The sequence below is a fragment of the Rattus norvegicus genome, chromosome 5 (assembly GCF_036323735.1).
Source record: "Rattus norvegicus strain BN/NHsdMcwi chromosome 5, GRCr8, whole genome shotgun sequence".
NCBI classification, from domain to species: Eukaryota; Metazoa; Chordata; class Mammalia; order Rodentia; family Muridae; genus Rattus; species Rattus norvegicus.
This window is the reverse complement of record NC_086023.1, coordinates 5,645,905-5,717,993: the sequence shown is the minus strand read 5'-3', so window position 1 is coordinate 5,717,993 and position 72,089 is coordinate 5,645,905.

The following is a 72,089-nucleotide window of genomic DNA, read 5'->3' as shown; positions in this document are numbered from 1 at the left end:
AATAGTATTTACAGAATGTTTTACTACTTCTTATAAAATGGCAGGTACTTCAGAGCAGCTAGAAAAAACATTTGTAAAGAAATCTGGCATTTTCAAACACACTCAAATATGCATATACATAAACACAGGGAGACATTAAGAAATAAAGAATAAAATGCATACACAATACAATAAAACAAAATGTGTGTGTGTAAGAGAGAGAGAGTGAGAGACAGAGAGAGAGACAGAGAGAGAGACAGAGAGAGAGAGAGAGAGATGTCTCAGGACCTCTTCTTCCTCCTGCTAGACCCTCTGAACAACCTACTGAACAAACAGGGACGAGTGTCACTCCTGAGTCTTTCTAGAGGTGGCCTAAATCATTTCATTTCAAAGTCACTTATAGAAGATGAGTCTACGATGTTCTTTTTATGACTGGGTACACATGTGATCTCCTACCTCGACTTTACTTTATCCTGTGTTGGCGTCTTAAAAAAGGGTGGGGTTGGGGGGGTTGAAAACAGCTTTTTCATATTATATACACAGGCCTTCTACAGTGCCAGGTAAGTCTTCACCAGCATTTCCAGTTGACCACATGTCCTTGCGTCTCTTGGGTAGAAGGAAGACCCACAGCCGAACAATCAATCATTGCTCTCACCACTATTTGGGACCCCACTCACTTTTGTCCAGGCCCATTGAGGCCTCTGTTCATCTAGGTCTGAGATAGGTGGACACTGTGGCTGCAAGAAGGCATTAGGCAGGTAACCCCCGCCCTCCCCACACACAAAATAAATAATAAAATCAGGTCCTCAGGTATGTTGGCAAGCATTGGTGTCAAGGACTGCATTCACCCTGGGAATTATACATTAGGGTCAAAATTCAGGTTCCAGAGCTGAACTGTGCAGTTTATAAATGGCACCCATTGTAGGGTTATTGTAGGGTCCCATGTCCACTTCACCACAGGGGTCAGGCCACTTAGGGAGGCAGGACACAGGAAATTGGCCTCGCTTGTCCCATGCCACAGCTGGGTAGGTGTCCACCTGTGGAAAGCTGCACGACACCTCTCTGGCTGTGGGGATGCACGGTGTGGCAAGTGACACAGCTGGAGCTAGCTCGAGGGTCTCCAGACCTGCAGGGAAGGAGGGCTATCTAAATGCTGAGCTCTTGGGCATCTAGATGATGCTGAGATGTCGCTGAAGAGCTAAGAACAGAGTGGGGGCCCTCAGAGTTGGATCTAGCTTGAGGCCAAGAAGATACTAAGGCCTAAGTGAGATTAGTTAAGAGTTACATGGGCCTTAACTAATCTTACCTAGACCTTAACATTCCATCTAGCCATCAATATACTCTTTAGGCCTTAATGTTCCATCTAAGCCTTAATATTTTAAAAAGACCTTAACAGCCAGCAGTTTTGTGCTGTGAGTCACCATACATGCACGTATGTATATATGGATGGATATCTTTTTCTGTACTCATTTATTTGTTAGAGACAAAGTCTGCATAGTCCTAAAATATTCTAGACAGACCAGGCTGTCCTCTCAAATACTGCTTCTGCCTCTTAGTCTTGTGTGCTGGGATCAAAGACATGCATCATTATGCTTCTTTCTTTCTTTCTTTTTCTTTCTTTCTTTTTTCTTTCTTCCTTCCCTCTTTGCTTCCTTTGTTTCTTCCTTTCTTTGTTCCTTCCTTCCTTTCTTTGTTCTTTCCTCTCTTCCTTCCTCCCTTCCTTCCTTCCTTCCTTTCTTTCATCCCATGAAGTTGTTATGTGTTTGTTTAAATGGAAGCCACCATATGACTTCATCACCATATCACTTGATGAAAACAACTATGTAACATAAACCAAAATGGCAGTAGAATGTTGACCCCAGAAATTTTGTTATTTTTGTTAGTTTATTGTCAATTTAATTTAATTTCAAAATGTATTTGTGTATGTGTGTGTGTGTGTGTGTGTGTGTGTGTGTGTGGCGTGTTTATGTGTGTGCCTAAATGCTTGTCCATCTGTCTGTGTGCATTGGTATGAAAACAGGCACCTGTATGTATGTACGTATTTATGATAGTGTAGGCATGTGATGGAATTAGGATGGAATTAGGTAGTGTCCAAACTCTGCATATTTTTCTGTGCCACAAACACAGCTCCATGCCATTCAGTCCTCATTTTTTGTTGTATGTATGTATGTATGTATGTATGTATGTATGTGTGTGTGTTAAGTGTAGTTACTCACTTATTTTTTATTTATTTGAAGCAAGTTCCCTTGGGAAAGGGTTCCATCTGCCAGGCAAACTGAATTCAGAGATTTACCTGCCCCTGCCTCCACAAATAGAGTTAAGGGAGTGTACCACCATACCCAATTTGACTTCCTTTCCTTTAACTACTCTCATTTTTTTTCACTGACTGAGTAAGGGAGTGGGTAGAGCAAGCCTGAGAGGCTTGAGAGCTTCAGGTGCCACGTGCCTATCTATGCAGGTGAACCTGTGGATCAGCAAGACCCACTCTGAGTACAGTCCCAGGTGGGGAGATTGACTGGGACAGTAAACCTATTAACCTTTAATGTAGGTGTCCTTAGGTGAGCTCAGGGAGGACAGAAATCTTCTGTGGAAGAGAAGAACAATAGCTCACTTGATCTTGATTTTCAATAGGAACACAAACCATGAAAGTAGGGCCTCAGGGTCCTTCTGACTATTTGGGTTTAAAGCAGGTGTCAGAAAAATTACCACGGAAATAACTGCCTTGTATTGGCCAAGTGCTCATAGCAACATCTCTTTTTGCTATTTAATGTCTGCTTTTCCTATTCAAACATTTCTATTGTGAAGCAGAATTCATCCACTAATAAGGAATATGATCTGGGTTTAGACTGTTGTGAGATAGGTTTTACCCTACTGATGCCGTGTTATTGACATGATAATTCTGCTCAGTATGAGAGAAATCGCAGTTTCAGACATTTGGTATATGTCCTTGGCTGAGGTGTCAATGGTGCCGAAGGCAACCCTCAACACAATGTTTTTTTTTTTTTTCTGAGAGCTTCTCAATACTCATGGTTGACAATGGGTAGTGTGAGGTCCTTTCCAATCCCAACGTGGGGGTGAAGCATCATCGTCCCATCTCACCAGGTTTACTACTGGGGACTGGGTCTCGCTCCTTGGTCTCTGATCTGCTGACTGTGGCTTCTCTTGCTTCTCCTTCATGAGAAGGCCTTGGTCTGAGTCCATAGCCTCCCATTTAACTACCACTGTTCCATCCTCCAGTCTTGGCCAAGCAGGTTTGAGGTTGGTGATGGGACTTTGTCCGGTCTGCCATGCATCCATCTCACAGTGGCCCAGGCACATCCTCTCTGAGGGTGGTTGTGGCGGGAAGGAGAGAGGGAAAAAGTTTGTCTAGCCTCTGAATGGGCACCCTGCCTGCACTCCCCACTTGAACTTTCTCTGACAGAGGGGTATCTCTTCACTTCCAGTCTAGGAAAAACAAGGGGTCTTGGGGTGACAGGGCACAGAGGACCCTACTCCTCATGGTTCGGGTGCCCCCACCCATTTATATCTTTCGCCCCAGGGGAATAGAGAGTTATGAGAAACTGTGGCACCTGGATTTGGTGTCTGGTGTCTGTCCAGGAAGGATGCATGGATTTAGGGTGTGGGTACTCTTTCCACTGTGCTCTCTACCCTCATCACTTTGTGGCACTGGGGTGCATTTTGGGTGAGGCAAAGGCAGAGCAGAGCATGCCCAGCCCTCTTCCCCCCCCTTTCTGAGAAGAACCGCATAAACCAGTACTTTCTGGGTATGTACATTGTTTTTCTTCTCTCTGGGATGCTGCTTGGTCACCCAGATGTCTGCTATTCTGAACCATTGTTTCCCCATCCCAGGTCATCCAGATGCCTGACCTTAACACTCTCTCTCTCTCTCTCTCTCTCTCTCTCTCTCTCTCTCTCTCTCTCTTTCTCTCTCTCTCTGTTTCTTTTTTCCTTCCTTCCTTCCTTTCCTTCTTTCCTTCTTTCTTTCTTTCTCTCTTTCTCTCTTTCTTTGTTTAATTTAAATGATCTCAAACAGTAGGCCGCTTTTCCTTCCTTTCCTTTTTCTAAAAGACCGGTTAACCAGTTGGCAGGTTGTTGTCTATGTCCCTATCCATCTCTAGCATTCAGGCCACAGGACCAGTTGGTATTCTGGTCTCATTGTACCTCAATTTCTAGTCAAACAGTTGTTCATTTTATTAAAACCAAAACTTGTTTTGAGATAATGGTACTCAATGATGTTAAAGAAAGAGTTAGCAGTAAAGGTGGACTGATTTTTTAAAATAATTAATCATTACTTATTAACAAATAGAAAAGATGGTGGACCAGCAGACTTTCTTTTCTTTCTTCTTCTTTTTTTAAATATTTAAAAATATAATGAGGTTAAACTTTTGGCTACTTTTCTTTTTCTTTTTGACTAAGGAGAGAAGTTTAACCAGTTGACTGGGTTTTTTTGGATTTTTGGTTTTTTTGTCCTTTTTTCCCCCTTAGTTTCTTTTTGTTCTTGATTGAATGTTGACCAGTTATCCATCTCATTCTCAATGCAATCAATTGGATCATTGAATTTTATAGTAAGATGGGACAGTTTTTAATTTGTATAATCACTACTTTCTTATTAAAATAAAATGAGGTCAAATAGTACACATTTTTGTCTTTATCTGTCTTTATGTGTTTTTGATGTTGATTGGTTTTCTTTCTTTCTTCTTTATCTAAATTTATGGAGAGAAAAAATAAAATATTTGGCTAGGTTTGTTTTGCTTAAGTTCACTTTTGATTTTTATTTTGCCTGTCTTAAAGATGAGCAAGTAGACTTGTCCCTCGGGCCTTACTTGTTTTCAGGGGGCCTTTCTCCTCTGTCTGTCTGCCTTTCTGTCTGTCTGTCTTTTACTATCTTTATTATGTATTCCTGGCTTCTTGTTTTATTTTACTTAATCCTCCAGTGATGATTGTGCTGTGGAACACACATAAACACACAGAATCTTTAATTTTTATTACTATAATAAAAGGAGATTGAACAGTAGATGATTCTATTCTTTTCTGTCGTTTGTTGTTGTTGTTGTTGTTGTTGTTGTTGTTGTTGTTGTTGTTACAAAGATAAAAAATAAAATGTTTGGCTAGGTCAACCAGTCACTCCAGCCTTCCTGTCTTGTTTGTTTTCATTTACCCCTTCGGTGATGGATGGGCTGTGAATATCTCTCTCTCTATATCTCTCTCTCTCTCTATCTCTCTCTTTCTCTCTCTCTCTCTCTCTCTCTCTCTCTCTCTCTCTCTCTCTCACACACACACACACACACACACACACACACACACTCACCATACCACACCTGGAGTTTGGGGATGATCACAGAGGAGTCAGGCAATGGTTGAGAGATGTGAAGAAGGTGCTGGTGAACCAGATGCTTTGATAGTCAAGCCATTATGTTTCCTAAAACTTACCACCATTCTAACAAAGCAACATTTAATTTATTAATTTCTTCTACTTCTTTTCCCTCTGTAGACCACACTGGCCTCTAACCCTGAGGTCTGAATGCTGGATAAAAGATGAGGCATTTAACCAGTTCAACTATCTGGAACAAAGGGAGGTGCTAGAGGCTATGGTCTAGTGATGGATAGGAGCCTGGGTGAGTGTGAACTCTCAGATGGTTGACTATGTATGTGTGCTACACTCAGTTCTTTCATTCCAGGGACAGGTCTCAGACTATCAGCTTTTATGAAATGTAAGCTTGCCTGTTAGGCTCAACTCAAAGAACATTTTGGATTGTTTATTCTATGCTTGATCACTTGCTTGACATGGTTACCTTTCCTGTCCATGCAGGGTTCCCAGACTGCCCTGAGAATTCAGAAGGGAATCAAAGTCTCTGGATAAGGTACTAGGACTATATACCAGTCCATCTGGACAGACTGACCTCCTTCCCCAGGCACAGATTATCCTAGCCCTTCATCTTGAACCACAGGTAGTAACCTAATTACAGTCCAGACTCTTTTCCCTCTTCCACTCAATAAAATAATGTAAATAAATAAATGAAATAGTTGCTAAATTGTTTGAGCTAGCTAAATTCTGGTTCTGCCCCATCTCTCTTCCCTTTGTGTTTGTGGATGTGGGGAGGTGGGTTGCATGGCTGCATCTGTCTGTAAACTATTTGAGAATGCCTGATGCCCAAAGGGACCAAGGGAATTGTGTGAGTTTTTCCTGGGTTTCAGGAGCCATCACAAGACAAGCTATGATCACCAACTAGCAGGTGATATTCCTGAGATGGTCTGCTTCGGATTATAATCCAAGATAGATTTGCTTTAAAGCAAGGCCCAAGAGAATTTGCTTTAGGAAATATTAAGCTATTAATAAGTTTTTCCTGCATTACTGAACATATAACACCACTAGGTATTGTCCCACTCCTTTTGAGCAGAACTCTGAATATCTACGAAGATGTACTGTCTTCTAGTAATGCTATATAGGCAAATGGATGAGTTCTTAAATCTTAATGATGATCCTATATGATGGACTATAAGAATTCTTAAAATTGTATCAGTGATTATTAGGCTCTTATATAGGAGGACTACTGTCAGATTCTTTACTGATAGTCAAAACTGCAATGAGAACTCTGTCAGTCTTCCATGTGTCACCAGTTAATTGCATCTAGATAGTAACAGATTTTCTACTACTCAGATCACATTCCAAGAGGTTGTAAAACAATTAACCAAATAGGTGCTAGGATAAAAGATAAAATATTGACAGGGTTTATCTATACCAAATTTCACTAATAAATATAGTTTTCAACTTTTAATAAACCCATGGAGCTACAATAGGTGATGGATGTTTAGCTAGATAATTACTTCTAATGGATACGCATGTAAACATTCTCTGTTGTAAACTACTCTTTCAAGTTATGATTTGATTTTATGCGTGAACTTGTGTTGAACTTTTTAACCTGTGATCATGTATTCTGAAAGATGTATAACTACTGAGGAGAAAAAGACGAGAAGAAAATTTTCCCTTGCCCTACTTAAGATATTTCTGCTTTCCACCTCTTTCTTAGATAGCTTTTATAGAAAACTTTTTACAACTTGGAAATAAATGCTAAAATCACTTTTCAAAGTGTCCCTTTTTCTTCCTGGGACTTCAGACCAGCAGACTGAAAGTTAGGGCTATGCACTTCTTGATGAGATGGAACAAAGACAACATAACTTAATCCCTTCCCTCCTCCCCTCACCCCCTGCTCCCTGTGTTAGGCTACAGGTGTTAGTCACCTAAGTCTGCAACCATTTATCCTCAGGAAGAGCAAGAAAGTTTTTAGTACTTATAAGAAATTTTCATCAACATTTCAGTATAGTTTGACAGTTAGAACATCTAGGGACCCTTAGACATTAAAGCCACATTAGAGTCCTCCTCTATGTCCCATCTCTATTATCCACAGGCCAGGAAGCTCCCAATACTTGGGACTGAAAGAGCAGCCAGCTTTCTTAACTGCTGAGCCATGTATCACCAATGAAATCAGTCATGATTTCAATGTGATTGCTTTATAACTCACTGACCTTTGAGATCTATTTACTGTGACACATTTACCCTCTGCATTGCTCCAACTCAAGATAAATGTCACTAGTCAAAACTAACTGAACAAAATCCACTCATGCCTTGGTCTTTGGAAATGGCAATGGAATTAATAGGATGCCCTTATAAAAAGAGGACAACACTCACGCTCACTTAGCCTCCTGCCAGTTCAGCAATTTCAAGGCTGAATCTGGACAATATTTACAAGAATTGATATTTTTAATTAATATAGTATGTTAAGTTAAATAAATCATTTAAAATAAGCATTTTAAAATCCAAGGCATATGTATGCCCTCCTTTTAAGACACAAGATCCTGAACTGTCTCAAAGAGCCCAGAAAAAAATAGGCAAGGAGCTTAGAGCATATGAAACAGTGCACAAGTGGTATGGGAGGGCTCTGGTTTCCACTACTTACCACCCAGAAACAAATAAGGTTCTTGTGTTCTCAAGGATGAAGCATTGGGAATCTGATGAGAGAAAGAGAGAGAGAGAGAGAGAGAGAGAGAGAGAGAGAGAAAGAGAGAAAACAAAACATTTACAAAGCCTTCCAGTCTCCATCTGTGCCCAGAGCTAAGGCTCTGAACACAAATTCTGCCCTGAGAGAGATGATCTCCCAGGAATGCTCTGACTCCTAAGATCACACTCTCACAGACACACAAGAGAAACAAGCTCCCAACAAAAACAGCAAGAACAACTAACACCAGAGATAACCAGATAGCGACAGCCAAGTACAAGAACCTAAGCATCAGAAACCAAGACTACTTGGCATAATCAGAACCCAGTTCTCCCACCACAGCAAATACTGGATACCACAATAGGTCAGAAAAGCAAGAGATGGACTTAAAATCACATTGCATGATGATAATAGAAGACTTTACTAAGAACATAAATAACTCCCTTAAAGAAATACAGGACAACACAGGTAAACAAGTAGAAGCCTTTAAGAGGAAACACAAAAGTCCCTTACAAAATGATGGGAAGAGAGGAAAACAACTAGTGCCATCTGGGCCCCCTGCACACAGGGACCCAGAAGTAGGGGCAGGCCCTTCTGGTGACTGCCCTCACTGAGAACTGAAAGATAGCCTCAAGGAGCGACTTGAGGCCCAAGGCCAGAGGTAAGACCAACATTTCTGCCCCAAGTAACCTGCCTGGTGGACTCAGGACACACAAAGGCAAAATTCCTCTGGGACCAAGCGCTTCCGGTTTCTAGCTAGTGCCTGAACCTTGGCTGATACCGGCCCACAACTCCCTGCTCCCAAACCCTGTGGGAGAGAGAGCTGATCGCCCAGAAGTGTGGGCAGTCCTGAGGCTGCAGGGAAGGAGAGACCACCACTTCTGCCCAACTTTGCCGACATCCTTGGCCCAAGAGGAAACTGTATATTATCTCTGAGCATGTGAAGTTAGGAGCAGTCAAGCTGCAGGAGCCCTGTGGTCCAGATACCGCCCAGATCTGAATGGACCTGGTCAAAAAGCTCCCTGCACCCAAATCCCATGGGAGGGAGAGCTAGACATTCAGAGGGGCAGACAAGCCTGGGAAACCAGAGAAGACTACTCTCTGCCCACATTTCTGACTCTAGAGGAAAACACCAAGTGCCATCTGGGCCCCCTGGGCACAGGGACCTAGGAGAAGTAGGGACAGTTCCTTCTGGTTCCCTCCCACAGGGACAGACGAAAGCCAGTGGACAGGAATGACTACACACCTAAGAACAGAACACTCTATTCCCATAACTGGCTGAAAGAAAACAGGAAAACAGGTCTACAGCACTCCTGATACACAGGCCTATAGGAAGGTCAAGCAACTGTCAGAAATACCAAAACAAGGTAACACCAGAGACAACCTGATGGCGAGAGGCAAGCACAGGAACCCAAGCAACAAAAACCAAGACTACATGGCATCATCAGAGCCCAATTCTCCCACTAAAGCAAACATTGAATATCCAAACACACCATAAAAGCAATATCTAGATTTAAAATCACATTTGACCATGGTGATGGAGTACTTTAAGAAAGACATAAAGAGCCCCCTTAGAGAAACGCAGGAAAACACAGTAAACATTAAGAAGCCCTTAGAGAGGAAACATAAAAATTCCTGAAAGAATTACAGGAAAACACAATCAAACCGGTGAAGTAATTGAAAATGGAAATAGAAACAATAAAGAAAGCACAAAGGGAGACAATCCTGGATATAGAAAACCAAAGGAAGAGACAAGGAGACGTAGATACAAGCATCACCAACAGAATACAAAAGATAGAAGAGAGAATCTCAGGAGCAGAAGATTCCATAGAAATCACTGACACAACTGTCAAAGATAATGGAAAATGGATAAAGGTACTGGCCCAAAACGTATAGGAAATCCAGGACACAATGAGAAGATCAAACCTAAGGATAATAGGTATAGAAGTGAGTGAAGATTCCCAACTCAAAGGACAAGTAAATATTGTCAACAAAATCATAGAAGAAAACTTCCCTAAACTAAAAAAAGAGATGCCCATAAACATACAAAAAGCCTACAGAACTCCAAATAGATTGGACCAGAAAAGAAACATCTCCTGTCACATAATAGTCAAAATACCAAATGCAGAAAATAAATAAAGAATATTAAAAGCACTAAGGGAAAAAGGTCAAGTAACATATAAAGGCAGACCTATCAGAATTATACCAGGCTCCTCACCAGAGACCATGATAGCCAGAAGATCCTGGACAGATGTCATACAGACCCTAAGAGAACACAAATGCCAGCCCAGGTTACTGTATCCAGCAAAACTTTCAATTAACATAGATGGAGAAACCAAGATATTCCATGACAAAACCAAATTTACACAATATCTTTCTACAAATCCAGCACTACAAAGGATAATAAATGGTAAAGCCCAACATAAGGAGGCAAGCTATACCCTAGAAGAAGCAAGAAACTAATCGTCTTGGCAACAAAACAAAGAGAATGAAAGCACACAAACATAACCTCACATCCAAATATGAATATAAAGGGAAGCAATAATCACTATTCCTTAATATCTCTCAATATCAATGGCCTCAACTCCCCAATAAAAAGACATAGATTAACAAACTGGATACGCAATGAGGACCCTGCATTCTGCTGCCTACAGGAAACACACCTCAGAGACAAAGACAGACATTACCTCAGAGTGAAAGGCTGGAAAACAACTTTCCAAGCAAATGGTCAGAAGAAGCAAGCTGGAGTAGCCATTCTAATATCAAATAAAATCAATTTCCAACTAAAAGTCATCAAAAAAGATAAGGAAGGACACTTCATATTCATCAAAGGAGAAATCCACCAAGATGAACTCTCAATCCTAAATATCTATGCCCCAAATACAAGGGCACCTACATACGTAAAAGAAACCTTACTAAAGCTCAAAACACACATTGCACCTCACACAATAATAGTGGGAGACTTCAACACCCCACTCTCATCAATGGACAGATCATGGAAACAGAAATTAAACAGTGATGTCGACAGACTAAGAGAAGTCATGAGCCAAATGGACTTAACGGATATTTATAGAACATTCTATCCTAAAGCAAAAGGATATACCTTCTTCTCAGCTCCTCATGGTACTTTCTCCAAAATTGACCATATAATTGGTCAAAAAACGGGCCTCAACAGGTACAGAAAGATAGAGATAATCCCATGCATGCTATCGGACCACCACGGCCTAAAACTGGTCTTCAATAACAATAAGGGAAGAATGCCCACATATATGTGGAAATTGAACAATGCTCTACTCAATGATAACCTGGTCAAGGAAGAAATAAAGAAAGAAATTAAAAACTTTTTAGAATTTAATGAAAATGAAGATACAACATACCCAAACTTATGGGACACAATGAAAGCTGTGCTAAGAGGAAAACTCATAGCGCTGAGTGCCTGCAGAAAGAAACAAGAAAGAGCATATGTCAGCAGCTTGACAGCACACCTAAAAGCTCTAGAACAAAAAGAAGCAAATACACCCAGGAGGAGTAGAAGGCAGGAAATAATCAAACTCAGAGCTGAAATCAACCAAGTAGAAACAAAAAGGACCATAGAAAGAATCAACAGAACCAAAAGTTGGTTCTTTGAGAAAATCAACAAGATAGATAAACCCTTAGCCAGACTAACCAGAGGACACAGAGAGTGCGTCCAAATTAACAAAATCAGAAATGAAAAGGGAGACATAACTACAGATTCAGAGGAAATTCAAAAAATCATCAGATCTTACTATAAAAACCTATATTCAACAAAATTTGAAAATCTTCAGGAAATGGACAATTTCCTAGACAGATACCAGGTATCGAAGTTAAATCAGGAACAGATAAACCAGGTAAACAACCCCATAACTCCTAAGGAAATAGAAGCAGTCATTAAAGGTCTTCCAACCAAAAAGAGCCCAGGTCCAGACGGGTTTAGTGCAGAATTCTATCAAACCTTCATAGAAGACCTCATACCAATATTATCCAAACTATTCCACAAAATTGAAACAGATGGAGCACTACCGAATTCCTTCTATGAAGCCACAATTACTCTTATACCTAAACCACACAAAGACACAACAAAGAAAGAGAACTTCAGACCAATTTCCCTTATGAATATCGACGCAAAAATACTCAATAAAATTCTGGCAAACCGAATTCAAGAGCACATCAAAACAATCATCCACCATGATCAAGTAGGCTTCATCCCAGGCATGCAGGGATGGTTTAATATACGGAAAACGATCAACGTGATCCATCATATAAACAAACTAAAAGAACAAAACCACATGATCATTTCATTAGATGCTGAGAAAGCATTTGACAAAATTCAACACCCCTTCATGATAAAAGTCCTGGAAAGAATAGGAATTCAAGGCCCATACCTAAACATAGTAAAAGCCATATACAGCAAACCAGTTGCTAACATTAAACTAAATGGAGAGAAACTCGAAGCAATCCCACTAAAATCAGGGACTAGACAAGGCTGCCCACTCTCTCCCTACTTATTCAATATAGTTCTTGAAGTTCTAGCCAGAGCAATCAGACAACAAAAGGAGATCAAGGGGATACAGATCGGAAAAGAAGAAGTCAAAATATCACTAATTGCAGATGACATGATAGTATATTTAAGTGATCCCAAAAGTTCCACCAGAGAACTACTAAAGCTGATTATCAACTTCAGCAAAGTGGCTGGGTATAAAATTAACTCAAATAAATCAGTAGCCTTCCTCTACACAAAAGAGAAACAAGCCGAGAAAGAAATTAGGGAAACGACACCCTTCATAATAGACCCAAATAATATAAAGTACCTCGGTGTGACTTTAACCAAGCAAGTAAAAGATCTGTACAATAAGAACTTCAAGACACTGAGGAAAGAAATTGAAGAAGACCTCAGAAGATGGAAAGATCTCCCATGCTCATGGATTGGCAGGATTAATATGGTAAAAATGGCCATTTTACCAAAAGCAATCTACAGATTCAATGCAATCCCCATCAAAATACCAATCCAATTCTTCAAAGAGTTAGACAGAACAATTTGCAAATTCATCTGGAATAACAAAAAACCCAGGATAGCTAAAGCTATCCTCAACAATAAAAGGACTTCAGGGGGAATCACTATCCCTGAACTCAAGCAGTATTACATAGCAATAGTGATAAAAACTGCATGGTATTGGTAGAGAGACAGACAGATAGACCAATGGAATAGAATTGAAGACCCAGAAATGAACCCACACACCTATGGTCACTTGATTTTTGACAAAGGAGCCAAAACCATCCAATGGAAAAAAGATAGTATTTTCAGCAAATGGTGCTGGTTCAACTGGAGGGCAACATGTAGAAGAATGCAGATCGATCCATCCTTATCACCCTGTACAAAGCTTAAGTCCAAGTGGATCAAGGACCTCCACATCAAACCAGACACACTCAAACTAATAGAAGAAAAACTAGGGAAGCATCTGGAACACATGGGCACTGGAAAAAATTTCCTGAACAAAACACCAATGGCTTATGCTCTAAGATCAAGAATCGACAAATGGGATCTCATAAAACTGCAAAGCTTCTGTAAGGCAAAGGACACTGTGGTTAGGACAAAACGGCAACCAACAGATTGGGAAAAGATCTTTACCAATCCTACAACAGATAGAGGCCTTATTTCCAAAATATACAAAGAACTCAAGAAGTTAGACCGCAGGGAAACAAATAACCCTATTAAAAAATGGGGTTCAGAGCTAAACAAAGAATTCACAGCTGAGGAATGCCGAATGGCTGAGAAACACCTAAAGAAATGTTCAACATCTTTAGTCATAAGGGAAATGCAAATCAAAACAACCCTGAGATTTCACCTCACACCAGTGCGATTGGCTAAGATCAAAAACTCAGGTGACAGCAGATGCTGGCGAGGATGTGGAGAAAGAGGAACACTCCTCCATTGTTGGTGGGATTGCAGACTGGTAAAACTATTCTGGAAATCAGTCTGGAGGTTCCTCAGAAAATTGGACATTGACCTGCCTGAGGATCCAGCTATACCTCTCTTGGGCATATACCCAAAAGATGCCTCAACATATAAAAGAGACACGTGCTCCACTATGTTCATCGCAGCCTTATTTATAATAGCCAGAAGCTGGAAAGAACCCAGATGCCCTTCAACAGAGGAATGGATACAGAAAATGTGGTACATCTACACAATGGAATATTACTCAGCTATCAAAAACAACGAGTTTATGAAATTCGTAGGCAAATGGTTGGAACTGGAAAATATCATCCTGAGTGAGCTAACCCAATCACAGAAAGACATACATGGTATGCACTCATTGATAAGTGGCTATTAGCCCAAATGCTTGAATTACCCTAGATCCCTAGAACAAACGAAACTCAAGACGGATGATCAAAATGTGAATGCTTCACTCCTTCTTTAAATGAGGAAAAAGAATACCCTTGGCAGGGAAGGGAGAGGCAAAGATTAAAACAGAGACTGAAGGAACACCCATTCAGAGCCTGCCCCACATGTGGCCCATACATATACAGCCACCCAATTAGACAAGATGGATGAAGCAAAGAAGTGCAGACCGACAGGAGCCGGATGTAGATCGCTCCTGAGAGACACAGCCAGAATACAGCAAATATAGAGGCGAATGCCAGCAGCAAACCACTGAACTGAGAATAGGTCCCCTATTGAAGGAATCAGAGAAAGAACTGGAAGAGCTTGAAGGGGCTCGAGACCCCAAAAGTACAACAATGCCAAGCAACCAGAGCTTCCAGGGAATAAGCCACTACCTAAAGACTATACATGGACTGACCCTGGACTCTGACCCCATAGGTAGCAATGAATATCCTAGTAAGAGCACCAGTGGAAGGGGAAGCCCTGGGTCCTGCTAAGACTGAACCCACAGTGAACTAGTCTATGGGGGGAGGGCGGCAATGGGAGGAGGGTTGGGAGGGGAACACCCATAAGGAAGGGGAGGGGGGAGGGGGATGTTTGCCCGGAAACCGGGAAAGGGAATAACACTCGAAATGTATATAAGAAATACTCAAGTTAATAAAAAAAAAAAAAAAAAAAAAAAAAAAAGAACTTCAAGACACTGAGGAAAGAAATTGAAGAAGACCTCAAAAGATGGAAAGATCTCCCATGCTCATGGATTGGCAGGATTAATATAGTAAAAATGGCCATTTTACCAAAAGCAATCTACGGATTCAATGCAATCCCCATCAAAATTCCAATCCAATTCTTCAAAGAGTTAGACAGAACAATTTGCAAATTCATCTGGAATAACAAAAAACCCAGGATAGCTAAAGCTATCCTCAACAATAAAAGGACTTCAGGGGGAATCACTATCCCTGAACTCAAGCAGTATTACATAGCAATAGTGATAAAAACTGCATGGTATTGGTACAGAGACAGACAGATAGACCAATGGAATAGAATTGAAGACCCAGAAATGAACCCACACACCTATGGTCACTTGATTTTTGACAAAGGAGCCAAAACCATCCAATGGAAAAAAGATAGCATTTTCAGCAAATGGTGCTGGTTCAACTGGAGGTCAACATGTAGAAGAATGCAGATCGATCCATGCTTATCACCCTGTACAAAGCTTAAGTCCAAGTGGATCAAGGACCTCCACATCAAAGCAGACACACTCAAACTAATAGAAGAAAAACTAGGGAAGCATCTGGAACACATGGGCACTGGAAAAAATTTCCTGAACAAAACACCAATGGCTTATGCTCTAAGATCAAGAATCGACAAATGGGATCTCATAAAACTGCAAAGCTTCTGTAAGGCAAAGGACACTGTGGTTAGGACAAAACGGCAACCAACAGATTGGGAAAAGATCTTTACCAATCCTACAACAGATAGAGGCCTTATTTCCAAAATATACAAAGAACTCAAGAAGTTAGACCGCAGGGAAACAAATAACCCTATTAAAAAATGGGGTTCAGAGCTAAACAAAGAATTCACAGCTGAGGAATGCCGAATGGCTGAGAAACACCTAAAGAAATGTTCAACATCTTTAGTCATAAGGGAAATGCAAATCAAAACAACCCTGAGATTTCACCTCACACCAGTGCGATTGGCTAAGATCAAAAACTCAGGTGACAGCAGATGCTGGCGAGGATGTGGAGAAAGAGGAACACTCCTCCATTGTTGGTGGGATTGCAGACTGGTAAAACTATTCTGGAAATCAGTCTGGAGGTTCCTCAGAAAATTGGACATTGACCTGCCTGAGGATCCAGCTATACCTCTCTTGGGCATATACCCAAAAGATGCCTCAACATATAAAAGAGACACGTGCTCCACTATGTTCATCGCAGCCTTATTTATAATAGCCAGAAGCTGGAAAGAACCCAGATGCCCTTCAACAGAGGAATGGATACAGAAAATGTGGTACATCTACACAATGGAATATTACTCAGCTATCAAAAACAACGAGTTTATGAAATTCGTAGGCAAATGGTTGGAACTGGAAAATATCATCCTGAGTGAGCTAACCCAATCACAGAAAGACATACATGGTATGCACTCATTGATAAGTGGCTATTAGCCCAAATGCTTGAATTACCCTAGATCCCTAGAACAAACGAAACTCAAGACGGATGATCAAAATGTGAATGCTTCACTCCTTCTTTAAATGAGGAAAAAGAATACCCTTGGCAGGGAAGGGAGAGGCAAAGATTAAAACAGAGACTGAAGGAACACCCATTCAGAGCCTGCCCCACATGTGGCCCATACATATACAGCCACCCAATTAGACAAGATGGATGAAGCAAAGAAGTGCAGACCGACAGGAGCCGGATGTAGATCGCTCCTGAGAGACACAGCCAGAATACAGCAAATATAGAGGCGAATGCCAGCAGCAAACCACTGAACTGAGAATAGGTCCCCTATTGAAGGAATCAGAGAAAGAACTGGAAGAGCTTGAAGGGGCTCGAGACCCCAAAAGTACAACAATGCCAAGCAACCAGAGCTTCCAGGGAATAAGCCACTACCTAAAGACTATACATGGACTGACCCTGGACTCTGACCCCATAGGTAGCAATGAATATCCTAGTAAGAGCACCAGTGGAAGGAGAAGCCCTGGGTCCTGCTAAGACTGAACCCACAGTGAACTAGTCTATGGGGGGAGGGCGGCAATGGGAGGAGGGTTGGGAGGGGAACACCCATAAGGAAGGGGAGGGGGGAGGGGGATGTTTGCCCGGAAACCGGGAAAGGGAATAACACTCGAAATGTATATAAGAAATACTCAAGTTAATAAAAAAAAAAAAAAAAAAAAAAAAAGAACTTCAAGACACTGAGGAAAGAAATTGAAGAAGACCTCAAAAGATGGAAAGATCTCCCATGCTCATGGATTGGCAGGATTAATATAGTAAAAATGGCCATTTTACCAAAAGCAATCTACAGATTCAATGCAATCCCCATCAAAATTCCAATCCAATTCTTCAAAGAGTTAGACAGAACAATTTGCAAATTCATCTGGAATAACAAAAAACCCAGGATAGCTAAAGCTATCCTCAACAATAAAAGGACTTCAGGGGGAATCACTATCCCTGAACTCAAGCAGTATTACATAGCAATAGTGATAAAAACTGCATGGTATTGGTACAGAGACAGACAGATAGACCAATGGAATAGAATTGAAGACCCAGAAATGAACCCACACACCTATGGTCACTTGATTTTTGACAAAGGAGCCAAAACCATCCAATGGAAAAAAGATAGCATTTTCAGCAAATGGTGCTGGTTCAACTGGAGGTCAACATGTAGAAGAATGCAGATCGATCCATGCTTATCACCCTGTACAAAGCTTAAGTCCAAGTGGATCAAGGACCTCCACATCAAAGCAGACACACTCAAACTAATAGAAGAAAAACTAGGGAAGCATCTGGAACACATGGGCACTGGAAAAAATTTCCTGAACAAAACACCAATGGCTTATGCTCTAAGATCAAGAATCGACAAATGGGATCTCATAAAACTGCAAAGCTTCTGTAAGGCAAAGGACACGGTGGTTAGGACAAAACGGCAACCAACAGATTGGGAAAAGATCTTTACCAATCCTACAACAGATAGAGGCCTTATATCCAAAATATACAAAGAACTCAAGAAGTTAGACCGCAGGGAAACAAATAACCCTATTAAAAAATGGGGTTCAGAGCTAAACAAAGAATTCACAGCTGAGGAATGCCGAATGGCTGAGAAACACCTAAAGAAATGTTCAACATCTTTAGTCATAAGGGAAATGCAAATCAAAACAACCCTGAGATTTCACCTCACACCAGTGAGAATGGCTAAGATCAAAAACTCAGGTGACAGCAGATGCTGGCGAGGATGTGGAGAAGAGGAACACTCCTCCATTGTTGGTGGGATTGCAGACTGGTAAAACCATTCTGGAAATCAGTCTGGAGGTTCCTCAGAAAATTGGACATTGAACTGCCTGAGGATCCAGCTATACCTCTTGGGCATATACCCAAAAGATGCCTCAACATATAAAAGAGACACGTGCTCCACTATGTTCATCGCAGCCTTATTTATAATAGCCAGAAAATGGAAAGAACCGAGATGCCCTTCAACAGAGGAATGGATACAGAAAATGTGGTACATCTACACAATGGAATATTACTCAGCTATCAAAAACAACGAGTCTATGAAATTCGTAGGCAAATGGTTGGAACTGGAAAATATCATCCTGAGTGAGCTAACCCAATCACAGAAAGACATACATGGTATGCAGTCATTGATAAGTGGCTATTAGCCCAAATGCTTGAATTACCCTAGATCCCTAGAACAAACGAAACTCAAGACGGATGATCAAAATGTGAATGCTTCACTCCTTCTTTAAATGAGGAAAAAGAATACCCTTGGCTGGGAAGGGAGAGGCAAAGATTAAAACAGAGACTGAAGGAACACCCATTCAGAGCCTGCCCCACAGGTGGCCCATACATATACAGCCACCCAATTGGACAAGATGGATGAAGCAAAGAAGTGCAGACCGACAGGAGCCGGATGTAGATCGCTCCTGAGAGACACAGCCAGAATACAGCAAATACAGAGGCGAATGCCAGCAGCAAACCACTGAGCTGAGAATAGGTCCCCCGTTGAAGGAATCAGAGAAAGAACTGGAAGAGCTTGAAGGGGCTCGAGACCCCAAAAGTACAACAATGTCAAGCAACCAGAGCTTCCAGGGACTAAGCCACTACCTAAAGACTATATATGGACTGACCCTGGACTCTGACCCCATAGGTAGCAATGAATATCCTAGTAAGAGCACCAGTGGAAGGGGAAGCCCTGGGTCCTGCTAAGACTGAACCCCCAGTGAACTAGACTATGGGGGGAGGGCGGCAATGGGGGGAGGGTTGGGAGGGGAACACCCATAAGGAAGGGGAGGGGGGAGGGGGATTTGCCCGGAAACCGGGAAAGGGAATAACACTTGAAATGTATATAAGAAATACTCAAGTTAATAAAAAAAAAAAAAAAAAAAAAAAAAGCCTACAGAACTCCAAATAGATTGGACCAGAAAAGAAACATCTCCTGTCACATAATAGTCAAAATACCAAATGCAGAAAATAAATAAAGAATATTAAAAGCACTAAGGGAAAAAGGTCAAGTAACATATAAAGGCAGACCTATCAGAATTATACCAGGCTCCTCACCAGAGACCATGATAGCCAGAATATCCTGGACAGATGTCCTACAGACCCTAAGAGAACACAAATGCCAGCCCAGGTTACTGTATCCAGCAAAACTTTCAATTAACATAGATGGAGAAACCAAGATATTCCATGACAAAACCAAATTTACACAATATCTTTCTACAAATCCAGCCTTACAAAGGATAACAAATGGTAAAACCCAACACAAGGAGACAAGCTACATCCTAGAAAAAGCAAGAAACTAATTGTTTTGCAACAAAATAAAGAGAACACAAGAACACGAACATAATCTCACATCCAAATAGGAATATAACAGGAAGCAATAATCACTATTCCTTAATATCTCTCAACATCAATGGACTCAATTCCCCAATAAAAAGATACAGTTAACCAAGTGGATACATAATGAGAACCCAGCATTTTGCTGCCTACAGGAAACACACCTCAGTGACAAAGATCCTACCTCAGAGTAAAAGGCTAGAAAACAACTTTCCAAGCAAATGGTCTGAAGAAGCAAGCTAAAGTGGCCATTCTAATATTGAATAAAATCGATTTTCAACCAAAAGTCATCATAATGATAAGGAAGGACACTTCATATTCATCAAAGGAGAAATCCACCAAGATGAACTCTCAATCCTAAATATTATCCTGAGTGAGGTAACCCAATCACAGAAAAACACACATGGTATGCATTCATTGATAAGTGGATATTAGGCCAAATTCTTGAATTACCTTAGATGCACAGAACACGTGAAACTCCAGAAGGATGACCAAAATGCAGATGTTTCACTCCTTCTTTAAAAGGGGGAAAAGAATACCCTTAGGAGGGGATAGGGAGGCAAAGTTTAGAACAGAAGCTGAAGGAACGCCCATTCAGAGCCTGTCCCACATGTGGCCCATACATGTACAGTCACCAAACTAGATAAGATGGATGAAGCAAAGAAGTGCAGGCCGACAGGAACCGAATTAGATCTCTCCTGAGAGACACAGCCAGAATAAAGCAAATACATAGGCAAATGCCAGCAGCAAACCACTGAACTGATAATGGGACCCCTGTTGAAGGAATCAGAGAAAAGACTGAAAGAGCTGAAGGGGCTTGAGACCCCATATGAACAACAATGCCAACCAACCGGAGCTTCCAGGGACTAAGCCACTACCAAAAGACTATACATGGACTGGCCCTGGACTCCAACTGCATAGGTAGCAATGAATAGCCTAGTAAGGGCACCAGTAGAAGTAAAGGTCTTGGTCCTGCCAAGGCTGGACCCCCAGTGAACGGGATTCTTGGGGGGATGGCAGTAATGTGGAGAGGATGGGGAGTGGTTCACCCATATAGAAGGGGAGAGGGAGAGGTCACGGAGATGTTGGTCTGGAAACTGGGAAAGGGAATAACATTTGAAATGTAAGTAAGAAATATACAATTTAATAAAGATGGAAAAAAAGAGTATTTACTTGATAAATTATATAATTTATTACATCATTCACCCACATAATTCCATCGTTGTTGTGCAGAATATCATCTAGTAACAAGTGTTACAATGCCAATGTTCCTGTAGATTTGGACCACATTTTCCCAACTATTTATCTCCTTCTTTTGATACGGTGATAATTTTGAAATAAAATGACATTTCTTCCTTTCCTGGGTGTAAATGTACATGCATTCCTTTATTTTCAATACAATCACAATGAAGTAAACCTTAGTATAAAAGTCCTATCATGTTCAGAAGAAACAATTGTGCAGAGTGAAGGCAGAAAGTGAAGTCATAGTACTATGTATGTGAGATAGTCCAATGGCCTACTTAGAAATACTTCTGGCAGTACTGTTTGAAAACAACAACAAAACAGCCCTGTAAAAGAATCTGGATTTCAGTAAATAAGAGCAGTTATAAAACATGGAATGCCTATTATTATTGACCTTATATTTCTGTGGGAAGGTAAAGTGTTTAAAATGAAATATAAATAAGGTATTGGTGTGCCTGAAAGTTTAGAATCTTCTTGTACTGAGGAACCATTGCATCTCTGAGTAAATGGCTTACCGTCTCTGACTATTTTTCTCATTTTCACTCTAATAATACATAAATATATCTACCTAAGCATGATATGATGTTTATGTGTTTGTCATCCTTTAAAGGAAGCTGTGCCAATTTCAGTTTTCTTGTCCTTTACAGAGGATGTGAAGATAAAATGGAATGGAAAAGGGGGTTTGTGGCAGGGGCAGGGTACAGATAGGATGTCCAGAAAGCATGGGAAATTTAGGAAAGCAATGAAGTATGAAGTCAAATCTGGACAAATGAAAAGGGAGGGAGGGAGGGAGAGAGGGAGGGAGGGAGGGAGGGAGGGAGGGAGAGAGAGAGAAAGGAGAGAGAGGTGGAGGAAAGAGGGAGAGGAGAGAGAGCTTCAAGGTAACATTTAACTTGTGTATGACGACTGCTGATTTCTGTTGCCTTGAAGCTGAGGCACTCTCTCCTCTACTAATCTGCCCATGGGCTAAATTTTCAGAATGGGCAGATCAAAACAAAGTGTCCATTTTTAGCACTTCTCTTCCATTTCTGAAACTTTTTTGAGTCTTTGGGTAATAGTCAAAGGCTCTGGCATTCTAGACATCACCCAAGCTTTTGTACAAAGATAGAATTTGTCTGTTGACCAGCAGATGGAAACTGCAAATCTTTGAGGAGATCCATGCTCTCTGAAATGCTCATAGGACTTGTAATGATATCTTTCAGGAGTCAAAAGTAGAAATGTACCATCTGAGAGAGAAAAATATCAAGTTTAGCGAGGGCAAAATCTAGAAGACCTTCTCATGGATGTGTTTCCAGAACGTTTTGCAAACATTGATAGTGTGCCTGTAGTATAAAATTGAATTCTAACTCTGAGAGATTTACTTTTGTTGACACCCAAATGCTGTCTCCTAGAAGGTGTGGATGTGCCTATTAGGAGACTCTCTTTACTTTGCAGGTGCAAGGAAGCATTAACTTAGTAAGTGTAATTACTCTCCTGGAACCAACATATCAAACACTCACAATTACATGTTATTTATCCTTCTATTGAAAAACAAACAAACAAACAAAACACACACACACACAAAACCAAGGCTTTATGTTGTCTACCTTCCTATGTCCAAATGCTGGTGAAGTTTCTCTCTCTCTCTCTCTCTCTCTCTCTCTCTCTCTCTCTCTCTTTCTCTCTCTCTCTCTGTCCAACTCACTCTGTGTCTCTCATTTCCTCCCTCCCTCCCTCCCTCTCTCTGTCCTTCTGAATGTAAATAAGTAAAATGTTTTAGGAGATTTCTGTGTGCAACCATATGTCTCTACATCTATACGTACTTCTCCAGTCTCTCCCTTTTGGCAAATTTTCTTCTGCCCCCCCCATTCTAGATTGTTTTTGTTATTTTATTATTTTTATTGTTACTATTATCAGTTTTAGATTTCTGTTTCTTTTCTAATGAATGTGAGGGGGAAAGATATGTATTTTTGGTGACTTAGAATTCAGGAGGATCTGGGATTTTCCATAGAAGAAACCATAAGTAAAATATATTGTATAAAATACATTTATCTCTTTTCAATAAAAATGAAGTATGAGTATTGTAGAAATGATGCTTATAATCTAATTTAAGATTTTATACAGGAGTTAATTCAGAGTAGTGGGATCAACACTTTAGAATCTTACAGTCCACCACCCAAGGTCAGGTAACCCTGGGATATGAAGCCACTATATTGACAACGTCCCAGTCCTTAGTTATTTATAGTTATACGTGTGATTAGAATGAGTCTCAGAATTTTGAATAGTTAAAACTATGAATCTGACAGAGCATTCTTTTTTTTTCTTCTGTGTCCTCTGAACAGAATGTTTGAGGATGTTACCAATGCCTAGATATTGTGAACAACTTGTAACATCCTCAAGGACACTGTCTCTACCTTTATAGAACAATGATTAAGTAATGGATCCAGGGGGTAGGGTGGTGTACTTTTATATTCTATAAGGATAAGTCTGAACTCCACAATGTAGAAAATAATCTGTATGTATATGATATTACAAGTTTAGTTAAAGTTTTTTACTGGTTAATATTGTCTAGGCACAATGGCCTTGGCATAGTATACAATATATATTGAGAAATATGACTTAGATTCAGTGTTTCATGAAGTGCCTCTGACCAGGTGATGCTGAGAGAATTATGAAACAATGCAGTAGATGATAAGGAAAGAAGGACCAACACCATGAAACTCAACTCAAAGACTACCACATGACCAGGAAAGCATAACTTGCTCCCTATATGGTCTGGAAATGAGATGGAAGCCATATCTTTTAGGATGTGAACTCTCTGACTTCTCAGAGCCCCAGTTCTCTGAACAAAAATCATCTTGAACTGTCAATTCCTATCGCTGCTTACCTGTGACGTGAGTCAGCATGAATTATTGTATTATACTTACAAGAGTAAAGAAGAACTAGTCATTTTTCATCTTAAAATTATGTATTTATTTTAGTAATTTAATAAAATGTTTAAAACCAAAGTCACTAAACTTCTCTATCAGTATTGACATCATGGCTCAGTAGATGTCTTATGGTTTCCATACTGTGAAGAGACATCATAACTATGGCAACTCTTCTAAAGCAAAATGTTTAATTGGGACTTGCTAACAATTGTGAAGGTTAGTTCCATCATCATCATGGCAGGAAGCATGGCATGGTGCAGTCATGAAACGGGAACTGTAGGTGGCAAGAACTCTACATCTTGATTCACAGGCAGCAGAATGAGACTCTATGCCACACTTGGAGTAGCTTGAGCACAGGAGACATCCAAGCCTGCTCCCACAGTGGCACACTTTTTCAACAAACCCATACCTACTCCAACAAGATCACATCTCTTAATAGTGCAACTTGCTATGGGCCAAGCATTAATCAGCAGGTGTATATGGGACAATACATATTCAAACCACTACCGTGGGTAAATAAAAACACCTGCCAAAAATCCTGACAAAGTGAGTTTGAATCTTGGAATATGCACAGTGACAGAGAAGACTAAGATTTTCAAGTTGCCTTTAGACCTTCATATTTTGCCACACACCAACCCACACCCAAACAAACACACATAGAAAATATTTAAATTTTATAATATTTTAAAGTTCTATAATAATTTAGTTCAAACAAATACTCTATTTGGCTTAAGATTGAAATCTATATGACAGATACAGAACATGGGCCCAATTGTAAAGATTATGTACAATAGTGTGTGCCTGTCTTGCATGTTACAGAGCATTGATAAGGATTTTCATTGCTCAAGTTTTTCATTCTGTTGTATTATAAGAAAGAAATTCAGTATAAGGCCAAGTTCGATCATTGTCCTCGTTTGCACAGCAGTCCATGTGTGATGGCTCTGTGAGGTTTCTACGTGACTTTATGGACTCACTACGGTCCATGTGTGTGTGTCTCTTTAAGTTCAGGTACTTCCACCTGACAGCAAGTCAACGTGTTAACAAATGGTACCTCAAGAGAAAATAGCAACTTGGAATCTGTGTTGCGACTGGGATTTTTATTCTCACAGATGTGCTCTAAGGCAACCTGTTCTCTGTTACCATGTAGGGTATACCAGTAGAAGATTCTGATTGGTCAGACTTTCATCTGCATGACAAAAACCTAACATAAACAACTGAAGAGTGGAAGCAATCATTTGGTTTTTAGATTCAGAAGCTGCATTTCACTGCAGCCACCACCTGCCATTGTTTTCAGATCACATGATATAGAGGTTGATGGTATGAATTCTCTGAGTGAGTAGAGCTTGTTGCCTACACATGGTAGACATGAAACAGACAGATATAGTATTGAACCAGGACTCCAAAGACAAAGTGCAAGATTACTGGAATCAGTACTAAAAATTTCAGTGGTACTACCTAGGGACCCAGCTATACCACTCCTGGGCATACACCCAAAAGATGCGTCAACGTATAACAAGGACACATGCCCTTCTCTGTTCATAGCAGCCTTATTTATAATAGCCAGAAGCTAGAAAGAACCCATATATCCTTCAACAGAGGAATCGACACAGAAAATGTGGTACATTTACACAATGGAAGTATTGCTCAGCTATTAAAAACAACGACTACATGAAATTCCTAGGAAAATGGATGGAACTAGAAAATATCATCCTGAGTAAGGTAAGCCAGTCACAAAAGAAAACACATATTATGCACTCACTGATAAGTGGATATTAGCCCAAAAGCTTGGAATACCTAGGGAAAAAAATCACAGATCATATGAAGCTCAGGAAGGAATACCAAAATGTGCATGCTTCATTTTTTTTTTCACCAAAACTAGATAAAATGGATGAAGGTAAGAAGTACATGCTGACCAGAAGTGGATATAGATCTCTCCTGTGAGATACAGCCAGAATATGTCAAATACAGAGGCGAATGCTTGCAGCAAACCACTGAACTGAGAATGGGACCCCTGTTGGAGTAATTAGAGAAAGGACAGAAAAAGCTGAAGGGGTTTGCAACCCCATGAGAAAAACAATGCCAACCAACCAGAGCTTTCAGGGACTAAACCACTACCCAAAGACTATACCTATGATCTTACCACTGATCCCAAATGCATATGTAGCAGAGAATAGCCTTGCTGGGCGGGCATCAATGGAAGAAGTCGTTAGTCTTGCCAAGGTTGGACTCCCAGGGTAGGGGATTGTTGGGGGGGAGGGGCGGTAAGGGAGGGTGGATGGGGAAGGGAACCCCCTTATAGAAGGGGAGAGGGATGGTTTAGGAGGCTGATGGAGAGGAAACCAGGAAAGGGAATAACGTTTGAAATGTAAACCAGAAATACTCAGTTTAAAAAAATGGAAAAAATAAATAAAAATAAATAAATAAAAAGAATTAAAAAAGACAACAGTAACATGCTTCCTATGACCAGTCACCTACAATTTATTTTAATTCTTCATAGAAATACAAAGAATAATTTTACCTTTATTATTGAGTAATAATAATATAGGTATTCAATAAACTCAATAAATATATATATCGAACAATATGAGTATTTGGACCTAGACACTAAGTGGCTGAATACTATATGCAAATAAATTATTGTCGTGAGTTTTGTAAGATTCATATAGAATGAAAATAATGAGATAAAATATTTTCTACTCAATTAAAGAAGTATTTCTTACATAGAACATGTAGATCCAGAAATAAAATAAATGAAACCAGCTATTAGTCCTCACTAAACATTGCTAGTATGTTGATTCCCATGTATAGATATTAATTTTCTGGTCTTTCATTTTGTGTAAGCTTTTAAACCTGCTGACAGAATTTTTGTATGTAGTACATTGTATACTAAACTTCAAAACTTGGAATGTCTTTTAGTACTGTTATATTCTTATGATTAAATATTTTCTTTACTTTTAAAATTGTCCCTTCAATTAATATTATTTGAGTATGTTAATGTAGTGAATTTATAACATGCTGCTACATGTTCCAGAACAAGATATTGATCAATTATCATTGAGGAACACAGCAGTCATCCCATGAATAAAACATATAGAAAGAATACTGTTGCATAGTGTCTGGGTGACCCAGTTCCTAACACTTTGGTAACAATGGACGAAAAGACAGAGAGGCAACATGAAACTCAAGAGTTAAAGTTAGGATCTATAACAACAGGTGATGTCTCAAGATGATAGATTTGTAAAAATTGTTAATTTATTACATTGCCTACATTAGCATCATATTGAACAACTATCAAATCATAGGAAAGCAAAGATACTAGAAGTTCAGCCCAAGTAATTTGAATTTGATCTTGACAAAATGGAAATAGATTCATAGCAACTAGTACCTGGAAAGATGTTGCTTTTTATTTTTCTCATTCTTGAATCTGCTGAGTCATGAGTCAAGGTCTAAGAAATACAGCTCTTTGTCATCAACATCAGTCCTGAGCATCAACTTAGTTCTCTATGCTCACTGAGGAAACAAAATGCCATCTCTATGATAAAGGTAAACAAAAATGTCTTTTTCATAATAGAAGTTCAATTGTATATGAAGCAGGGAATTATTGGTCTATGTGAACATTTTGGCCCAAAGATCACAAAATATTAAAACATTATTGTGTATCATCATCATCTTCTAAATATTTGCATTATTTGATTTTTAAAATTTTGGCTGCCTTTTATGTTGATGGTGCCAATAACAATGGAAGAGATAAATTAATGTATTTGCACCTGAACCTACTTGGTATAATATCAGAGTGACAATGGAAAGAAAATTGCACTGACAGTCCCTTCATAATCACAATTATGCAAAAATACCTTCCAGAATCAATTAATGTTGGATATCATACTCTTTTTATCAAATCCAGGACTTAGGAAAAAAAACATGTGGAGATGTCTTCCTGACTATTCACTTTGAAAGTGAAAGTATAGGCTGTGAATACAGGAACATTACTCATGTACCATCCAATACAATGGAACATGATAATATCTGAATGTATGTGTTTGTATGTGATTGATAATATTTCCCTTCAGGCCCTTTTTCCTCTAGATTTACAAGATTTTATATAGTGTGTTCCTTCATCCATGCTCCATTTGATCTCATACTGAAGAAAATATGACTACAAAAAAATGGTGACATAAAACAAAAGCCTGTAATGAAGTAATGAATAATGAGCATAAATATTTTAGCTTATGTATGTGCTTCTTTAACATTTGGAGACTCTACCTAAACTAGGAAAATTTGGAGACTCTGGAGAGAAGTCTGTAGTTAATTGTGCAAATATTATGAATTAAGAGACATGTAGGAACATAGCTATATGCATCTGTGCTATGGACGAGAAGAACAGGAGAGTCTTTGGGGTTTAATGTTTTCTAGCCTAATTTCAAATTTGTGGGAATCATTGCCTCAGTGACATAAAGTGAAGAGTGACAGCAGGACACCTGCATCCCCTCCTGACTGCCTTATGAATATGAGTGAGCACATACATATACACATGTGCCTGAACATACAATATATTCTCATTTAGGAAATAGTATTTTTAAATAAAATAAAACATTATTTCATTTTTTAAATTTGTGTGTGTTTGTGTTTTGGGGGCACACACACATGAGTGTGTAATACAATGTTATATCATAATGCAGTTGTAGAAGTTAAAGGAAACTTTCAAGAGTCTATTCTAGGATAGAACTCATATCTCCAGACTCAGTGACAGGTGTCTTTAGCTGATAAGCTGTTTCATTGGCACACAATTGTATTATTTTTAGTATTATGTAAGTGAAGGAGTTTGGGAAATAGGATTGTGTTAACTTTCCTGATTTGTGCATGGACAACATGAAATATACATATATAAGATGTATATGTACATGTACATATTAGTGTCTAGGCATATGTTATGTATTGTCCTACAAATATTCTTGTTGATGCATAATACATACAGAAGTGTCTGTAACAGGCACTAGTATGGAAACACAGACTGCAGTATGGTGAACACATACTGGAGCATGGCAAGCACAAGCTAGAATGTGGCAAACATTGCATACAGGTTTTGGCCTTTTACCTTTTTCCTCTCCCTTGATTAAAAACAACAACAAAAATACAAAGAAATAAATACAAAACTAAAAAACAGAAAGCAACAAACAATAATTTAAAAAAAGAACACTTAAAAAGTTGCATTCCTAAAACTAGCCCCCAAGATCTATTTTGTTATTTGGCTACTTTTTTCTCCTGAGGCTGAATACCCATGTCTAACCACCAAAATATCCAAGTCCAGTAATAGAAAGCCCATTTGTTCTAACTAATATGGTGAATCAAAATTAGTAATCATATCCCTATAGGGGTTTTTCTTTTTACATTCATAAACTGCCATGTACATATAGGTCATGTCTGTTTCATCTCTATCCAGAGGCAGTCCTTTGTTCCTTTGGGACAAATTCCTCTTTCCCTCTCCTTTGCTTGGCCCCCTGTCTTTTTTGTCTGTCCCCTTCCCACTCCCCTCCCACCCCCTCCCACCTCCACCCCCAATCTCTTGTCTTTGTCCCTTTGTCCCTCTGGAGCTAGTAAGTATGTGCTGGGAACTTGGTCATCCAGTGTCTTGAGTTGACTTTGAGGTCCTTATACATACATACTTAGTGCTGCATGTTACATTGCAACAATATATATATATATATATATATATATATATATATATACATATATCACTTATGGTATATATATACCATGGTATACCACTTATATACCATTTATGTCTACATACAGGCACACATATAATAAACATGCCACAAAAACTCAAAGAGAGAGCATTAAAACTCACAAAGGCCAAAGGTAAATGTATAAATGTAACTCAGTCATCTTAAAATGTAGAGTCTATTCTAATAAATCCAATTTCTCATTGCAAATTCAGACAATATCTAAATTTTTGCTATTTATTTTCTTATCTAATGATTAATTCTTTGCTATTCACTGTGATTTTAGAGTGCTTTCTCTCTGTCCATGCTCTGAGCAGTAAAGTCTGTCATCTCTACCCTGATTCCATCTTGCATATCCTATATTTCACCTGTAAAAAGCTGTGAATTTCCAGTCTTAGTAATTAGGTGGTGAGTGCTTTTTCTCTCACTCTCTTATGCAACTTGAATTGAAATTTGAGAAAAATGTTAGTTTTTTTTTTAATTTTTGCCGTTGGAAGCATACTGCTGAGTATCTGGTTGGGTATTTGCAGAATGATGATATGTAATACTCATATGTGATGATCAGCTTTGATAACTTGACACAACCTAGAATCACCTCAGAAGAGAGTCTCAGTGTAATTGTTTAGATCAGGTTAACACCTGGTTATGCCTGGGGTTACCTTAAATGATATAGTTGAGATGGGAAAACTCACCAATCCACCAGATATCTAGGCAGCAGCATTTTATGGTCTGGACCCTGAGCTGTGTAAGAGTAGAGAAAACCATGACAAACTAATGATTCTTTTCTAGTCCAAAGTCCTGAAACAATTAACTTTATTGTGGTTACTCACAGGTGTATTTATGGGAAGTTACTTGCAAAAATATAGTAACAGCCCAGTAAAAGTTTAGCATACATGAAAGCTGAACTTGAACACTCTGCGTAAAGTAAATGCACTCAGACAAGTCAGAGAATCTCCTCCTTCAATTGGGCTGTGAATCTCCTCCCCAGCAAGGGTTTACTGCTTCTATAACTTTGGGAATGTGCCACATGAATCTGACGTCTCAGCTTCTAGACTCTTCAAATCTCAGGTGCACCCTCATTGCCTCATGTGGAAAATGTCATACTTTGGATAAAACTACAAAATAACATTTTACTTATTCTTTCCCTTGACCCTTCTGTCACTTTTGTGAACATGTATTTTAGGACTATCCAAAGAAGACTGAAGTTTTCCAATCACTGTATCTTTTCTTCATCAGTTTTCATGTCTTTCAGCTGTAGAAACTAGAGGTAATAAAAGGCTTCATGAGAAAATATTTTTGAAAATATTTGTGGGCTAAAGTAATTTGACAGGTTTTTAATCTCTTTCAACTGGAAAGCACAGCATTTACCCAAAGGAGATAAGAGATAATTTTGATTTAGTTTTCAGAAACTGAGTCAGTTTATCTTAGAAAGCTATTATACTGCTGTAGTGAAGAGGCAATAGAACCCAGAGATGAAAACTGTTAAATATTTGGGCAAAAACTGATGCTCTAAAGAGAAGAAATGAGTCCTGAGTCCAGCTCTCCAGTAATCATGAAAGCAGGGCATGGACATGGCTAGGTGTCTATCAAATAGATGCCAGGGAGGTAGAATCAGGGGAGGTGCTAAGAATTTTCGGACTAGTCTGACTACCTGAGATAATGTGCTTCTGGTTCAGTGAGAGACCTCATCTCAACGGAACAAGGCAGAATGATAGAGAAAGATATACAATACCCTACTCTGTGTTTCCACATGTGTTAACATCAAGGCAATCATTGGTACCTTCAATTAAATGTAACACACACACACACACACACACACACCACATAATACACACCCTACATCCTTCATGACACATGATATATACACATATGACAACATGGAAAAGCACAACTTTTAATTACAGGCAATATGTATGTCAAATGCACTGAATATGAATTAATTTCCAAAGTAATGAACCTGTGCACATGACTGCATTTTCATGGGAGGATTGCTCATGTACATGGGGGAGCCAGAGGTCAAACATTTGTGTTTTATTCCATCGGACACACACACACACACACACACACACACACACACACACACACACACACACCTATATGATTGGTTATTTTATTTACATTTCAAATGTTATACTTTTTCCCAGTTTTCCCTCCACAAGCCCCCCGTCCCTCCTTCATCCCCTCGCCTCTATGAGGGTATTCCCCCACCCAAACACCTAGTCCTGCCTCAGCAGCCTAGCATTCCCCTTACCTGGATCAGGCATAATTTTAGTCTTATCTGATGATATCAAAGTAAGCAAGGCTAGTGAGCCCAGTGATCCCTAGGTCTGTTCTTTCTTGTAATGTTATTGGAAGCTGACACTACCCCATTATGTTCTTTTTAAATGTGGCTTATGCAGATCAATATCTGATCTGCATTTTACTGAGAATCTTCTCTGGATAGTGTTAGGTAAAATTTTAAATATGTATGCAGGTAAATCATTCATATAGACTTTCTGTGCTATTTTACACTTTATATAAAAAAAATAGCTAACTAATGTTGATCCCTGAAATTAACAGGAAGCAGAGAACCAAAATCTCACCAAATTATGAATATTCCCTGAAAAGTGATATACAAGAATATTATTTTTTATCCCATTTTCATTTTGTTTCATTCTTGTACATTTTTACTAGGAATCAAATGTATTTAAGTTATTATTTTTGCATAATATCAGTGAGTGTCAAAACACTCTGTAATGTATGTGCATATATGCACATGTGCTTGATGTATATGCACACAACCATGATTGGATTACTTCCTCAATTGTTGCTCACCATGTTTTTGAGTCAGGTTCTCTCACTGAAACTTGAACTTAATAAACTTTCTGAACAGGAAGCTCTGGATATCTTTCTGTTGCTCCTTTTCTGATACTGGGTTTAAGGGCATGCACTCTTACTCTCAGATTTTTATATAGATGCTAAGAAATCAACCTTAATTTCTCACTTTGCATAACACACAAAATACAAATGAGGCTATCTCCATAACCTTCAAGATAAGGTTCTATTGGAGGTGGGGTGTAGCATAGACATATTATAGCCATAAACAATACTGCATGTTTGTACATATCTAAATATGAAATATAGATAAATATTAAGGAAAATAACCATTTTTCTATCAGTACCTCTTCCCCTTCCACCTGTTTATAACCATAGTATCTACACAGGGGATAAGGTACTCCAAAGCACACAACAGGCATTCAACAAACTGAGAGAAAATTATTTCTCAACTCAATTTGACTATAAAATACATATTTTTCATATTTTGTATAAAGTTCTGACCTTGTGTTTTCCCAAAATTTTAGGAGATAGGGAAGTCGAAAAAATTGTAACAATTTGTTTCTTCCACAGCCTTATTATAATTACTAGTAATTCAAAAAATGTTTGCTTTGACACTGTCTTTTAATTTACATATATTAAGTGCATGTTTTCATCTGTTTCTTTCTTTAAGTGAAATTTTAGGTTTATATAGTTATGCTGTATCAGACTCCTCATCTATGTGCCACCAGAAACATTTTGTTGCTTTTTACATATAAAAAGAGAATGGAAAGTCTACCAGCCTTTAAAAATGCACAGCAGGAGGGTTGGGGATTTAGCTCAGTGGTAGAGCGCTTGCCTAGCAAGCACAAGGCCCTGGGTCCGGTCCCCAGCTCTGAAAAAAAAAAAAGAAAAATGCACAGCAGGGCAGAGACACCCAGATGGTTTCCAGGTGAGGGCGCTGTGTCATCTATACTGTCCTTGCAAGTCCTTTGTCTCCAATCAAATTGTTTCACAAATAAATTTATTAAGAAGCCAATCACTGGTTAGTGCACATTAAAAAAATTACTTACCAGAAAAAAATAGTCTTTAAGTCACAATATATATGACCCTTCCATGACCATGGGTTTCCAGAAATTACCAACTGGATGAATTCTGTGTATATGTCATTGTTATTGTGTGTATGCATATTAGGTGTTATGTATGCAAATGCATTGAGTGTATGCATATATGTGTGCTAATGGGTATTTGTCTGCTTATGTAGGGGTGTGTGTGTGTGTGTGTGTGTTCTTTTTCTTTTGTTTGTATAAAATCCTTTCTGTCTAAATTGCAAGTGCTGCCTAGAAGCTAAGAATCTAGAGCAGTGGTTCTCAATATGTGGATTGTAACCCTCACAGTGGCTACATATCAGATATCCTGCAGATCAGATAGCTACATTATGATTCATGACAGTACCAAAATTACAGTTATGAAGTCACAATTAAATAATTTTACAGTTTGAAGTTAGCACAACACGAGGAATGGTAGTAAAGAGTCACAGAGTTAGTAATGTTGAGAACCACTGATAAAGACATACACATATTAAATCCAGGCTACAAAAATATGTCCTCACATGAAACTCAAGAACGATGACCAAAATGTGAATGCTTCACTCCTTCTTTAAAAGGAGAACAAGAATACCCTTGGCAGGGAATAGGGAGGCAAAGTTTAGAACAGAGGCAGAAGGAACACCCATTCAGAGCCTGCCCCACATGTGGCCCATACATATACAGCCACCAAACTAGATAAGATGGATGAAGCAAAGAAGTGCAGGCCGGCAGGAACCAGATGTAGATCTCTCCTGAGAGACACAGCCAGAATACAGCAAATACATAGGCGGATGCCATATTAAACCATTGAACTGAGAATGGGACCCCCGTTGAAGGAATCTGAGAAAGAACTGGAAGAGCTTGAAGGGGCTCGAGACCCCATATGAACAACAATGCCAACAAACAGAGCTTCCAGGGGCTAAGCCACTACCTAAAGACTATATACATGGACTGAACCTGGGCTCCAACCTCAGGTAGCAATGAATAGCCTAGTAAGAGCACCAGTGGAAGGGAAGCCCTTGGTCCTGCCAAGACTGAACCCCTAGTGAATGTGATTGTTTCTGGGGAAAATGCCTCTGAGAAATTCCATGAGTGGTTATCTTAATTATATTAATTGATGTATGTAGACTTATCTATATGAGTAGCACATTTTCTGGAACTGATTTCCCCTGGTCTGAATAAAAAGAAAAAGGCAACTAAGCGCTAACGTGCATGCGTTTTTTTCTTTCTCTGCTTTTTACTGAAGATTTGACTGAAGACTGCCTCAAATCCTGCTGTCTTTACATCCCCACAGTGATGGAATATAACCGGGAATAGTGTGCCAAATATACCCTTCTCCCTTGGGTTGAAGTTTTAGGACTGTGTTATCAGAGTAATTGACGACTGTGTCATCAGGATACTGAGAACCGGGCGTAGGCCTGCAGGATTTAAAAAGAAATACCCAGATGAGTGTCACTCATGTTTCAAGAAAATGAATGGCAAAGCTTTTACTGGGTACACAGAATATATACCCCAACCACTGAGTGGAAGCACAATGGAGAAACCAATTTACATTCTCAGCAGGGAAACAGAAACTGAAACTAGGGCTGAGATCAAAAGATCTAGCGGTCAGGTGTTAGCACCCCCTACAGCGGACAGGAAGGCCAGGATGTTCCTTCAGGGGAACAAAGGATTTCACATGCATCACCAAGGCTCAGCAGTGGCAAACACTGACAGTCTAGTAGGCTCCAACAACACTGGCGAACCCAAGAAGGTCCCACAAGTAAAAATATAACTGAAAAATTATGTAATTATTATTCCAAATCTTTTCCACAGTGTGAAAGAAGATTGTAATGATTACTGCTGGAGGGTTTCAGAGGTCCGTGTTGCGTGGGAGCGGTTCAGCCAAAGGGGATACAAAACAGGAAGACAGGCAACCAAAGTTATTAGCAACAACTGGATGAGCTTCCGTAGAAGGATACCCAATTGGTCTCTTTTCTTAAATAGTCATTTTCTTCATAGCTTATGTAGCTCTCATATGATATAGAAATGTTATTTAATATCAGAATGCTTAAGTTTTATCAGCTATTTCAAAGCAATAATAACCTGCTTCTTTCAAACCTGCTATAAATTTGAGAATGTCTTATTAGTACACAACATCCTATTTCTACTTTTTGATAGAAGGAGATTACCCAAATGTTTAATATTACAACAGGGCCATCAGTTCTAATGATTTTGTTTGTATTCATCACCATGAACGTCTTCCAAAGAAGGAAAACATCCCAATTCCGTCTGGCATTCTATTTCTGTCCTATTGAGGAGAAAAACAAACACATTTATCCTCATTCTTATTCTTTTACCTAAAATCATAAAAGTATCTTTGAAAATAAATAAATAAAATGATTCTTCATATTATGAGCTCAAAACATTTGATTAATTGCTTAAGTAGAGAACTAAGAGCTCCAGAAGCTAGTTTACAGAGATACTGTGAGGAAAAACCTGTGATCGAATGCTAAGGTTAATGATTACACTTGCATGAGATCATCTTGTGTAATCATTTTACACCAACTAGTTTACTTAGAGTAGAAAACAGAATTTGAGACTAGGTAATTAGTGAATAAGGAGACTGAAGATAGCTCAATCAACAAAATGCTTTCTGTGCACAATAGATCCTATTTACCAACCACATAAATAGCCAGACACAATGTTCTGTGTCTATAATCTCAGTGCTAGAGAAGCAGAGAAGGAGGATTCCTAGCATGGTCTTTGACTGTGCACTGGTACTGCACTGCTGTGCCCCAGGACACTATGAGTGATCCTGATTAAAATTAATAACAGAATAAATAAATAAGGTAGAAGAGCAATTGAGTGAGACCTTTACAGACAGCCAAATCTCACACAACTATACTTTCAGTGGATAGCTCTAAGTGCTTCAGAGCACAACCCTGTCAAGGCCTGAAAGATACCCGGACCAGGGAGACCCTCACTCAAGTCTCGGGATGACATGACCCCCACCCAAGAACTCACACAAGACCATCCTTGCTGTAATCACATGAGGTTTATCTATGGGAACCAGTGCACTCGGGTCAAGACTCATATCCCACGCAGGGGCAGTGGAGTTCGACCCCGAGAGGTTGGGAGAAAGGGTATTTAAAGGAGGGGGCAGAGCAGTTACACACAATATGTGATAAGGGAAGTAGTTCTCTTGCATTTTTTTTCTTTTTTTCTTTATTAACTTGAGTATTTCTTATTTACATTTCTATTGTTATTCCCTTTCCCGGTTTCTGGGCCAACATCCCCCTAACCCCTACCCCTCCCCTTCTATATTGGTGTTCCCCTCCCCATCCTACCCCCATTACCGCCCTCCCAAAAACAATCACATTCACTAGGGGTTCAGTCTTGGCAGGACCAAGGGCTTCCCCTTCCACTGGTGCTCTTACTACGATATTCATTGCTACCTATGAGGTTGGAGCCCAGGGTCAGTCCATGTATAGTCTTTGGGCAGTGGCTTAGTCCCTGGAAGCTCTGGTTTGTTGGCATTGTTGTTCATATGGAGTCTCGAGCCCCTTCAAGCTCTTCCAGTTCTTTCTCAGATTCCTTCAACGGGGGTCCCGTTCTCAGTTCAGTGGTTTACTGCTGGCATTCGCCTCTGTATTTGCTGTATTCTGGCTGTGTCTCTCAGGAGCGATCTACATCTGGTTCCTGTCAGCCTGCACTTCTTTGCTTCATCCATCTTGTCTAATTGGGTGGCTGTATATGTATGGGCCACATGTGTGACAGGCTCTGAATGGGTGTTCCTTCTGCCTCTGTTTTAATCTTTGCCTCTCTATTCCCTGCCAAGGGTATTCTTGTTCCCCTTTTAAAGAAGGAGTGAAGCATTCACATTTTGATCATCCGTCTTGAGTTCATGTGTTCTGTGCATCTAGGGTAATTCAAGCATTTGGGCTAATATCCACTTATCAATGAGTGCACACCATGTGTGTTTTTCTGTGATTGGGTTACCTCACACTGGATGATATTTTCCAGTTCCCTCCATTTGCCTACGAATTTCATAAAGTCATTGTTTTTGATATCTGAGTAATATTCCATTGTGTAGATGTACCACTGTCTTCCTGAGTCAGGTCCTGTTGCTGAGTTTTGGGCTAATTTAAAACTCTATCTCTCAGGCTATGTTAAAAAGAAGATCCTGCTCTCATTCAGATGACAAAAATTACTGGACTAAAATATTAACATCTAACCAAAACAGCTATGATATTTACCTAATTAATTAATTATCAAAAACAATGAAGAGAAAAGACATATTCCAGGTTAAGATAGGTAGTCATGATCATTTAATTATTGCCATATAGGAAAAAGTCAGTAATAACATTTTCAGATATGAACAAATGAGATTTTGGGGGAGTTTTAATTTTGGGGTCTTTATTTTCTGTTTTGTTAATTGTTTCCTTTTTTTTTCTTCCTAGATGGAGTCTGTCTATGTAGCTCTGGCTTTCCTGGAAATCACTTTGTGATCTAGGGTGTACTAGAACTCAGAGATAGCTCTGCCCCCAGAGTTTTGGAATTAAAGGTGTTTTCCACTACTAGCTGGAGTAAACAAATGATGAACAAAAAGGAAAAGACAGCTGGATGTAAAATATAAGCTATTGTTCATTTTATCTAAATGGTAATCCCCCATTCCCACACAGACAATCACATGCATGCTCTTTCCCTCCACAAATGTGTACCACAAATATCTATCTAATAATGTGGTACAAGGTCAAGAGCCCATAGAGAATTTTGGGCCAAATCCTCAACTGCTTATATATTCATGTACACTGAACAAGTCATTTTATAAAAGGTCCCATGAGTCTCAGTGTTATATTTTCCTCAGAATATTAGAAGAGGTGTACCTCTGTCAGAAGAGGTGTACCTCTGGCATGAAAAGCCCAAAGTCTTGGGTATTTGGGAAATATATGGGAAAAGGATGCAGTTATTCCCCATTAAGAGCAAGCTGCTAGTTTCCACAGCAGTAGCCTTTGTGCTTGTCTCTGTGATTAACAGTAGGAAAGTGTTCTGCATTTTGTTATTGAGGAACCATAAGAAACATGATACTTAATTATTCAGCAGCCCTAGGGGCCTCTGACAATGCTCAGATAAAAATAAACTATTAGCCTCAAGACACCAGCAGAATGGAAGAACAAATCACACCTTTATTTCATTTGTGTGTTACAAAATGTGCCTGGAAAATGATTTCAAAAAGACTGTTATAACCAGAAACTTGCTGTAGGCTGAATCTCTGGGAAGTTACAAATTAGCCCTTAATGTATTACAAGTCATTGTGCTGAGGTTTGAAAGGAGCATGCCACCAAGGGCTAGTTTCTCTATGTGGTCTTCCATAAGGGGATTTTTAGCAGAGGATCCAAAGATGAGTTACTCTAAGTTATATTTGTACAGATTCTATTTCTCATATTTCATGACGAGAGAATTTCCAGTTATTGATTGCTGCTGTTATTCCTCAAAAGAGAGCCAACTTGTGGAATTATTCAAGATAGAAAAACGGTAACACTTGTGCACAAGGCCTGCAGCCACAGAACTCAGAGGTCAGTGGGAGAGGACTATCCCACTCAATTCATGGAGTAAGAGAAAAGTTTGCAAATATATGCTCCTATCTAGAGTAAAAAAAATTAGAACTCAACAAAAGGAGCAAAGATGTGGGCAAATTACTGTGACAGAAATTTACCTAACTGAGCTAATAAATATGAAAAAGGAATGGTTAAATCACTAGGCATTTAAAAAAAATAAAATCTGTTGTCACATTTAAACAGCACCCTATTCTACTAGAATGACAGCAATAACAAGAAGCATGCAACACACCCATAGACACCTCACATTATAAGTGTTGTTGAAGATGTAGATAATAACATTATCTTATAGTACAATGCTGATTGCACTATAAAATAGTCAAATTAATATGTAAAATTATATGATAGGTTTAGAAAATTCAAAACAATTTCTATATGATTCAGTGTATGGAAATATATTCAGGTATATTTCCAAAGTAATTGAAAACAAAAATTTCAATTCTGTATTTGTTTATACACATCCATAGGAACGTAATTTACAATAATTAAAGTTAGGAAAAACACTAGAGTCCAGCAAGTGTTGACTATATAACCACTATGTAGTATATTCATATCTTGGGATATTAGGTAACAGCAACAAAGACATTCTGTTGTCTGCTATTAGAGATATTAATCTTGAGAAAAATATATTAAGTTAACTAATGTAATCTCTAATTCACATATACTAAATAGGAGCTTTTGCTGTTACTAAGAATATCTTGTCTATTAAGGTAGTGTTTTCACCATGAAAGAAATGTTGTTTATTATGCCAAATATTATTTTCTTCATCAACAGAGATGATTGTAATAATTTTTGTTTCACATTTATTGATTCGCAGAAGTTAAACTACTTTGCATGCATGAATAATTCCCACTTGGAAGCATCATCCACTAGTTTTATACATTGCTGTATCTAATATTCTAGTGTTATGCTGAGGAATGTTTCGTTCTCATCTATAAATGACACGGGCTCACCTATTTCTCATGAAGTCTTTTGTAATGAAGTCCAGTTTTAATATTAGGGCAATACATTTGTAATGAAGCTAGAGAATGATCTTCCTTCGTTTATTTAAATTTTATGGCCCAGGGTGGTGGCACACAGCTGGGATCCCAGTATGAAAATCTGTGTGAAATAAATCAAAACAGAAGAGTGCCAAATTCTCACAGTTTATGAGTGGGTGGAGCTGATAAGTGCTCAGCAGGCTTCCTCAATGAAGCCTCCTGTGTGGTATTTGCTTATGAATACTGTGGGCATTATTAGCTGTATCTCCTTTGTTTTTATGGCCATGCTGTTTCTCAGTGCTATATTAGTAGCATTTGCCTTCCAAGGATATTTTGTTTTTCATTTACATCATTTTAATACACAGGGATTTATAATATTTCATCATATACTTAATGTTTCTGTAAAGTCTATAGCGAAATACTAATTTTCACGACTTAAATGTGAATCATTTCTTTTGAAAGTCAATCCACGTAAATGCTGCTTAACTTGTTTTGAAAGAACTGCCTATGTTCTCTTTTATGCTCTCTATATTTACTATTGTTTATTTCAATATTTCCCTTGACAATATTTTTCTTAATTTTTCATGTTATTGTATTAGTGTATTGTGTTAGTTAGTGTATTGTGTATGCATGTAGGCCAACAAGGGAAGTCACTTTTCCTACTCTATCACTGTACAATTATTCTCTTGAGATAGTCTCTTTCTGAACTTAGAGATAGGCTAGGATGCTTGTCTTTACCCCGGTAGTGTAACAGGTGCAATTGCGTTCATGGCAGGCTTTTTGCATGGTGTTCAGGATTCTAACTTAGTTCCTTATGCAAAAAACTGACTCAGCTTTTATATGCTTACATCACTTTTGGTTTGTTTTTGTTTGTCGCCTTCAAAATGGGATAGATGAAGCTACTGACTTAAGAATCATTTCCTTTTTTAAAAATTGTTATGTTTCTTAGATGTTTTATGTATTTACACTTCAAATGTTAGCCACTTTCCCTCCTCTCCCACACCCAATCCCTCCTTCCCTTGCTTCTAAGAGGATGTTCTCATTTCCATCCACCCAGTACAACCTCAACAAACTGGCATTACCCTACATTGGGGAATCGAGCCTTCACAAGGCCAAGGGATTTTTTTTCCTATTGATGCTAGACAATGCCATCCTCTGCCACATATATAGCTGAAGTCAAGGTTTCCTCCATGTGTACTCATCGGTTGGTGGTTTAGTCCCTGGGAGCTCTGGTAAGATCTTATGGTTGATATTGTTGTTCTTCCTATGGGGTTGCAAAACACTTCCACTCCTTCAGTCTTTTCTCTAACCCCTCCATTGGAGTCCCCTTGTTCAGTCCAATTGTTACCTGCTACCATCTTCATCTGTATCAGTAGGGATATGGGAGAGCCTCTCAGGAGACACCCATATGTGGCTTTTGTCAGCAAGAACTTCTTGGCATCAGAAATAGCGACTGGGCTTATTGGCAGCATATGGGATGGATCCCCAGGTGGGACAGTCTCTGAATGACCTTTTCTTCAGTCTCTGCTTAACTCTTTCTCCCTGTATGTCCTCCTGTGAATATAATATTCTCCCTTCTAGAAAGGAATGAAGAATCCACATTTTGGTCTTGTTCTTCTTGGGCTTCATATGATCTGTGAATTTTTTCTTAGGTATTCCAAGCTTTTGGGCTAATATCCACTTATCAGTGAGTCCATACCATTTGTGTGCTGTTGTGACTGGGTTACCTCACTCAGGAAGATATTTTATAGTTCATTCCATTTCCCTATGAATTTCATGAAGTCATTGTTTTTGAGGTTTTTTTTTCTTTATTAACTTGAGTATTTCTTATTTACATTTCAACTGTTATTCCTCTTCCTGGCCAACATCCCCCAAACGACTCCCCCTACCCTTCTATATAGGCTTCCCCTTCCCATTCTCCCATCCCCCATTACCACCCTCCCCCAAACAATCACCTTCACTGGGGTTCAGTCTTGACAGGACCAAGGGCGTCCCCTTCCACTGGTGCTACCTATGAGGTTGGAGCCCAGGGTCAGTCCATTTATACTCTTTGGGTAGTGGCTTAGTCCCTGGGAACTCTGCTTGGTTGGCATTGTTGTTCATTTGGGGTCTCGAGCCCCTTCAAGATCTTCTAGTCCTTTCTCTGATTCCTTCAACCGGGATCCCGTTTCCAGTTCAGTGGATTGCTGCTGACATTCGCCTATGTATTTGCTGTATTCTGGGTGTGTCCCTCAGGAGAGATCTACTTCCAGTTCCGGACGGCCTACACTTCTTTGCTTCATCTATCTTATCAAATTTGGTGGCTGTATATGTATGGGCCACATGTGGGGCAGGCTCTGAATGGGTGTTCCTTCTGCCTCTGTTCTAAACTTTGCCTTACTCTTCCCTGCCAAGGGTATTCTTGTTCCCCTTTTAAAGAAGGAGTGAAGCATTCGCATTTTGCTCATTCTTCTTGAGTTTCATATGTTCTGTGCATTTCAAGCATTTGGGCTAATAGCCACTTATCAAGGAATGCATACCATGTGTGTTTTTCTGTGATTGGGTTACCTCACTCAGGATGATATTTTCCAGTTCCATCCATTTGCCTATGAATTTCATAAAGTCATTGTTTTAGATAGCTGAGTAATATTTAATTGTGTAGATGTACCACATTTTCAGTATCCATTCCTCTGTTGAAGGGCATCTGGGTTCTTTCCAGTTTCTGGAAATAAGGCTGCTATGAACATAGTGGAGCATGTGTCTTTGTTATATGTTGGGGCATCTTTTGAGTATATGCCCAAGAGAGGTATAGCTGGCTCCTCAGGTAGTTCAATGTCCAATTTTCTGAGGAACTTCCAGATTGATTTCCAGAATGGTTGTAACAGTCTGCAATCCCCAGTCTGCATGGAGGAGTGTTCCTCTTTCTCCACATCCTCGCCAGCATTTGCTATCACCTGAGTTTTTGATCTTAGCCATTCTCCCTGGTGTGAGGTGAAATCTCAGGGTTGTTTTGATTTGCATTTCCCTTATGACTAAAGATGTTGAACATTTCTTTAGGTGTTTCTCAGCCATTTGGCATTCCTCGGCTCTGAATTCTTTGTTTAGTTCTGAACCCCATTTTTAATAGGGTTATTTGTCTTCCTGCAGTCTCACTTCTTGAGTTCTTTGTATATTTTGGATATAAGGCCTCTATCTGTTGTGGGATTAGTAAAGATCTTTTTGCAATCTGTGGTTGCCGTTTTGTCCTAACCACAGTGTCCTTTGCCTTACAGAAGCTTTGCAGTTTTCTTTGATCCAATTTGTCGATTCTTCATCTTAGAGCATAAGCAATTGGTGTTTTCTTCAGGAAATTTTCTCCAGTGCCCATGTGTTCAAGATGCTTCCCCACTTTTTCTTCTATTAGTTTGTATATCTGGTTTGATGTGCAGGTCCTTGATCCACTTGGACTTGAGCTTTGTACAGGGTGATAACCATGGATAGATCTCTATTCTTCTACATGCTGACCTCCAGTTGAACCAACACCATTTGCTGAAAATGTTATCTTTTTTCCATTAGATGGTTTTGGCTCCTTTGCCAAAGGTCAAGTGACCAGAGGTGTGAGGGTTCATTTCTGGGTCTTCAATTCTATTCCACTGGTCTATCTGTCTGTCTCTGTACCAATAGCATGCAGTTTTTATCACTATTGCTCTGTAATACTGCTTGAGTTCAGGAATAGTGATTCCCCCGGAAATCCTTTTATTGTTGAGGATAGTTTTAGCTATCCTGGGTTTTTTGTTATTCCAGATGAAATTGCAAATTTTTCTGTCTAACTCTCTGAAGAATTGGATTGGTATTTTGATGGGGATTGCATTGAATCTGTAGATCACTTTTGGTCAAATGACCATTTTTACTGTATTAATCCTGCCAATCCAGGAGCATGGGAGATCTTTCCATCTTCTGAGGTCTTATTCAATTTCTTTCTTCAGAGGCTTGAAGTTCTTATACAGATCTTTTACTTGCTTGGTTAAAGTCACACTGAGGTATTTTATATTATTTGAGACTATTATGAAGGGTGTTGTTTCCCTAATTTCTTTCTTGGCTTATTTCTCTTTTTTGTAGAGGAAGGCTACTAATTTATTTGAGTTAATTTTATACCCAGCCACTTTGCTGAAGTTGTTTATCAGGTTTAGTAGTTCTCTGGTGCAACTTTTGGGATCACTTAAATATACTATCATATCATCTGCAAATAGTGATATTTTGACTTCTTTTCCAATTTGTATCCACTTGATCTCCTTTTGTTTTCTGATTGCTCTGGCTAGAACTTCAAGAACTATATTGAATAAGTAGTGAGAGAGTGGGCAGCCTTGTCTAGTCCCTGACTTTAGTGGGGTTGGTTCACGTTTCTCTCAGTTTAGTTTAATGGTATGTACTGGTTTGCTGTATATGGCTTTTACTATGTTTAGGTATGGGCATTGAATTCCTATTCTTTCCAGGACTTTTATCATGAAGGAGTTTTGAATTTTTTCAATTGCTTACTCAGCATCTAATGAAATGATCCTTTGGTTTTTATCTTTCAGTTTTTTTATATAGTGGACTATGTTGACGGTTTTCAGTAAATTAAACCATCCCTGCATACATGTGATGAAGCCTTGAGTAGAAATGTTGATGGTGACTGCATTGAATTTGTAGATTTGTTTTTAGCAAAATTTCCATCTTTACTATATTAATCCTGCCAATCCATGAGCATGGAAGATCCTTCCATGATCTGAGATCTTCCTCAATTTCTTTCTTCAGAGACTTAAAGTTCTTGTTATAAGGCCTTTTACTTTCTTGGTTATAATCACACCAAAATATTTTATATTATTTGGGACTATTGTGAAGGTTGTAGTTACCATAATTTCATTCTCAGCATGTTTATCCTTGGAGTAGAGGAAAGCTACTGATTTGTTTGGGTTAATATTATACCCCAACACTTTAATGAAGTTATTTATCAGGTTAAGTAGTTCTCTGGTGGAACTTTTGGGGTCACTTAAGAACACTGTCATACCATCTGCAAATAGTAATATTTTGATTACTTTCTTTCCAGTTTGTATCCCTTTGACTTCCTTTCGCTGTCTGTTGTTCTGGCTAGGCCTTCAAGTACTATATTGAATACGTAGGGAGAGAGTGGGGAGCCTTGTTTAGTCCCTGATTTTAGTGGGATTGCTTCAAATTTCTCTCCATTTAGTTTGATGTATATTGCTTTCACTAGGGTTAGATATGGACCTTGAATTCCTGATCATTCCAGTACTTTTATCATGAAGGTGTATTGAATATTTTTGTATATTAAACCACCCCTGCAAATCTGGGATGAAGCCTATTTGATCATGATGGATGATCATTTTGATGTCTTCTTAGATTCGGTTTGCAATAATTTTATTGAGTACCATGAATATTGCGTCAATATTCATAAGGGAAATTGGTCTGAAATTCTCTTTCTTTGTTGGGTCTTTGTGTGGTTTAGGTATAAGAGTAATTGTGGCTTCATAGAAGGAATTCGGTAATGCTCCATCTGTTTCAATTTTGTGGAAGAGTTTGGATTGTATTGTTATGAGGTCTTCTATGAAGGTCTGATATAATTCTGCACTGAACCCATCTGGACCTGGGCTCTTTTTGGTTGGGAGACTTAAAAACCGCTTCCATTTCTTAGGAGTGATGGGGTTGTTTAGATGATTTATTTGTTCTTGCTTTAACTTTGGTACCTGGTATCTGTCTAGAAAATTTTCACTTTCCTCCAGATTTTCCAGTTTTGTTCAATATAGGCTTTTGTAGTAAGATCTGATTATTAATGTTTTAAATTTCTTCAGATTCTGTTTTCATGTCTCCCTTGTACATTTTGATTTTGTTAATTTTGGTACTCTCTCTGTGACCTCTGGTTGGTCTGGCTAAGGGTTTATCTCCTTGTTGATTTTCTCAAAGAACCAGCTCCTGGATTTGTTGGTTCTTTGCATAGTCCTTTTCATTTCTACGTTTTTGATTTCAGCTCTGTGTTTGATTATTTCCTGCCTTCTACTCCTCTTGGGTTTATTTATTTCTTTTTGTTCTAGAGCTTTTAGGTGTGCTGTCAAGCTGCTGACATATGTTCTCTCCTGTTTCTTTTTGCAGGCACTCATAGCTATGGGTTTTCCTCTTAGTACAACTTTCATTGTGTTCCATAAGTTTGGGAATGTTTTATCTTCATTTTCATTAAATTCTAAGAAGTCTTTAATTTCTTTCTTATTTCTTCCTTTACCAAGTTGTCATTGAATAGAAAGCATTTTTCAACTTCCATGTATATGTGGGCTTTCTGTCATTATTATCGTTATTGAGGACCAGTCTTAGTGTGTGGTGATCTGATAGGATGCTTGGGATTATTTCTATCTTCCTGTATCTGTTGAAGCCTGTTTTGTGACTGATTATATGGTCAGTTTTGGAGAAGGTTCCATGAGGTGCTGAGAAGAATGTATATCCTTTTTTGTAAGATGAAATGTTCTATAAATATCTGTTAAAACCATTTGGTTCATAACATCTGTTAGTGCCTCTGTTTAATTTTTGTTTCCATGATCTGTCCATTGATGAGACTAGTGTGTTGAAATCTCCTACAATTATCGTGTGAGGTGCAATGTGTGTTTTGAAATTTAGTAAGGTTTCCCTTCTGAATGTAGGTGCCCTTGCATTTGGAGCATAAATATTTATTACTGAGTTCATCTTGGTGGATTTTTCCTTTGATTAATATGAAATGTCCTTCCTTATCTTTTTAAATGACTCTTGGTTGAAAGTCATATTAGAATGGCAAGTCCAGCTTGTTTCTTTAGGCCATTTGCTTGGAAAGTTGTTTTCCAGCCATTTAGTCTGACGTATTGTCTGTCTTTCTTTCTGAGGTGTGTTTCCTGCATGCAGCAAAATGCTGGGTCCTCTTTACATATCCAGTATGTTAGTCTATGTCTTTTTATTGGGGAATTGAGTCCGTTGATGTTGAGAGATATTAAGGAATAATGAATATCGTTTCCTGTTATTTTCATTTTTAGAGGTGGAAGTATGTTTGTTTGTCTCTTTTTGGGTTTCATGGCCAGGAAATTATATTCTTGTTGCTGTATGGTGTAGTTTCTCTCCTTGTGTTGGAGTTTTCCATCTATTATGCTTTGTATGCCTGGATTTGTAGAAAGATATTGTGTAAATTTGGTTTTGTCATGGAATATCTTGGATTCTTCATCTATGTTAATTGAAAGTTTTGCTGGATCCATGTTCTCTTAGGGTCTGCATGACATCTGTCCAGGATCTTCTGGCTTTCATGGTCTCTGGTGAGAAGTCTGGTGTAATTCTTAGAGGTCTGCATTTCTTTATCACTTGACCTTTTTCCCTTATGCATTTGGTGTTTTAACTATTATGTGACAGGAGAGGAGTTTCTCTTGTCCAATCTATTTGGAGTTCTGTAGACTTCTTTTATGTTTTTGGGCATCTCTTTATTTAGTTAAGGAAGGTTTCTTCTGTAATATTGTTGAATATATTTGCTGGCCCTTTATGTTGGGAGTCTTCATTTTCTTCTATACCTATTACCCATAGGTTTGATCTCTTCATTGTGTCCTAGATTTCCTGGATGTTTGGGGCTAGGAGCTTTTTACTTTTTACATTATCTTTGACAGTTGTGTCGATGTTTTCTATGTTATCTTCTGCCTTGAGATTCTCTATTCTATCTCTTACATTATGTTGGTGATGCTTGCATCTATGGCTTCTTGTCTCTTCCTTTGGTGTTCTATATCCAGGGTTATCTCCCTTGTACTTTCTTTTTCATTTCTATTTCCATTTTCAATTCGTTCACCTGTTTCTTTGTGTTTTGCTCTAATTCTTTCAGGGATATTTGTGTTTCTTCTCTAAGGGCTTCTACTTGTTTACTTGTGTTTTCCTTTATTTCTTTATGGGAGTTCTTTATGTCTTTCTTAAAGTCCTCCATCATTATCAAAAAACGTGGTTTCAAATCTAAATCTTTATTTACTGGTGTGTTTGAATATCCAGTATTTTCTTTGGTGGGAGAACTGGGTTCTGATGATGCCAAGTAGTCTTGGTTTCTGTTGCTTAGGTTCCTGCACTTGCCTCTAGCCATTGGGCTGTCTCTGGTGTTTTCTTGTCTTGTTGTTTCTGAGAGGGTTTTGACCCTGCTGTAGTGCTTGACCTCTGTGTCAGCACTCCTGTAGAACTGTTTTCCTGTTTTCTTTCAGCCTTTCCTGAGAACAGGTGTTCTGATATCAGGTGTGTTGGTGCTCCTGGAGACTGTATTCCAGCTCTAGGTGTGGGCAGGAATCAAAGGGTCCTGCCCTTGATTGCTCATGTAGGTTCTTGCACCCAGCTGGCACAGTTGGCACTATGCAATTCCCTCTTGGGTTGGATTGTGCGCAGAGGGTATTCTCCTCTGACTTCTCAGGAGTGTCCACCCTTCTGAGGGTACAGCTTTCTCCTTCATGGTATTTGGGTGCAAGGAGTTGTTTGACCAGTTCAGTTCTGTTCTGGGCACAGACCAGAACTATAGGTACCAGGGGCTGTCTGTTACTATATTCCTGTTTCCAGGGGCACTGTGCAGTTTCCACTTGGACCAGGGAAGTGGGCCAAGGTGTGCAGAGGTGGCAGTCTGTCCTGAGGTTCCAAGATTTCTGCACTCCTGGGTGGTGCGCTCTCCTCCCCACAGGATTTGGATGCAGGGAACTGTGGGATGTTATCAGTTCACTCCTGGGCAGAGCCAGAAATGGGAAGTGTTCTGACCCAGAGGACTTCTTCCTCTGTTCATCTTGATTCCACCAGGCAGGTCACTTGTTAGCAGAAAAGTGAGTCTTCCCTCTGCTCTCAGCTGTGGCAGCGTTTCTGGAGACTGTCTTCCAGTTGTAGGCCTGGGCAGGAATCAAAAGGTCCTGCCCCTGATTACTCTTGTAGGTCCTTGCACCCCGCGGGCACAGTTGGCAGTATACGATTCTCTCTTGGGTCTGGACTGTGGGCAAAGGGCATTCTCACCTGACTTCTCAGGAGTATCCACATTTTTGAGGGTCCAGATCTCTCCCCACATGAGATTTGGGTGCAGAGAGCTGTTTGGCTGATTCAGTTTGGCTCTTGGTATAGACCAGAACTGCGGGTACTGGCAGGTGTCTGTTCCTAAATCCCTGTGTCTAGAGGCACTGTGCAGCTTCCCCTTGGAGCAGGGTTGTGGGCCAAGGTGTGCAGAGGTGGCAGTCTGTCCTGTGGTCTCTGGATGTCTGCTCTCCTGGGCAGTCAGCTCTCTTCCCCATTGGGTTCAGGGGACTGATAGTTTTAACAAGACTAAACAATTTAATATCTACACATTTAATTTTTCTCTATAAAGATAAGAATATCTAAGCAAGATGTCTGACATTGTCTTCTTTCCCCATTCATGTGGAAATATACATATGCATATGTGTTCACATATAAGTACACATTTTAAAAAACTTATTCTTGGCCATGGAAGTTTTCCTTTTTTTTTTCTTATTAACTTGAGTATTTCTTATATACATTTCGAGTGTTATTCCCTTTCCCGGTTTCCGGGCAAACATCGCCCTCCCCCCTCCCCTTCCCTATGGGTGTTCCCCTCCCAACCCTCCCCCCATTGCTGCCCTCCCCCCATAGACTAGTTCACTGGGGGTTCAGTCTTAGCAGGACCCAGGGCTTCCCCTTCCACTGGTGCTCTTACTAGGATATTCATTGCTACCTATGAGGTCAGAATCCAGGGTCAGTCCATGTATAGTCTTTAGGTAGTGGCTTAGTCCCTGGAAGCTCTGGTTGCTTGGCATTGTTGTACTTTTGGGGTCTCGAGCCCCTTCAAGCTCTTCCAGTTCTTTCTCTGATTCCTTTATTGGGGAACTATTCTCAGTTCAGTGGTTTGCTGCTGGCATTCGCCTCTGTATTTGCTGTATTCTGGCTGTGTCTCTCAGGAGAGATCTACATCCGGCTCCTGTCGGCCTGCACTTCTTTGCTTCATCCATCTTGTCTAATTGGGTGGCTGAATATGTATGGGCCACATGTGGGGCAGGCTCTGAATGGGTGTTCCTTCAGTCTCTGTTTTAATCTTTGCCTCTCCCTTCCCTGCCAAGGGTATTCTTTTTCCTCATTTAAAGAAGGAGTGAAGCATTCACATTTTGATCATCCGTCTTGAGTATCGTTTGTTCTAGGGATCTAGGGTAATTCAAGCATTTGGGCTAATAGCCACTTATCAATGAGTGCATACCATGTATGTCTTTCTGTGATTGGGTTAGCTCACTCAGGATGATATTTTCCAGTTCCAACCATTTGCCTACGAATTTCATAAACTCGTTGTTTTTGATAACTGAGTAATATTCCATTGTGTAGATGTACCACATTTTCTGTATCCATTCCTCTGTTGAAGGGCATCTGGGTTCTTTCTAGCTTCGGGCTATTATAAATAAGGCTGCGATGAACATAGTGGAGCACGTGTCTCTTTTATATGTTGAGGCATCTTTTGGGTATATGCCCAAGAGAGGTATAGCTGGATCCTCAGGCAGTTCAATGTCCAATTTTCTGAGGAACCTCCAGACTGATTTCCAGAATGGTTGTAACAGTCTGCAATCCCACCAACAATGGAGGAGTGTTCCTCTTTCTCCACATCCTCGCCAGCATCTGCTGTCACCTGAGTTTTTGATCTTAGCCATTCTCACTGGTGTGAGGTGAAATCTCAGGGTTGTTTTGATTTGCATTTCCCTTATGACTAAAGATGTTGAACGTTTCTTTAGGTGTTTCTCAGCCATTCGGCATTCCTCAGCTGTGAATTCTTTGTTTAGCTCTGAACCCCATTTTTTAATAGGGTTATTTGTTTCCCTGCGGTCTTACTTCTTGAGTTCTTTGTATATTTTGGATATAAGGCCTCTATCTGTTGTAGGATTGGTAAAGATCTTTTCCCAATCTGTTGGTTGCCGTTTTGTCCTAACCACAGTGTCCTTTGCCTTACAGAAGCTTTGCAGTTTTATGAGATCCCATTTGTCGATTCTTGATCTTAGAGCATAAGCCATTGGTGTTTTGTTCAGGAAATTTTTTCCAGTGCCCATGTGTTCCAGATGCTTCCCTAGTTTTTCTTCTATTAGTTTGAGTGTGTCTGGTTTGATGTGGAGGTCCTTGATCTTTGTACAGGGTGATAAGCATGGATCGATCTGCATTCTTCTACATGTTGCCCTCCAGTTGAACCAGCACCATTTGCTGAAAATGCTATCTTTTTTCCATTGGATGGTTTCGGCTCCTTTGTCAAAAATCAAGTGACAATAGGTGTGTGGGTTCATTTCTGCATCTTCAATACTATTCCATTGGTCTATCTGTCTGTCTCTGTACCAATACCATGCAGTTTTCATCACTATTGTTCTGTAATACTGCTTGAGTTCAGGGATAGTGATTCCCCCTGAAGTCCTTTCATTGTTGAGGATAGCTTTAGCTATCCTGGGTTTTTTGTTATTCCAGATGAATTTGCAAATTGTTCTGTCTAACTCTTTGAAGAATTGGATTGGTATTTTGATGGGGATTGCATTGAATCTGTAGATTGCTTTTGGTAAAATGGCCATTTTTACTATATTAATCCTGCCAATCCATGAGCATGGGAGATCTTTCCATCTTCTGAGGTCTTCTTCAATTTCTTTCCTCAGTGTCTTGAAGTTCTTATTGTACAGATCTTTTACTTGCTTGGTTAAAGTCACACCGAGGTACTTTATATTATTTGGGTCTATTATGAAGGGTGTCGTTTCCCTAATTTCTTTCTCGGCTTGTTTCTCTTTTGTATAGAGGAAGGCAACTGATTTATTTGAGTTAATTTTATACCCAGCCACTTTGCTGAAGTTGTTTATCAGCTTTAGTAGTTCTCTGGTGGAACTTTTGGGATCACTTAATTATACTATCATGTCATCTGCAAATAGTGATATTTTGACCTCTTCTTTTCCGATCTGTATCCCCTTGATCTCCTTTTGTTGTCTGATTGCTCTGGCTAGAACTTCAAGAACTATATTGAATAAGTAGGGAGAGAGTGGGCAGCCTTGTCTAGTCCCTGATTTTAGTGGGATTGCTTCAAGTTTCTCTCCATTTAGTTTAATGTTAGCAACTGGTTTGCTGTATATGGCTTTTACTATGTTTAGGTATGGGCCTTGAATTCCTATTCTTTCCAGGACTTTTATCATGAAGGGGTGTTGAATTTTGTCAAATGCTTTCTCAGCATCTAATGAAATGATCATGTGGTTCTGTTCTTTCAGTTTGTTTATATAATGGATCACGTTGATGGTTTTCAGTATATTAAACCATCCCTGCATGCCTGGGATGAAGCCTACTTGATCATGGTGGATGATTGTTTTGATGTGCTCTTGAATTCGGTTTGCCAGAATTTTATTGAGTATTTTTGCGTTGATATTCATAAGGGAAATTGGTCTGAAGTTCTCTTTCTTTGTTGTGTCTTTGTGTGGTTTAGGTATAAGAGTAATTGTGGCTTCGTAGAAGGAATTCGGTAGGGCTCCATCTGTTTCAATTTTGTGGAATAGTTTGGATAATATTGGTATGAGGTCTTCTATGAAGGTTTGATAGAATTCTGCACTAAACCCGTCTGGACCTGGGCTCTTTTTGGTTGGGAGACCTTTAATGACTGCTTCTATTTCCTTAGGAGTTATGGGGTTGTTTAACTGGTTTATCTGTTCCTGATTTAACTTCGATACCTGGTATCTGTCTAGGAAATTGTCCATTTCCTGAAGATTTTCAAATTTTGTTGAATATAGGTTTTTATAGTAAGATCTGATGATTTTTTTAATTTCCTCTGAGTCTGTAGTTCTGTCTCCCTTTTCATTTCTGATTTTGTTAATTTCGACGCACTCTCTGTGTCCTCTCGTTAGTCTGGCTAAGGGTTTATCTATCTTGTTGATTTTCTCAAAGAACCAACTTTTGGTTCTGTTGATTCTTTCTATGGTCCTTTTTGTTTCTACTTGGTTGATTTCAGCTCTGAGTTTGATTATTTCCTGCCTTCTACTCCTCCTGGATGTATTTGCTTCTTTTTGTTCTAGAGCTTTTAGGTGTGCTGTGAAGCTGCTGACATATGCTCTTTCCTGTTTCTTTATGCAGGCACTCAGCGCTATGAGTTTTCCTCTTAGCACAGCTTTCATTGTGTCCCATAAGTTTGAGTATGTTGTATCTTAATTTTCATTAAATTCTAAAAAGTTTTTAATTTCTTTCTTTCTTTCTTCCTTGACCAGGTTATCATTGAGTAGAGCATTGTTCAATTTCCACGTATATGTGGGCATTCTTCCCTTATTGTTATTGAAGACCAGTTTTAGGCCGTGGTGGTCCGATAGCACGCATGGGATTATTTCTATCTTTCTGTACCTGTTGAGGCCCGTTTTTTGACCAATTATATGGTCAATTTTGGAGAAAGTACCATGAGGAGCTGAGAAGAAGGTATATCCTTTTGCTTTAGGATAGAATGTTCTATAAATATCCGTGAAGTCCATTTGGCTCATGACTTCTCTTAGTCTGTCGACATCACTGTTTAATTTCTGTTTCCATGATCTGTCCATTGATGAGAGTGGGGTGTTGAAATCTCCCACTATTATTGTGTGAGGTGCAATGTGTGTTTTGAGCTTTAGTAAGGTTTCTTTTACGTATGTGGGTGCCCTTGTATTTGGGGCATAGATATTTAGGATTGAGAGTTCATCTTGGTGGATTTTTCCTTTGATGAATATGAAGTGTCCTTCCTTATCTTTTTTGATGACTTTTAGTTGGAAATTGATTTTATTTGATATTAGAATGGCTACTCCAGCTTGCTTCTTCTGACCATTTGCTTGGAAAGTTGTTTTCCAACCTTTCACTCTGAGATAGTGTCTGTCTTTGTCTCTGAGGTGTGTTTCCTGTAGGCAGCAGAATGCAGGGTCCTCGTTGCGTATCCAGTTTGTTAATCTATGTCTTTTTATTGGGGAGTTGAGGCCATTGATATTGAGAGATATTAAGGAATAGTGATTATTGTTTCCCTTTATATTCATATTTGGATGTGAGGTTATGTTTGTGTGCTTTCATTCTCTTTGTTTTGTTGCCAAGACGATTAGTTTCTTGCTTCTTCTAGGGTATAGCTTGCCTCCTTATGTTGGGCTTTACCATTTATTATCCTTTGTAGTGCTGGATTTGTAGAAAGATATTGTTTAAATTTGGTTTTCTCATGGAATATCTTGGTTTCTCCATCAATGTTAATTGAGAGTTTTGCTGCATACAGTAACCTGGGTTGGCATTTGTGTTCTCTTAGGGTCTGTATGACATCAGTCCAGGATCTTCTGGCCTTCATAGTTTCAGGCGAGAAGTCTGGTGTGATTCTGATAGGTCTCCCTTTATATGTTACTTGACCTTTTTCCCTTACTGCTTTTAATATTCTTTCTTTATTTTGTGCGTTTGGTGTTTTGACAATTATGTGACGGGAGGTGTTTCTTTTCTGGTCCAATCTATTTGGAGTTCTGTAGGCTTCTTGTATGTCTATGGGTATCTCTTTTTTTAGGTTAGGGAAGTTTTCTTCTATGATTTTGTTGAAGATATTTACTGTTCCTTTGACCTGGGAGTCTTCACTCTCTTCTATACCTATTATCCTTAGGTTTGATCTTCTCATTGAATCCTGGATTTCCTGTATGTTTTGGACCAGTAGCTTTTTCCGCTTTACATTATCTTTGACAGTTGAGTCAATGATTTCTATGGAATCTTCTGCTCCTGAGATTCTCTTCCATCTCTTGTATTCTGTTGGTGAAGCTTGTATCTACAGCTCCTTGTCTCTTCTTTTGGTTTTCTATATCCAGGGTTGTTTCCATGTGTTCTTTCTTGATTGCTTCTATTTCCATTTTTAATTCCTTCAACTGTTTGATTGTGTTTTCCTGGAATTCTTTCAGGGATTTTGTGTCTCCTCTCTATGGGCTTCTACTTGTTTATTTATGTTTTCCTGGAATTCTTTCAGGGATTTTTGCGATTCTTTCAGGCATTTTTGCGATTCCTCTCTGTAGGCTTCTACTTGTTCTCTAAGGGAGTTCTTCATGTCTTTCTTGAAGTCCTCCAGCATCATGATCAAATATGATTTTGAAACTAGATCTTGCTTTTCTGGTGTGTTTGGATATTCCGTGTTTGCTTTGGTGGGAGAATTGGGCTCCGATGATGCCATGTAGTCTTGGCTTCTGTTGCTTGTGTTCCTGCGCTTGCCTCTCGCCATCAGATTATCTCTAGTGTTACTTTATTCTGCTATTTCTGACAGTGGCTAGACTGTCCTATAAGCCTGTGTGTCAAGAGTGCTGTAGACCTGTTTTCCTCTCTTTCAGTCAGTTATGGGGACAGAGTGTTCTGCTTTCGGGCGTGTAGTTTTTCCTCTCTACAGGTCTTCAGCTGTTCCTGTGGGCCTGTGTCTTGAGTTCACCAGGCAGCTTTCTTGCAGCAGAAAATTTGGTCTTACCTGTGGTCCTGAGGCTCAAGTTCGCTCGTGGGGTGCTGCCCAGGGACTCTCTGCAGCGGCAGCAACCAGGAAGACCTGTGCCGCCCCTTCCGGGAGCTTCAGTGCACCAGGGTTCCAGATGGTCTTTGGCTTTTTCCTCTGGCGTCCGAGATGTGTGTGCAGGGAGCAGTCTCTTCTGGTTTCCCAGGCTTGTCTGCCTCTCTGAAGGTTTAGCTCTCCCTCCCATGGGATTTGGGTGCAGAGAACTGTTTATCAGGTCTGTTTCTTTCAGGTTCCGGTGGTGTCTCAGGCAGGGGTCCTGCCGCTCCTGGGCCCTCCCCCACGGGAGCCCAGAGGCCTTATACAGTTTCCTCTTGGGCCAGGGATGTTGGCAGGGGTGAGCAGTGTTGGTGGTCTCTTCCGCTCTGCAGCCTCAGGAGTGCCCACCTGACCAGGCGGTTGGGTCTCTCTCTCACCGGGTCTGGGAGCAGAGAGCTGCTGCGGGCCGGGATCCGCGGGTGTGTCGGAAGTTTTCTTTAAAAATAATCTTAGCTATTATAATTTGCCAAAGTTATTGAAACAGTAAGTTCTTCTACATGTTAACAAGTGACAAAGGACAAAATTACCACCAATCTAAGGAAAGTAATCAGTGGAGTTAAGTAAATATAGTAAAGCTATTTCACCTTAATAAATTGATTCCATTTGAAGAAACATGTCAGACCAGATTGTTGTAGAGGGTATAATAGTCATATGAAGATCAATGTTGAGTTCTTTATGAAAATCATTGGAGAAAAGTAGATAAAATAATCTATGTTAACTTTATTTAAAAGAACTGTAAACATCAGTTAGAAGTGTAAGTGATGGGGTAATTTGATAATTCTTGAAATATTTTGAGCTATAGAAAACAAATAAATAGCTATATAAAACGTCAGAATAGCAAGACAAAAACTAGGAAGAATTGTTCAGTACTAGATCTAGGAAGTGAAACTGATTTAAAACATTAAAGTTTTTTTGGTTTCAGAATGGGGCAAAGACTCATCAAAGTTGGTAAGGTTGAAAAACTTAATTTGATATCCAGGAACCATGTAAATGGCTAGTTATGATTGTGCATGCTTGAAATTCTGGTGCTGGGAGAAAAGGACTGATAGCGTCTTACGAATATCTGACTAGCCAATCCAGATAAACAGATAGGCCTGGGTTGTACCTTAAAGGAAATTTACAGCTCTTAGTCAATTTTGAAATGTAAATTTTTTTGCTAAAATGGTACATGAGTTGTGTTGAAAGCAAGTACAAATACATAAGAGGGATTACATTAGATAAAGAGAGAAGAAAAACATCAATTTAGATCATTGGAGTGTCTAGGAATCAAACTCTCATTATTAAAGCTCATGAATCATAAGGTTGTAATGCCCAGCTGATGAGAATATATTCAATATCCTACTTTTGTTTCTTAGGAGAAGAGTCTATTCTTTTCTTTAAAAGTTTAAATTATAGTCCATAATAGTTGAAAAATCACAACAGAAAGTCTTGAGATAGCTAGTCACATCATATGTATTATTAAGACTAGAAACAAGCACATCCATGCTGTACTGCTTGCTTTCTTCCACTCACTCTTCACTCTTACACAGTTTAGAGCACAGCCTAGGAAATGGCATGTCCCAAAGTGGGCTCTGTCCCTCCCACATCAAATAAAGGTCAAGACAGTCACATCCATAGGCCAACATAATGTTGACAATTCTAAATTTCTTCTTAAGAATATAATCCAGACTAATTTGTGATCCAGGCTAAACAGCACATTTAATGTAAAGAAAAATAAATTGAAAGTTAAAGAAGAAAACAATGTCATTAGAAACTGAGATAAGTTTTGAGATATGACTGTATATGCATATCTGATGGAGCATTTATTTTTTTTTCATCTTTATTAACTGGAGTATTTCTTATTTACATTTTGATTGTTATTCCCCTTCCTGGTTTCCAGGCCAACATTCCCCTAATCCCTCTGCCTCCCCTTCTCTAAGGGTGTTCCCCTCCCCATCATCCCCCCATTACTGCCCTCTCCCCAAACAATCACGATCACTGGGGGTTCAGTCTTGGCAGGACCCTTCCACTAATGCTCTTACCAGGCTATTAATTGCTACGTATCCAGGGTCAGTCCATGTATAGTCTTTGGGTACTGGCTTAGTCCTTGGAAGCTCTAGTTGTTTGGCATTGTTGTTCATATGGGGTCTCGAGCCCCTTCAAGCTTTTTCAGTCCTTCCTAAGATTTCTTCAACAGGGGTCCCGTTCTCAGTTCAGTGGTTTAATGATGGCATTCGCCTATGTATTTGCTGTATTCTGGCTGTGTCTCTCAGGATAGATCTACATTTCCCTCTTTGCTTCCTTTGTTTCTTCCTTTCTTTGTTCCTTCCTTTCTTTGTTCCTTTGTTCATTTCTTCCTTTCTTCCTTTCTTCCTTTCTTCCTTCCTTCCTTCCTTCCTTCCTTCCTTCCTTCCTTTCTTCTTTTCATCCCATGAAGTTGTTTTGTGTTTGTATAAATGGAAGCCACCATATGACTTCATAACCATATCACTTGATGAAAACAACTATGGAACATAATCCAAAATGGCAGTAGAATGTTGACCCCAGAAAGTTTGTTATTTTTTTGTTAGTTTATTGTCAATTTAATTTAATTTCAAAATGTATTTGTGTATGTGTGTGTGTATGTATGTGTGTATGTATGTGTTTGTGTGGGGGGGCGTGTTTATGTGTGTGAACACATGCCTAAATGTTTGTCCGTCTGTCTGTGTGCATTGGTATGAAAACAGGCACCTGTGTGTATGTATGTATTTATGATAGTGTAGGCATGTGATGGAATTAGGATGTGTAGGTAGTGTCCAAACTCTGCATATTTTTGTGTGCCACAAACACAGCTCCATGCCATTCAGTTCTCATTTTTTGTTGTATGTATGTATGTATGTATGTATGTATGTATGTATGTATGTATGTGTTAAGTTTAGTTACTCACTTACTTTTTATTTATTTGAAACAAGTTCCCTTGGGAAAGGGTTCCATCTGCCAGGCAAACTGAATTCAGAGATTTACCTGCCTCTGCCTCCACAAATAGAGTTAAGGGAGTGTACCACCATACCCAATTTGGCTTCCTTTCCTTTCTTAACTACTCTCATTTTTTTCACTGACTGAGTAAGGGAGTGGGTAGAGCAAGCCTGAGAGGCTCTCACTTCAGGTGCCACGTGCCTATCTATACAGGTGAACCTGTGGATCAGCAAGACCCACTCTGGGTACAGTGCCAGGTGGGGAGATTGACTGGGACAGTAAACCTATTAACCTTTAATGTAGGTGTCCTTAGGTGAGCTCAGGGAGGACAGAAATCTTCTGTGGAAGAGAAGAACAATAGTTCACTTGATCTTGATTTTCAGTAGGAACACAAACCATGAAAGCAGGGCCTCAGGATCCTTCTGACTATTTGGGTTTAAAGCAGGAGGTATCAGAAAAATTACTACGGCAATAACTGCCTTGTATTGGCCAAGTGTTCATAGCAGCATCTCGTTTTGATATTTAATGTCTGCTTTTCCTATTCAAACATTTCTATTGTGAAGCAGAATTCATCCACTAATAGGGAATATGAGCTGGGTTTATACTGTTAGGAGATAGGTTTTACCCTACTGATGCCGTGTTATTGACATGATAATTCTGCTCAGTATGAGAGAATTCGCAGTTTCAGACATTTGGTATACGTCCTTGGGTGAGGTGTCAATGGTGCCGAAGGCAACCCTCAACACAATGGTTTTTTTCTGAGGGCTTATCAATACTCATCGTTGACAATGGGTAGTGTGAGGTCCTTTCCAATCCCAACGTGGGGGTGAAGCATCATCCTCCCATCTCACCAGGTTTACTACTGGGGACTGGGTCTCGCTCCTCGGTCTCTGATCTGCTGACTGCGGCTTCTCTTGCTTCTCCTTCATGAGAAGGCCTTGGTCTGAGTCCATAGCCTCCCATTTAACTACCACTGTTCCATCCTCCAGTCTTGGCCAAGCAGGTTTGAGGTTGGTGATGGGACTTTGTCCGTTCTGCCATGCATCCATCTCACAGTGGCCCAGGCACATCCTCTCTGAGGGTGGTTGTGGCGGGAAGGAGAGAGGGAAAATGTTTGTCTATCCTCTGAATGGGCACCCTGCCTGCACTCCCCACTTGAACTTTCTCTCTTACTCTGACAGAGGGGTATCTCTTCACTTCTAGTCTAGGAAAAACAAGGTATCTTGGGGTGACACAGAGGGCACAGAGGACCCTACTCCTCATGGTTCGGGTGCCCTCACCCATTTATGTTTCGCCCCAGGGGAATGGAGAGGTATGAGAAACTGTGCCACCTGGATTTGGTGTATGGTGTCTGTCCAGGAGGGATGCATGGATTTAGGGTGTGGGTACTCTTTCCACTGTGCTCTCTATCCTCATCACTTTGTGGCACTGGGGTGCATTTTGGGTGAGGCAAAGGCAGAGCAGAGCATGTCCAGCCCTTCCCCCCCCTTTCTGAGAAGAACCGCATAAACCAGTACTTCCTGGGTATGTACATTGTTTTTCTTCTCTCTGGGATTCTGCTTGGTCACCCAGATGTCTGCTATTCTGAACCATTGTTTCCCCATCCCAGGTCAACCAGATGCCTGACCTGGACTCTGTTCCTTCCTTCCTTCCTTCCTTCTTTCCTTCCTTCCTTTCTTCTTTCTTTCTCTCTTTCTTTCTTTCTTTCTTTCTTTCTTTCTTTCTTTCTTTCTTTCTTTCTCTCTTTCTTTGTTTAATTTAAATGAGCTCAAACAGTTGGCCGCTTTTCCTTTCCTTTCCTTCTTCTAAAAGACAGGTTAACCAGTTGGCAGGTTGCTGTCTATGTCCCTATCCATCTCTAGCATTCAGGCCGAAGGACCAGTTGGTATTCTGGTCTCATTGTACCTCAATTTCTAATCAAACAGTTGTTCATTTTATTAAAACCAAAACTTGTTTTGAGATAATGGTACTCAATGATGTTAAATAAAAGTTAGTAGTAAAGGTGGACTGATTTTTTAAAATAATTAATCATTACTTATTAACAAATAGTAGTAGAGCAGCAGACTTTCTTTTTTTTCTTCTTCTCTTTTAAAATATTTAAAAATATAATGAGGTTAAACTTTTGACTACTTTTCTTTTACTTTTTGACTAAGGAGAGAAGTTTAACCAGTTGACTGGGTTTTTTGGTTTTTTTTGGTTTTTTTTTTTTTTTGTCTTTTTTTTCCCCCTTAGTTTCTTTTTGTTCTTGATTGGATGTTGAGCAGTTATCCTTCTCATTCTCAATGCAATCAATTTGATCATTGAATTTTATAGTAAGGTGGGACAGTTTTTAATTTCTATAATCACTACTTTCTTATTAAAATAAAATGAGGTTGAATAATACATATTTTCGTCTTTATCTGTCTTTATCTGTTTTTTGATGTTGGTTGATTTTCTTTTTTTTTCTTTATCTAAATTTATGGAGAGAAAAATAAAATATTTGGCTAGGTTTGTTTTGCTTAAGTTCACTTTTGATTTTGATTTTGCCTGTCTTAAAGATGAGCAAGTAGACCTGTCCCTCGGGCCTTACTTGTTTTCAGGGGGCCTTTCTCCTCTGTCTGTCTGCCTTTCTGTCTGTCTGTCTGTCTGTCTTTTACTATCTTTATTATGTATCCCTGGCTTCTTGTTTTATTTTACTTAATCCTCCAGTGACGATTTTGCTGTGGAACACACATAAACACACAGAATCTTTAATTTTTGTTATTATAATAAAAGGAGATTGAACTATTCTTTTCTGTCTTTCTTTTTTGTTGTTGTTATGAAGATAAAAAATAAAATGTTTGGCTAGGTCAACCAGTCACTCCAGCTTTCCTGTCTTGTTTGTTTTCATTTACCCCTTCAGTGATGAATGGTCTGTGAATCTCTCTCTCTCTCTCTCTCTCTCTCACACACACACACACACACACACACACTCACCATACCACACCTGGAGATCACAGAGGAATCAGGCATTGGTTGAGAGATGTGAAGTTGGTGCTGGTGAACCAGATGCTTTGATAGTCAAGCCATTATGTTTCCTAAAACTTACCACCATTCTAACAAAGCAACATTTAATTTATTAATTTCTTCTACTTTTTTTTCTCTCTGTTGACCACGCTGGCCTCTAACCCTGAGGTCTGAATACTGGATAAAAGACTTGAGCCACTTAACCAGTTCAACTATCTGGAACAAAGGGAGGTGCTAGAGGCTATGGTCTAGTGATGGATAGGAACCTGGGTGAATGTGAACTCTCAGATGGCTGACTATGTATGTGTGCTACACTCAGTTCTTTCATTCCAGGGATAGGTCTCAGACTATCAGCTTTTATGAAATGTGAGCTTGCTTGTTAGGCTCAACTCAAAGAACATTTTGGATTGTTTATTCTATGCTTGATCACTTGCTTGACATGGTTACCTTTTCTGTCCATGCAGGGTTCCCAGACTACCCTGAGAATTCAAAAGGGAATCAAAGTCTCTGGGATAAGGTACTGGGACTACATACCAGTCCATCTGGACAGACTGACCTCCTTCCCCAGGCACAGATTATCCTAGCCCTTCATCTTGAACCACAGGTAGTAACCTAATTACAGTCAAGACTCTTTTCCCTCTTCCACTCAATAAAATAATGTAAATAAATAAATGAAATAGTTGCTAAATTGTTTGAGCTAGCTAAATTCTGGTCCTGCCCCATCTCCATTCCCTTTGTGTTTGTGGAGCTGCCGAGGTGGGTTGCATGGCTGCATCTGTCTGTAAACTATTTGAGAATGCCTGGTGCCCAAAGAGGCCAAGGGAATTGTGTCAGTTTTTCCTGGGTTTCAGGAGCCATCACAGGACAAGCTATGATCACCAACTAGCAGGTGATATTCCTGAGATGGTCTGCTTCGGATTATAATCCAAGATAGATTTGCTTTAAATCAAGGCCCAAGAGAATTTGTTTTAGGAAATATTAAGCTATTAATATGTTTTCCCTGTCATTATTGAACATATAACAACACTAAGTATTGTCCCACTCCTTTGGAACAGAACTCTGAAGATCTACGAAGATGTACTATCTTCTAGTAATGCTATATAGACAAATGGATGAGTTCTTAAATCTTAATGATGATCCTATATGATGGACTATAAGAATTCTTAAAACTGTATCAGTAATTATTAAGCTCCTATATAGGAGGACTACTGTCAGATCCTTTACTGATAGTCAAAACTGCAATGAGAACTCTGTCAGTCTCCCATGTGTCACCAGTTAATTGCTTCTAGATAGTAACAGACTTTCTACTACTCAGATCACATTCCAAGAGGTATAAAACAATTAACCAAAGGTCATAAAAATAACTAATGATTTATTATAGGTGCTAGGATAAAAGATAAAATATTGACAGGGTTTATCTATACCAAATTTCACTAATAACTTAAATATAGTTTTCAACTTTCAATGAACCTATGGAGCTACAATAGGTGATGGATGTTTAGCTAGATAATTACTTCTAATGGATATGCATGTAAACATTTTTTGTTGTAAACTACTCTTTCAAGTTATGATTTGATTTTATGTGTGAACTTGTGATGAACTTTTTAACATGTGATCATGTATTCTGAAAGGTGTACAACTACTGAGGAGAAAGAGATGAGAAGAAAATTTTCCCTTGCCCTACTTAAGATATTTCTGCTTTCCACATTTTTGTTAGATAGTTTTTATAGAAAACTCTTTACAACTTGGAAATAAATGCTAAAATCACTTTTCAAAGTGTCCCTTTTTATTCCTGAGACTTCAGACCAGCAGGCTGAAAGTTAGGGCTATACACTTCTTGCTGAGATGGAGCAAAGACAACATAACTTAATCCCTTCCCTCCTCCCCTCATCCCCTGCTCCTTGTGTTAGGCTACAGATGTTAATCACCTTAGTCTGCAACCATTTATCCTCAGAAAGAGCAAGAAAGTTTTTAGGACTTATAAGAAATTTTCATCAACATTTCAGTTTGAGAGTTAGAACATCTAGAGACCCTTAGAGTTTAAAGCCACATTAGAGTCCTCCTCTATGTCCCATCTCTATTATCCACAGGCCAGGAGGCTCCCAATACTTGAGACTGAAAAAGCAGCCAGCTTTCTTAACTGTTGAGCCATGTATCACCAATGAAATTAGTCATGATTTCAGTGTGATTGCATTATACCTCACTGACCTTTGAGATCTATTTACTGTGACACATTTACCCTCTGAATTGCTCCAACTCAAGATAAATGTCACTAGTTGAAACTAACTGAACAAAATCCACTCGTGCTTGGTCTTTGGAAATGGCAATGGAATTAATAGGATGCCCTTATAAAAAGAGGACAACACTCACGCTCACTTAGCCTTCTGCCAGCTCAGCAATTTCAAGGCTGAATCTGGACAATATTTACAAGCTTTGATATTTTTAATTAATATAATATGTTAAGTTAAATAAATCATTTAAAATAAGCATTTTAAAATCCTAGGTATACGTATGCACTCCTTTTAAGACACAAGATCCTGAACTGTCTCAAAGAGCCCAGAAAAAAAAAATAGGCAAGGAGCTTAGAGCATATGAGACAGTGCACAAGTGGTATGGGAGGGCTCTGGTTTCCACTACTTACCACCCAGAATCAAATAAGGTTCTTATGCTCTTAAGGATGACGCATTGGGAATCTGATGAGAGAGAGAGAGAGAGAGAGAGAGAGAGAGAGAGAGAGAGAGAATACAAAACATTTACAAAGCCTTCCAGTCTCCATCTGTGCCCAGAGCTAAGGCTCTGAACACAAATCCTGCCCTGAGAGAGATGACCTCTCAGGAACGCTCTGACTCCTAAGATCACACTCTCACAGGCACACAAGAGAAAGAAGCTCCCAACAAAAATAGCAAGAACAACTAACACCAGAAATAACCAGATAGTGATAGGCAAGTACAAGAACCTAAGCATCAGAAACCAAGACTACTTGGCATAATCAAAACCCAGTTCTCCCACTACAGCAAGTACTGGATACCACAATAGGTCAGAAAAGCAAGAGATGGATTTAAAATCACGTTGCATGATGATGAAAGAAGACTTTACTAAGAACATAAATAACTCCCTTAAAGAAATACAGGACAACACAGGTAAACAAGTAGAAGCCTTTAAGAGGAAACACAAAAGTTCCTTACAAAATGACAGGAAGAGAGGAAAACAACTAGTGCGATCTGGGCCCCCTGCACACAGGGACACAGAAGTAGGGGCAGGCCCTTCTGGTGACTGCTCTCACTAAGAGCTGAAAGATAGCCCCCAGGAGCGACTTCAGGCCTGAAACCAGAGGTAAGACCAACATTTCTGCCCCAAGTAACCTGCCTGGTAGACTCAGGACACAGAAAGGCAAAATTCCTCTGGGACCAGGTAGTTCCTGTTTCTAGCTGGTGCCTGAACCTTGCTGATTCCGGCCCACAACTCCCTGCTCCCAAACCCTGTGGGAGAGAGAGCTGATCGCCCAGAAGTGTGGGCAGTCCTGAGAATGCAGGGAAGGAGAGACCACCACTTCTGCCCACCTTTACCCACATCCTTGGCCCAAGAGGAAATTGTATAGTATCTCTGAGCATGAAGTTAGGAGCAGTCAAGCTGCAGGAGCCCTGTGGTCCAGATTACACCCGGATCTGAATGGACCTGGTCAAAAAGCTCCCTACACCCAAATCCCATGGGAGGGAGAGCTAGACCTTCAGAGGGGCAGACAAGCCTGGGAAACCAGAGGAGACTACTCTCTGCCCACATTTCTGACTTTAAAGGAAAACACCAAGTGCCATCTGGCCCCCTGGGCACAGGGACCTAAGAGAAGTAGGGACAGGCCCTTCTGGTTCCCACCCACAGGGACAGAGGAAAGGCAGTGGACAGGAATGACTACACGCCTGAGAGCAGAACACTCTATTCCCATAACTGGCTGAAAAAACAGAAAAAGAGGTCTACAGCACTCCTGATACACAGGCCTTTAGGAAGGTCAAGCCACTGTCAGAAATAGCAAAATAAGGTAACACCAGAGACAATGTGATAGCGAGAGGCAAGCACAGGAACCCAAGCAACAGAGACCAAGACTACATGGCATCATCAGAGCCCAATTCTCCCACTAAAGCAAACGCTGAATATCCAAACACACCAGAAAAGCAATATCTAGATTTAAAATCACATTTGACCATGATGATGGAGTACTTTAAGAAAGACATAAAGAACTCCCTTAGAGAAACACAGGAAATCACAGTAAACATTAAGAAACCCTTAGAGAGGAAACACAAAAATCCCTGAAAGAATTACAGGAAAACACAATCAAACAGGTAATGTAATTGAAAATGGAAATAGAAACAATAAAGAAAGCACAAAGGGAGACAACCCTGGATATAGAAAATGAAAAGAAGACACAAAAAGACGTAGATACAAGCATCACCAACAGAATATGAAAGATATAAGAGAGAATCTCAGGAGCAGAAGATTCCATAGAAATCATGGACACAACAGTCAAAGATAATGTAAAATGGAAAAAGCTACTGCCCCAAAATGTATAGGAAATCCAGGACACAATGAAAAGATCAAACCTAAGGATTATAGGTATAGAAGTGACTGAAGAGTCCCAAATCAAAGGACAAGTAAATATCTTCAACAAAATCATAGAAGAAAACTTCCCTAACCTAAAGAAAGAGATGCCCATAAACATACAAGAAGCCTACAGAACTCCAAATAGATTGGAACAGAAAAGAAACTCCTCCCATCACATAATAGTCAAAATACAAAATGCAGAAAACAAATAAAGAATATTAAAAGTACTAAGGGGAAAAGGTCAAGTGTCATGTAAAGGCAGACCTATCAGAATTACACCAGGCTCCTCACCAGAGACTATCATAGTCAGAAGATCCTGGACAGATGTCATACAGACCCTAAAAGAACACAAATGCCAGCCCAGATTACTGTATCCAGCAAAACTTTCAATTAACATAGATGGAGAAACCAAGATATTCCATGACAAAATCAAACATACACAATATCTTTCTACAAATCCAGCCCTACAAAGGATAACAAATGGTAAAATCCAACACAAGGAGACAAGCTACAACCTAGAAAAAGCAAGAAACTAATTGTTTTGCAACAAAATAAAAAGAACACAAGCACACAAACATAATCTCAAATCCAAATAGGAATATAACAGGAAGCAACAATCACTATTCCTTAATATCTCTCAACATCAATGGACACAATTCCCCAATCAAAAGATACAGATTAACCAACTGAATACATAATGAGAACCCAGCATTTTGCTGCCTACAGGAAACATACCTCAGAGACAAAGACCCTACCTCAGAGTAAAAGCCTGGAAAACAACTTTCCAAGCAAATGGTCTGAAGAAGCAAGCTGAAGTGGCCATTCTAATATTGAATAAAATCGATTTTAAACCAAAAGTCATCAAAAATGATAAGGAAGGACACTTCATATTCATCAAAAGGAGAAATCCACCAAGATGAACTCTCAATCCTAAATATCAGCCTGAGTGAGGTAACCCAATCACAGAAAAACACACATGGTATGCACTCATTGATAAGTGGCTATTAGCACAAATGTTTGAATTACCTTAGATGCACAGAACATGTGAAACTCAAGAAGGAGGACCAAAATGCAGATGCTTCACTCCTTCTTTAAAAGGGGAACAAGAATACCCTTAGGAGGGATAGGGAGGCAAAGTTTAGAACAGAGGCTGTCCCACATGTGGCCCATACATATACAGTCACCAAACTAGATAAGATGGATGAAGCAAAGAAGTGCAGGCTAACAGGAACCGGATGTAGATCTCTCCTGAGAGACACAGCCACAATATAGCAAATACATAGGCGAATGCCAGCAGCAAACCATTGCACTGATAATGGGACCCCCATTGAAGGAATCAGAGAAAGGACTGAAAGAGCTGAAGGGGCTTGAGACTCCGTATGAACAACAATGCCAACCAACCAGAGCTTCTAGGGACTAAGCTACTACCCAAAGACTATACATGGACTAACCTTGGACTCCAACTACATAGGTAGCAATGAATAGCCTAGTAAAGGCACCAGTAGAAGGTGAAGGCCTTGGTCCTGCCAAGGATGGACCCCCAGTGAATGGGATTCTTGGGGGGATGGCAGTAATGGGGGGAGGATGAGGAGTGGTTCACCCATATAAAAGGGGAGGGGAAAGGTTACAGGGATGTTGGTCTGGAAACTGGGAAAGGGAATAACATTTGAAAGGTAAATAAGAAATACCCAATTTAATAAAGATGGAAAAAAAGAGTATTTACTTGATAAATTATTTAATTTATTACATCATTCACCCACATAGTTCCATAGTTGTTATGCAGAATATCATCTAGTAACAAGTGTTACAATGTCAATGTCCCTGTAGATTTGGACCACATTTTCCCAATTATTTATCTCCTTTTTTGATACTGTGATAATTTTGAAATAAAATGACATTTCTTCCTTTCCTGGGTGTAAATGTACATGCATTCCTTTATTTCCAATACAATCACAATGAAGTAGACCTTAGTATAAAAGTCCTATCACGTTCAGAAGAAAGTGCAGAGTGAAGACAGAAACTGAAGTCATAGTACTATGTATGTGAGATAGTCCAATGGCCTACTTCGAAATACTTCTGGCAGTACTGTTTGAAAACAACAACAAAAAAGCCCTGTAAAAGAATCTGGATTTCAGTAAATAAGAGCAATTATAAAACATGGAATGCCTATTATTATTGACCTTATATTTCTGTGGGGAGGTAAAGGGTTTAAAATGAAATATAAATAAGGTATTGGTGTGCCTGAAAGTTTAGAATCTTCTTGTACTGAGGAACCATTGCATCTCTGAGTAAATGGCTTACCCTCTCTGACTATTTTTCTCATTTTCACTCTAATGATACATAAATATATCTACCTAAGCATGATATGATGTTTATGTCTTTGTCATCCTTTAAAGGAAGCTGTGCCAAGTTCAGTTTTCTTGTCCTTTACAAAGGATGTGAAGATAAAATGGAATGGAAAAGGGGGTTTGTGGCGGGGGTAGGGTACAAATAGGATGTCCAGAAAGCATGGGAAATTTAGGAAAGTAATGAAGTATGAAGTCAAATCTGGACAAATGAAAAGGGAGAGAGGGAGAGAGGGAGGGAGAGAGAAAGGAGAGAGAGAAAGGGGGAGAGGGGGAGAGGGAGAGTGAGGTGGAGGAAAGAGGAAGAGGAGAGAGAGCTTCAAGGCAACATTTAACTTGTGTAGGACGACTGCCAATTTCTGTTGCCTTGAGGCTGAGGCACTCTCTCCTCTACTAATCTGTCTGTGGGCTAAATATTCAGAATGGGCAGATGAAAACGAGGTGTCCATTTTTAGCATTTCTCTTTCATTTCTGATACTTTTTTGAGTCTTTCTTTGGGTAATAGTCAAAGACTCTGGCATTCTAGACATCACCCAAGCTTTTGTACAAAGATAGAATTTGTCTGTTGACCAGGAGATGGAAACTGCAAATCTTTGAGGAGATCCGTGCTCTCTGAAATGCTCATAGGACTTGTAATGATATCTTTCAGGAGTCAAAAGTAGAAATGTACCATCTGAGAGAGAAAAATATCAAGTCTAGCGAGGGCAAAATCTGGAAGACCTTCTCATGGATGTGTTTTGCAAACATTGATAGCGTGCCTGTAGTATAAAATTGAATTCTAACTCTGAGAGATTGACTTTTGTTGACACCCGAATGCTGTCTCCTAGAAGGTGTGGATGTGCCTATTAGGAGACTCTCTTTACTTTGCAGGTGCAAGGAAGCATTAACTTACTCAGTAAGTGTAATTACTCTCCTGGAACCAACATATCAAACACTCACAATTACATGTTATTTATCCTTCTATTGAAAAACAAACAAACAAACAAAACACACACACACACACACACACACACACACACACACACACACACACACACAAAACCAAGGCTTTATGTTGTCTACCTTCCTATGTCCAAATGCTGGTGAAGTTTCTCTCTCTCTCTCTCTCTCTCTCTCTCTCTCTCTCTCTCTCTCTCTCTCTCTCTCCACCTCACTCTGTGTCTCTCATTTCCTCCCTCCTTCCCTCCTTCCCTCCATCCCTCCCTCCCTCCCTCTCTCTGTCCTTCTGAATGTAAATAAGTAAAATATTTTAGGAGATTTCTGTGTGCAACCATATCTCTCTATATCTATATGTATTTCTCAAGTCTTTCCCTTTTGGCAAATTTTCTTCTGCCCCCCCCCATTCTAGATTGTTTTTGTTATTTTATTATTTTTATTGTTACTATTATCAGTTTTAGATTTCTGTTTCTTTTCTAATGAATGTGAGGGGGAAAGATATGTATTTTTGGTGACTTAGAATTCAGGAGGATCTGGGATTTTCCATAGAAGAAACCATAAGTAAAATATATTGTATAAAATACATTTATCTCTTTTCAATAAAAATGACAGAAAGATACAGTATGAGTATTATAGAAATGATGCTTATAATCTAATTTAAGATTTTATACAGGAGTTAATTCAGAGTAGTGGGATCAACACTTTAGAATCTTACAGTCCACCACCCAAGGTCAGGTAACCCTGGGATATGAAGCCACTATATTGACAACGTCCCAGTCCTTAGTTATTTATAGTTATACGTGTGATTAGAATGAGTCTCAGAATTTTGAATAGTTAAAACTATGAATCTGACAGAGCATTCTTTTTTTTTCTTCTGTGTCCTCTGAACAGAATGTTTGAGGATGTTACCAATGCCTAGATATTGTGAACAACTTGTAACATCCTCAAGGACCTTTATAGAACAATGATTAAGTAATGGATCCAGGGGGTAGGGTGGTGTACTTTTATATTCTATAAGGATAAGTCTGAACTCCACAATGTAGAAAATAATCTGTATGTATATGATATTACAAGTTTAGTTAAAGTTTTTTTACTGGTTAATATTGTCTAGGCACAATGGCCTTGGCATAGTATACAATATATATTGAGAAATATGACTTAGATTCAGTGTTTCATGAAGTGCCTCTGACCAGGTGATGCTGAGAGAATTATGAAACAATGCAGTAGATGATAAGGAAAGAAGGACCAACACCATGAAACTCAACTCAAAGATTACCACATGACCAGGAAAGCATAACTTGCTCCCTATATAGTCTGGAAATGAGATGGAAGCCATATCTTTTAGGATGTGAACTCTCTGACTTCTCAGAGCCCCAGTTCTCTGAACAAAAATCATCTTGAACTGTCAATTCCTATCGCTGCTTACCTGTGACGTGAGTCAGCATGAATTATTGTATTATACTTACAAGAGTAAAGAAGAACTAGTCATTTTTCATCTTAAAATTATGTATTTATTTTAGTAATTTAATAAAATGTTTAAAACCAAAGTCACTAAACTTCTCTATCAGTATTGACATCATGGCTCAGTAGATGTCTTATGGTTTCCATACTGTGAAGAGACATCATAACTATGGCAACTCTTCTAAAGCAAAATGTTTAATTGGGACTTGCTAACAATTGTGAAGGTTAGTTCCATCATCATCATGGCAGGAAGCATGGCATGGTGCAGTCATGAAACGGGAACTGTAGGTGGCAAGAACTCTACATCTTGATTCACAGGCAGCAGAATGAGACTCTATGCCACACTTGGAGTAGCTTGAGCACAGGAGACATCCAAGCCTGCTCCCACAGTGGCACACTTTTTCAACAAACCCATACCTACTCCAACAAGATCACATCTCTTAATAGTGCAACTTGCTATGGGCCAAGCATTAATCAGCAGGTGTATATGGGACAATACATATTCAAACCACTACCGTGGGTAAATAAAAACACCTGCCAAAAATCCTGACAAAGTGAGTTTGAATCTTGGAATATGCACAGTGACAGAGAAGACTAAGATTTTCAAGTTGCCTTTAGACCTTCATATTTTGCCACACACCAACCCACACCCAAACAAACACACATAGAAAATATTTAAATTTTATAATATTTTAAAGTTCTATAATAATTTAGTTCAAACAAATACTCTATTTGGCTTAAGATTGAAATCTATATGACAGATACAGAACATGGGCCCAATTGTAAAGATTATGTACAATAGTGTGTGCCTGCCTTGCATGTTACAGAGCATTGATAAGGATTTTCATTGCTCAAGTTTTTCATTCTGTTGTATTATAAGAAAGAAATTCAGTATAAGGCCAAGTTCGATCATTGTCCTCGTTTGCACAGCAGTCCATGTGTGATGGCTCTGTGAGGTTTCTACGTGACTTTATGGACTCACTACGGTCCATGTGTGTGTGTCTCTTTAAGTTCAGGTACTTCCACCTGACAGCAAGTCAACGTGTTAACAAATGGTACCTCAAGAGAAAATAGCAACT